Here is a 60,948-nt window from a genome sequence, read left to right as displayed (position 1 = left end):
TGACACTTTTTTGCAGCCTAGGTGGGCAAAGGGGCCCACATTCCAAAGAGCACCTTTAGGATTTCACAGGGCATTTTTTACACATTTTGAATTCAAACTACTTCTCTTGCATTAGGGCCCCTAAAATGCCAGGGCAGTATAACTACCCAACAAGTGACCCCATTTTGGAAAGAAGACACCCCAAGGTATTTTGTGATGGGCATAGGGAGTTCATGGAAGTTTTTATTTTTTGTCACAAGTTAGTGGAATATGAGACTTTGTAAAGAAAAAAAAAAATCATCATTTTACGCTAACTTGTGACAAAAAATAAAAAGTTCTATGAACTAATTATGCCCATCAGCGAATACCTTAGGGTGTCTACTTTCCGAAATGGGGTTATTTGTGGGGTTTTTCTACTGTCTGGGCATTGTAGAACCTCAGGAAACATGACAGGTGCTCAGAAAGTCAGAGCTGCTTCAATAAGCGGAAATTCACATTTTTGTACCATAGTTTGTAAACGCTATAACCATTTCTTTTTACCCAAACATTTTTTTTTATCAAAGACATGTAGAACAATAAATTTAGAGAAAAATTTATATAGAAATGTAGTTTTTTAAAAAAAAATTACAACTGAAAGTGAAAATTTTTATTTTTTTGCAAAAATTTCAGTAAATTTTGATTAATAACAATGTCAAAGCAATGAAATACCACCAAATAAAAGCTCTATTAGTGAGAAGAAAAGGGGGTAAAATTCATTTGGGTGGTAAGTTGCATGACCGAGCAATAAACCGTGAAAGTAGTGTAGTGCAGAATTGTAAAAAGTGGTCTGGTCATTAAGGGTGTTTAAGCTAGGGGAGCTGAGGTGGTTAAACAACACAATGTAACTCCAAGTCAATCACACTTCTGTGAAATCAAACTGTCCACTTAGGAAGCAACACTGAGTGACAATCAATTTCACATGCTGTTGTGCAAATGGGATAGACAACAGGTGGAAATTATAGGCAATTAGCAAGACACCCCCAATAAAGGAGTGGTTCTGCAGGTGGTGACCACAGACCACTTCTCAGTTCCTATGCTTCCTGGCTGATGTTTTGGTCACTTTTGAATGCTGGCGGTGCTTTCACTCTAGTGGTAGCATGAGACGGAGTCTACAACCCACACAATGTCACGACCATGGTCATGGTCGTGACTCTGGACCCGCATGTGGTTGCCTGCGGTTTAGTAGTGGTCAACTACATGGTGAGAGCTACTTGTTTGTTGCCTCACGTGTGGTTGCTGCTGGCAACAAGATTGTGTTTGGCGGTATAGCATCCTGAGCGGTTGCTAGGTTGCTTGCTGCCAAGTGCATGCGGTAGCTCCTGGTTTGATTTGTATGGTGTGCACTGTTACACCTTCCGTCACTTGTGGTTGCCCGTGGCAACGTATAGTATAGTCATGTCTGAGGGGTACTCCAGCCTTGTTTGTAAGCTGGAGGCACCCGCCTGGTCCCTTATACCATCTGCCAGTGAGGGACACCCTTGTGGTCATAAATGTTTTTATGTGCTGTGAAGTTGATGTGGCTTTCTTTTTGTTATTTAATGCAGCTATGGATCTGGGTTCCTGTGTGTGTGTGTGTGTATGTGTGTTTGCTGTGTCCATTTAAGTATTGTGTGGACGTCAGCGTGTCAGCACAGGGATCCAGTCAGCAAGGCTGTGGCAGGTAGGTGGAACTTGTGTAGTTCACCTGCCATATCCATAGGTCTGTTTTTGTATCCTGTTTCCTTGCAGCTTGGCCAGTGAGACTCCTGTTCCTCCGTGTTCAGGAGGAACGGGCTGTCTACCCACTTCCTAGCTCAGGGATCGGCAGAGGGTCAGTAGGGATCCGAGGTTCCTGAGCATGAGCCCTCCTACTTTCAAGGTCGGCTCATGCAGCTAGGAGTCAGGGTCAGATTAGGGAAGCTCTAGGAGGTGACCTGCTCCCTATTTCTGTCGTCCTGGCCGAGCAGCCACTACCATGTTCTGGCATCGCACGGCTGAGGGTTTTCCCCATCCTCAGCCGTGACACACAAGTGGCTCAGGTAGTGCAGCTTATCCAGGATGGCACATCAATGCGAGCTGTGGCAAGAAGGTTTGATGTGTCTGTCAGCGTAGTGTCCAGAGCATGGAGGCGCTACCAGGAGACAAGCCAGTACATCAGGAGACGTGTAGGAGGGCAACAACCCAGCAGCAGGACCGCTACCTCCGCCTTTGTGCAAGGAGGAACAGGAGGAGCACTGCCAGAGCCCTGCAAAATGACCTCCAGCAGGCCACAAATGTGCATGTGTCTGCTCAAACGGTCAGAAACAGACTCCATGAGGGTGATATGAGGGCCCGACGTCCACAGGTGGGGGTTGTGCTTACAGCCCAACACCGTGCAGGATGTTTGGCATTTGCCAGAGAACACCAAGATTGGCAAATTCGCCACTGGCGCCCTGTGCTCTTCACAGATGAAAGCAGGTTCACACTGAGCACATGAGACAGACGTGACAGAGTCTGGAGACTCCGTGGAGAACGTTCTGCTGCCTGCAACATCCTCCAGCATGACCGGTTTGGCATTGGGTCAGTAATGGTGTGGGGTGGCATTTCTTTGGAGGGCCGCACAGCCCTCCATGTGCTCGCCAAAGGTAGCCTGACTGCCATTAGGTACCGAGATGAGATCCTCAGACCCCTTGTGAGACCATATGCTGGTGCGGTTGGCCCTGGGTTCCTCCTAATGCAAGACAATGCTAGACCTCATGTGGCTGGAGTGTGTCAGCAGTTCCTGCAAGACGAAGGCATTGATGCTATGGACTGGCCCGTCCGTTCCCCAGACCTGAATCCAATTAAGCACATCTGGGACATCATGTCTCGCTCTATCCACCAACGTCACGTTGCACCACAGACTGTCCAGGAATTGGCAGATGCTTTAGGCTCAGTTCACACCTGAGCGTTTTACAGCGCGTTCCTACGCGCTGTAAAAGGCTCAACAAGGAGAAACCAATGCTTCCCTATGGGAATGGTTCTCACCTGGGCGTTTTACAGCGCGTACGATCGCGCTGTAAAACGCCCGACGCTCACACAAGTACAGGAGCGTTTTTTTGGGCGCTTGTCGCGCGTTCCCGTACATAGACTTTCGGGAACGCGCGACACTGTGTGCACACTTGTCTCTGTATGCGCGCTCCTTTCAGAACGCTCAGGTGTGAACTGAGCCTTAGTCCAGGTCTGGGAGGAGATCCCTCAGGAGACCGTCCGCCACCTCATCAGGAGCATGCACAGGCGTTGTAGGGAGGTCATACAGGCACGTGGAGGCCACACACACTACTGAGCCTCATTTTGACTTGTTTTAAGGACATTACATCAGTTGGATCAGCCTGTAGTGTGTTTTTCCACTTTAATTTTGAGTGTGACTCCAAATCCAGACCTCCATGGGTTGAAGATTTTTATTTCCATTTTTTTATTTTTGTGTGATTTTGTTGTCAGCACATTCAACTATGTAAAGAACAAAGTATTTCAGAAGAATATTTAATTAACTCAGATCTAGGATGTGTTATTTTTGTGTTCCCTTTATTTTTTTGAGCAGTGTGTATGTGTGTGTATATATGGATGTGTGTATGCAGTGCATACATCTACAGGGAGTGCAGAATTATTAAGCAAGTTGTATTTTTGAGGATTAATTTTATTATTGAACAACAACCATGTTCTCAATGAACCCAAAAAACTCATTAATATCAAAGCTGAATATTTTTGGAAGTAGTTTTTAGTTTGTTTTTAGTTTTAGCTATTTTAGGGGGATATCTGTGTGTGCAGGTGACTATTACTGTGCATAATTATTAGGCAACTTAACAAAAAACAAATATATACCCATTTCAATTATTTATTTTTACCAGTGAAACCAATATAACATCTCAACATTCACAAATATACATTTCTGACATTCAAAAACAAAACAAAAACAAATCAGTGACCAATATAGCCACCTTTCTTTGCAAGGACACTCAAAAGCCTGCCATCCATGGATTCTGTCAGTGTTTTGATCTGTTCACCATCAACATTGCGTGCAGCAGCAACCACAGCCTCCCAGACACTGTTCAGAGAGGTGTACTGTTTTCCCTCCTTGTAAATCTCACATTTGATGATGGACCACAGGTTCTCAATGGGGTTCAGATCAGGTGAACAAGAAGGCCATGTCATTAGATTTTCTTCTTTTATACCCTTTCTTGCCAGCCACGCTGTGGAGTACTTGGACGCGTGTGATGGAGCATTGTCCTGCATGAAAATCATGTTTTTCTTGAAGGATGCAGACTTCTTCCTGTACCACTGCTTGAAGAAGGTGCCTTCCAGAAACTGGCAGTAGGACTGGGAGTTGAGCTTGACTCCATCCTCAACCCGAAAAGGCCCCACAAGCTCATCTTTGATGATACCAGCCCAAACCAGTACTCCACCTCCACCTTGCTGGCGTCTGAGTCGGACTGGAGCTCTCTGCCCTTTACCAATCCAGCCACGGGCCCATCCATCTGGCCCATCAAGACTCACTCTCATTTCATCAGTCCATAAAACCTTAGAAAAATCAGTCTTGAGATATTTCTTGGCCCAGTCTTGACGTTTCAGCTTGTGTGTCTTGTTCAGTGGTGGTCGTCTTTCAGCCTTTCTTACCTTGGCCATGTCTCTGAGTATTGCACACCTTGTGCTTTTGGGCACTCCAGTGATGTTGCAGCTCTGAAATATATCCAAACTGGTGGCAAGTGGCATCTTGGCAGCTGCACGCTTGACTTTTCTCAGTTCATGGGCAGTTATTTTGCGCCTTGGTTTTTCCACACGCTTCTTGCAACCCTGTTGACTATTTTGAATGAAACGCTTGATTGTTCGATGATTACGCTTCAGAAGCTTTGCAATTTTAAGAGTGCTGCATCCCTCTGCAAGATATCTCACTATTTTTGACTTTTCTGAGCCTGTCAAGTCCTTCTTTTGACCCATTTTGCCAAAGGAAAGGAAGTTGCCTAATAATTATGCACACCTAATATAGGGTGTTGATGTCATTAGACCACACCCCTTCTCATTACAGAGATGCACATCACCTAATATGCTTAATTGGTAGTAGGCTTTCAAGCCTATACAGCTTGGAGTAAGACAACATGCATAAAGAGGATGATGTGGTCAAAATACTCATTTGCCTAATAATTCTGCACGCAGTGTATATATGTGTATCTGTCATGGTTCTCCCCCAGGTGTGTGTATATATATATATATATATATATATATATATATATATATATAGGCCTATAACTGTCCATGTATGCCCCAGGTTTATAATGAGTATATATGTGTATATAGATGCGCCCCAAGTATCTATATACATATATACTTAAATGCCCCCTAAAGGGACAGCGTTTAGCCAGTTCCTGCAGTGGGGTGGATATGTCTCCAGGTGGCTGGTGACTTCAAAAGGTAAGGGATCAATTGATCTGAGGCCTTTTGTTGAGTTTATCAGCCTAGTTACTATGCTCTGCCCCACCTTATGTTTGTGACATGGCTGGGCGTGTGGTGCTGCTAGCCTCAGGGGGGCCAACTGGCAGTCCTGAGTGCAGGCATACGTCACAGTCACACTATGATGTCACATCCCTGAGGAGGGGGGAGGTGGGCTGTTTCTGAAGCTGATATAGGAGCCCCAAGCGAGGAAGAGGGTTCTTGCAACTGGACTACAAGGAGAGACATGGGAGAGAGCAGCTCCATGACGTGCACCTGGAGAAGACCTAGTAACCCTGGAAGGACTAAGTATCTACCTGTCTAGCCCCTACCTACCCCTCACTTACCCCCTATAACCCCTTGCCCATTACCACTCACCCTCACCACCATCCCTCTCCCTGATCCTAACCCCCACTATCCCCCCCTATTCCATCATACTCTTGCAAGGTATTAACCCTTGCATTGCCAGCAGGAGCATCCCTGCTCCTCATTTCCCCAGACTGTATTTCTGTCTGTGGCCTGCGGTCACCCCTGTTGTGCCAACGTTAAACCCTCGTTGTTCCCTTAGGGATATGATTAGTACCAGGTGGGGTGGGCTGCTAATATATGTGTGTGTGTACTGTATTAGATAGCTTTGTGGGTGGAACTTGGGATTGTGTAGTGTAGTTTAGTGCTGTATTGTTAGTGCATTGCGTGTGTTGTGTTCTGTAGGTGTTAATAAATACTGTGTTATTTATACCTATTGTGTAACGTGTGGTTACTAGTGGTAGTTAGTAAGGCGCATGCAGCTAGTTTAGTGATTAGTGTAAGGCAAAGTATAGTGAAAGTATTGTATTATTAATATAAAGGTATAAATAGGCGGGGTCATCGATAGACAGCTCCTCCTATTTATGAATATTAATTATTGATATTTTCATAAATATTAGTGACTAATATTCCCCCTTTACATTGGCGAGCCAGGGCCACTGCTCAGATTTTGAACTCTGTGTTTGGTTTTGAGGCTAGAGGTCGGTTATACTGTGAATTATCAGGCAAGAGAGACGCGGTCAGTGGTCTGAGCCTCTAGGACCTGATAATTCGGACAGGTAACGCGACTCTTCCTTATAGCACCAAACGCAGATCAAAATCTTTAGCAGAGAAGCTATAATCTATCTGTGAACTAATATTTTGCTATTTGCTTTACACAGTCACTGCATCGCTCGAGTGAATGCAAGGGAGAAGAGGACACGTCACTGAAGGAGATCCATCTTCGTTGGAGCAGCGTACAAGTCCGGCAGGTCGGGAAGAGGCGATCCGGGAGAAAAAGGACTTCTTCCAAGCAGCTGCGTAGGACGAAGAGGTACGGCACCAATGAGAAGATGGACGCTCATCAAAAAGTGAGTATGGACTTCCCCACACTGCAACACTTGAGCAGACACAGCACTTTTAATCTCATCCTCCCCACCACATACAAGTCAGCAGAAATGCTGTGGTCCGATTTGTTAGCACAGGCTTGTAGTTACGACAAGCTTTGTGTTAACAAACGGACGATGTTGAACAAGGCCACCAAACGGCTTCGGATGCTAGCCAAACTTGTGCATACATTTAAGGTTAGCATCTGCAAGCCAAAGGAAGTTGCGCTGGTGTCTCTGTCAACGGAGACAATTCCTCCGACCATTCACTGCCAGTGCTGTGCCAGTAATTCGGACCAGGTTTCGGCATTGCGGGCACAGCTGGCGGAGAATGTGCAGTCTACTGTTGACCGAGATGCGCTGGTGGCTAGGGTAGAGTCACAGTTAGTAGAGCTGCAGAGGCAGAAGGAGGAAATTAAGGCTAAGTTGACTCAGTCTTATACTGAGGTCAAGGCCTTTAAGGAGCGGACTGCCTCTACTGATGTGACGGTAGCCAAATTGAAGGCTCAGGTTGCTGTAAGCTCTCAGGTAATGACTGGCATGCAACAGGTCATCACCAAGTTGGTGCCGGCCCTTTCTTTTTCCGTAAAGTCAGGGTCGTAATCTCCCAAAACTTTGCCCTGTGCAGGGCAAAAAGGGGGGAGAGTAGTCCGTGACAGGCCAAATCACCAGACCAAGCCTGTCCAGACTAACAGAGATTTTTCCCTGACTTTGGGAAAAAGAAAGATCGTGAAAAGTGCCTCCCTGAGGATGGAACAAGTCAGGGAGCGCGGTTGCAGTGTGGACGGACCTAAGCCATGCAGGGCAAACATCAAATGTTTTGCATGTAGTGGCTTGGGTCATATAGCGAAGCACTGCAAAACAAGTGAGAACAAAGCACACAGGACAGAAAGCCCAATCAGGTGCTTCAGGTGTGGGAACAAAGGACACATTGCAAGGAATTGCCCTTGTGCAAGTAATTGCAATGTGTCCAGTGATGGGATCCAGGTAACAAATCGTGCAGCGGGGTCTAGTCAGTTTGGCCATAAAGGGGTTACCTCTCAGTGACACATGCCTCATCAGGCGCTGAGGGGTCAGAATGGCCAAGCTCGGCTAGGCAACATTTGATACCCCTGTACTATTTGTTACACCGTCTGTTCCCCGTGTATGTCCGTTACCTGTTTGTATGTTTTTTTTATGTGGATGGCAGGGGTCCTTGTTTATGAATTTGTCCCACCCTGCTGATTGTTTGCATTCCCCGCTGAGAGTCCAGTCGCTGCTGTTATTGGCAGCAGAGTGTGGACTGTGTCCTTGTGTTGTGGAGTCCTGGAGAGCCAGGGCATGACCCATGCCGTTGGTTCTTCAGGCCTCCACAGGACAGGATCACAGGGGGGAAATCAGCCTGGGTACACATGAGAGGACAAGGATGCAGTGCCATCAATACAAGATGGTGCTTTGCCCGCATCTCACCTCGGATGTCCTAACCTAATAGGGTGGCCATCCTTATCTGTTGGTGCAGAGGGATGTGTAGCAGAGGACGCGATCCTCTGAAGGTAGGGTGTTCAGACACCAGTGTTAGGATAACGAGGGGTCCTGCAAGGTGAAGGGCAGCCCAATACCTTTCTCTACTTATGGGTCAAAGGTATTGGTGCTGGGATTTGACATCTAATAGCACCGTGAGGGGAGAAATCCCCCAGGAGCGCCTGGTACTTTCTTCTGTCATAGGTGTGTTTAATATGGAGCAGAGGAAAAACCCAGATGATGCCACAGAAGAGACTAGCTATCCGCCCTGACACTCTTGGGATTCTCCAGAGGATCCCACTGGATTTTGGCAACCAAGCAACCTTTGTTCAGAGGTGTTCTAGAGATGGAGGACTGTGCCACAATCCAGTGGTAGCATTATCTCAGGCTCTGGAGAAAGACTTGGAGACGTTCGGGTGGACGAACTTATTCTACAATCGCTTGTTTCACCCAGTGAAACTTCTTCTGGTTCTGGTCATCGTCATCTACATTAGACTGTATATCGGAGGGTCAAGGGACTTATTGACCTAATACACCAGAACCAGACAGAACTTTACTGAACTAACCGGAGGAGGAGGCTCAGGACATAACTCCAACTTTGTCCTGTAGCCAAATATTTTATGGACACACTTTGTTTCTTATGAGGGTTCGGGACATATAACTTGTGCTACCCTGAAACCCCATAGCACATTGTACATATATTGATTTTGTTTGTTGTTGATTGTGTACCCATGAACACTCTAGGTACAAATGTGTGACAGCCTATACCCAGGGAAACTCGCCCAACCCACTGCGGTGAGTTATAATTTGGCTGTACACATTTGCATCCTATAGTCATTTCCCATTGACACATGGGTCTACGACCTACCTGTGTCTTTGGAGGTGTAGAGGGATAGGCCAGGTTGCATGAGTCTCTATGGGTACACACATTTAATGGAATTTGGTGGTGTTGGGAGGGATGTGACCTGTGTTTGTGTGAATGGGGATAAGATTAGGACGATAGGGACAGGGTTTCTCTGTTTGCCATTTGCCACCTTGAACCCTGGAATGGTGAAGTTCTTAAGGGAAGGGCTTGATGTGTAGTGTGGCGGAGGTGTTCTCCGCAGTTAGAATTTAGGTACCATGACATCACCTCGCTCTGACCTGCCGTGTAAAGATTAATCTTTCCATGGGAGAATCGCACCCATCAAGATGGAACAAGAGACATTGGACGAAAGTCGTGCTTGAAGAAAGTTGGAGACTGAGGTTGTGAGGGTGAATCCGCTCCAGATTCTTGGAGGCGGGCCATACCTGAAGATCGGCAATGATACCGAGAGACTGTGGGGGTGTGGTCACTCCAATTGGGGGTGGCCGACACTGGAAGACTATTACTTGAAAGAAAGGCCAGTTAAAGACTGCGAGGGTAAACCCGCTCCAGATTTGGAGGAGGGGGACGACACCTGAAGATCGGCAACTACCGAGAGACTGTGGGGGTGTGGTCACTCCAAACATTGGGAGTGGCCGACACTGGAAGACTATTCAAAAGATATCAAGAAAGTTCCCGCGAGAAGAAGACTGTGTATCCTGTGGATGGAGGAGTGGGTTACGGTGAAGGGCTGGTTGGAGGAAGCTGGATGAGGGATGTCTAGGTACCTAAAGATCAGTGAGCACTACAGCTCTTCCTGAACTTCCACCAAGGATGTGGTTAAGGGGGGGGGGGGGGCAAATATATCTCAACCCGTTCCCCCAAGATATATTGTCGTATTTCCGACAACAGGGGGATTGTTGAGGAAGGGTTGAGACGTATGCATATATATCCATATATGCATGCAAACACGTGCATGCATGTATGATATATATGCATGCATTGACTGCCACATCATAGGATGATGTGCGCAGATGTGCCCAGCATCTGCGCACATCTGCCCTTGGTGGCCCACAGGGGCTCATTGTGGCCCCTGTGGGAAATATGTGGTCCCTGGTTGATCTGTGCCCCCTTATATGATCTGTGCCCCCCTTATGTGTCCCCTTATAGTTAATATATATTTCCTGTATGGCCGTGTACATATTCCCTCTCATGTGTATATATATATATATATATATATGGGGATGTGTGTATGCGGTGCATACATCTATATATGTGTATCTGCCATGGCTCTCCCCCATGTATATATACACTCACCTAAAGAATTATTAGGAACACCTGTTCTATTTCTCATTAATGCAATTATCTAGTCAACCAATCACATGGCAGTTGCTTCAATGCATTTAGGGGTGTGGTCCTGGTCAAGACAATCTCCTGAACTCCAAATTGAATGTCAGAATGGGAAAGAAAGGTGATTTAAGCAATTCTGAGCGTGGCATGGTTGTTGGTGCCAGACAGGACGGTCTGAGTATTTCACAATCTGCTCAGTTACTGGGATTTTCACGCACAACCATTTCTAGGGTTTACAAAGAATGGTGTGAAAAGGGAAAAACATCCAGTATGCGGCAGTCCTGTGGGCAAAAATGCCTTGTGGATGCTAGAGGTCAGAGGAGAATGGGCCGACTGATTCAAGCTGATACAAGAGCAACGTTGACTGAAATAACCACTCGTTACAACCGAGGTATGCAGCAAAGCATTTGTGAAGCCACAACACGCACAACCTTGAGGCGGATGGGCTACAACAGCAGAAGACCCCACCGGGTACCACTCATCTCCACTACAAATAGGAAAAAGAGGCTACAGTTTGCATGAGCTCACCAAAATTGGACTGTTGAAGACTGGAAAAATGTTGCCTGGTCTGATGAGTCTCGATTTCTGTTGAGACATTCAAATGGTAGAGTCCGAATTTGGCGTAAACAGAATGAGAACATTTATCCATCCTCTGATGGCTACTTCCAGCAGGATAATGCACCATGTCACAAAGCTTGAATCATTTCAAATTGGTTTCTAGAACATGACAATGAGTTCATTGTACTAAAATGGCCCCCACAGTCACCAGATCTCAACCCAATAGAGCATCTTTGGGATGTGGTGGAACGGGAGCTTCGTGCCCTGGATGTGCATCGCTCAAATCTCCAACTGCAAGATGCTATCCTATCAATATGGGCCAACATTTCTAAAGAATGCTATCAGCACCTTGTTGAATCAATGTCACGTAGAATTAAGGCAGTTCTGAAGGCAAAAAGGGGTCCAACACCATATTAGTATGGTGTTCCTAACAATTCTTTAGGTGAGTGTATATATGGGCCTATAACTGTCCATGTATGCCCCAGGTTTATAATGAGTATATATGTGTATATAGATGCGCCCCAAGTATCTATATACATATCTATATACTTAAATGCCCCCCATAGGGACAGCGTTTAGCCAGTTCCTGCAGTGGGGTGGATATGTCTCCAGGTGGCTGGTGACTTCAAAGGCTAAGGGATCAATTGATCTGAGGCCTTTTGTTGAGTTTATCAGCCTAGTTACTATGCTCTGCCCCACCTTATGTTTGTGACATGGCTGGGCGTGTGGTGCTGCTAGCCTCAGGGGGCCAACTGGCAGTCCTGAGTGAAGGCATACGTCACAGTCACACTATGATGTCACATCCCTGAGGAGGGGGGAGGTGGGCTGTTTCTGAGGCTGATATAGGAGCCCCAAGCAAGGAAGAGGGTTCTTGCAACTGGACTACAAGGAGAGACATGGGAGAGAGCAGCTCCATGACGTGCACCTGGAGAAGGCCTAGTAACCCTGGAAGGACTAAGTGTCTACCTGTCTAGCCCCTACCTACCCCTCACTTATCCCCTATAACCCCTTGCCCATTACCACTCACCCTCACCACCATCCCTCTCCCTGATCCTAACCCCCACTATCCACCCCTATTCCATCATACTCTTGCAAGGTATTAACCCTTGCATTGCCAGCAGGCGCATCCCTGCTCCCCATTTCCCCAGACTGTATTTCTGTCTGTGGCCTTCGGTCACCCTTGCTGTGCCAACGTTAACCCTCGTTGTTCCCTTAGGGATAGGATTAGTACCATGTGGGGTGGGCTGCTAATATCTGTGTGTGTGTGTACTGTATTAGATAGCTTTGTGGGTGGAACTTGGGACTGTGTAGTGTAGTTTAGTGCTGTATTGTTAGTACTGTATTGCGTGTGTTGTGTTCTGTAGGTGTTAATAAATACTGTGTTATTTATACCTATTGTGTAACGTGTGGTTACTAGCGGTAGTTAGTAAGGCGCATGCAGCTAGTTTAGTGATTAGTGTAAGGCAAAGTATAGTGAAAGTATTGTATTATTAATATAAAGGTATAAATAGGTGGGGTCATCAATAGACGGCTCCTCCTATTTATGAATATTAATTATTGATATTTGCATAAATATTAGTGACTAATATTCCCCATTATATATATATATATATATATATATATATATATATATATATATATATATATATATATTTATTTATTTATTTATTTATTTATTTATTTATATGTACACAAACTTAGGCTCCATTCACACATCCGCAATTCCATTCCGCATTTTGCGGAACGGAATTGCGGACCCATACATTTCTACGGGGCTGCACAACGCGCGGCCCCGATCCGGAATTGCGGACCCGCACTTCCGGGTCCGCAATTCCGATCCTGAAAAAAATAGAACATGTCCTATTCTTGTCCGCAATAGCGGACAAGAATAGGCATATTCTCTTAGTGCCGGCAATGTGGGGTCCGCAAAATGCGGAACGCACATTGCCGCTGTCCGTGTTTTGCGGATCCGTGGATCCGCAAAACACACACGGATGTGTGAATGGACCCTTAGACATAAATGCATACACACACATACATATAGATACATACACACATATAAAGTACAGACCAAAAGTTTGGACACACCTTCTCATTCAAAGAGTTTTCTTTATTTTCATGACTATGAAAATTGTAGATTCACACTGAAGGCATCAAAACTATGAATTAACACATGTGGAATTATATACATAACAAACAAGTGTGAAACAACTGAAAATATGTCATATTCTAGGTCCTTCAAAGTAGCCACCTTTTGCTTTGATTACTGCTTTGCACACTCTTGGCATTCTCTTGATGAGCTTCAAGAGGTAGACCCCTGAAATGGTTTTCACTTCACAGGTGTGCCCTGTCAGGTTTAATAAGTGGGATTTCTTGCCTTATAAATGGGGTTGGGACCATCAGTTGCATTGAGGAGAAGTCAGGTGGATACACAGCTGATAGTCCTACTGAATAGACTGTTAGAATTGGTATTATGGCAAGAAAAAAGCAGCTAAGTAAAGAAAAACGAGTGGCCATCATTACTTTAAGAAAAGAAGGTCAGTCAGTCAGCCGAAAAATTGGGAAAACTTTGAAAGTAAGGGCTATTTGACCATAAAGCAGAGTGATGGGGTGCTGCGCCAGTAGACCTGGCCTCCACAGTCACCGGACCTGAACCCAATCGAGATGGTTTGGGGTGAGCTGGACCGCAGAGTGAAGGCAAAAGGGCCAACAAGTGCTAAGCATCTCTGGGAACTCCTTCAAGACTGTTGGAAGACCATTTCAGGGGACTACCTCTTGAAGCTCATCAAGAGAATGCCAAGAGTGTGCAAAGCAGTAATCAAAGCAAAAGGTGGCTATTTTGAAGAACCTAGAATATGACATATTTTCAGTTGTTTCACACTTGTTTGTTATGTATATAATTCCACATGTGTTAATTCATAGTTTTGATGCCTTCATAGTCATGAAAATAAAGAAAACTCTTTGAATGAGAAGGTGTGTCCAAACTTTTGGTCTGTACTGTATACCGGTATATAGAAAAAGGAGAAAATCCAGCGGGAGCACCAGCCAAGGTGTGGGTGCAACGTCCAGCACGGGGCAGCAGCAATACCCCAAGTATTGTAGAGACGGAAGAAGTCGGACTGCACTCCAAAAAGATAGTGAAATAAACAATTTATTCACCCATAATATGGCAAACTTGCGACGTTTCGGCTCACAAGAGCCTTCCTCAAGCATAGAGACAGTGAAAGTGAGAGCATATAAAAGACATTTCATAAGTGTAGGACCAATCAGATTGAAGTTACAATTAGGATCCAATTACATACATCTGTGCATAAAGTGACATGTGCCAAGTAATCTATATTCTCGGGAGTAAATCCCTTTATGTGAAAATAATGCCAATAAAGATCATGATAAAAACAGTGATATAATAATGAATACGGATCGTAGAAATAGAACCTTAGGAAGTCTTAGCGCCCACATAGACCATCGCGTTCGTTGAGAGTCTCTGTCTCTTCAATGCGCATGTCCAGACAAGCGTCATCCTATGAGTCATGGTGCAGAGAATGTGGCGCATGCGTTCTATAATATCAAACAAACATCGCCATCTTGTTTAAGGGCAGATTGCCCTATACGTTTGTACAATACACCGATGTGAGCTGTACCAAATATCACCAGAATAAGGTAAATAGCCGTAGTAAGGGTCTCCTACATGTGTCAGCAGATTGATCGGGATCCCACCCTGCCGAGAGGGACACCGAACCAAATGGCCGTAGGTGTCGGAAGGGAACATTTCCATGGACCATATCGACACCAATAGCCTGACCGCTAACAATAATACGGCCGCAGGGAGATCATCCCTTAATAAAATGGAGCAGCATCACACCAAGGGAATAATCAAAGATCTAAGTCTGCAAATAAAAAGGATTACAAATCTGGGTTTGCGCACAGAAGAGAGAACGATGGTATCCGCTCTGGTCTCCGTTGCTTCCAAAAGGATATAGTTCACGGATCCGTATCCAATATTATGTGTATTAAAATGTTCTAAAAGGCAAAGAGAAAGTATATATGTCAATATTTATATATATTATATTACAATTACATATTAATCTTTCACAATTCTCCTGCACTATTATACTTTTAAGAGGAAGGTATACTGCACAAGGGGAAAGGGGGAGCCACAGCTGATCTACCAGTTGCTAGGCACTTTGGATCCCTACAACACACTGAACGGGATCTAAGATGCTGGATTGTTGATCAGATTGCACTTCCTAGGAGAGGAGGTGATCGTTCAGCAATCCTTAAGAAAAGAGAATTGCGATGGATCTATGATCTGGATAGCTTGTACCCTAGAGGCCTGAACGTTGAGTTTAGGTGAGAGTCTTGAGATCTGTGGTTCGCTCCCCCTTTCCCCTTGTGCGGTATACCTTTCTCTTAAAAGTATAATAGTGCAGGAGAATTGTGAAAGATTAATATGTAATTGTAATATAATATATATAAATATTGACATATATACTTTCTCTTTGCCTTTTAGAACATTTTAATACACATAATATTGTATACGGATCCGTGAACTATATCCTTTTGGAAGCAACGGAGACCAGAGCGGATACCATCGTTCTCTCTTCTGTGCGCAAACCCAGATTTGTAATCCTTTTTATTTGCAGACTTAGATCTTTGATTATTCCCTTGGTGTGATGCTGCTCCATTTTATTAAGGGATGATCTCCCTGCGGCCGTATTATTGTTAGCGGTCAGGCTATTGGTGTCGATATGGTCCATGGAAATGTTCCCTTCCGACACCTACGGCCCTTTGGTTCGGTGTCCCTCTCGGCAGGGTGGGATTCCTGATCCATCTGCTGACACATGTAGGAGACCCCTACTACGGCTATTTACCTTATTCTGGTGATATTTGGTACAGCTCACATCGGTGTATTGTACAAACGTATAGGGCAATCTGCCCTTAAACAAGATGGCGATGTTTGATATTATAGAACGCATGCGCCACATTCTCTGCACCATGACTCATAGGATGACGCTTGTCTGGACATGCGCATTGAAGAGACAGAGACGCTCAACGAACGCGATGGTCTATGTGGGCGCTATAACTTCCTAAAGTTCTATTTCTACGATCCGTATTCATTATTATATCACTGTTTTTATCATGATCTTTATTGGCATTATTTTCACATAAAGGGATTTACTCCCGAGAATATAGATTACTTGGCACATGTCACTTTATGCACATGCACTTTGTGTTTTTTGTAACAGATGTATGTAATTGGATCCTAATTGTAACTTCAATCTGATTGGTCCTACACTTATGAAATGTCTTTTATATGCTCTCACTTTCACTGTCTCTATGCTTGAGGAAGGCTCTTGTGAGCCGAAAAGTCGCAAGTTTGCCATATTATGGGTGAATAAATTGTTTATTTCACTATCTTTTTGGAGTGCAGTCCGACTTCTTCCGTCTCTCTCTCTCTCTCTATATATATATATATATATATATATATATATATATATATATATACAGTACAGACCAAAAGTTTGGACACACCTTCTCATTCAAAGAGTTTTCTTTATTTTCATGACTATGAAGGCATCAAAACTATGAATTAACACATGTGGAATTATATACATAACAAACAAGTGTGAAACGACTGAAAATATGTCATATTCTAGGTTCTTCAAAGTAGCCACCTTTTGCTTTGATCACTGCTTTGCACACTCTTGGCATTCTCTTGATGAACTTCAAGAGGTAGTCCGCTGAAATGGTCTTCCAACAGTCTTGAAGAAGTTCCCAGAGATGCTTAGTACTTGTTGGCCCTTTTGCCTTCACTCTGCGGTCCAGCTCACCCCAAACCATCTCGATTGGGTTCAGGTCCGGTGACTGTGGAGGCCAGGTCATCTGGCGCAGCACCCCATCACTCTTCTTCATGGTCAAATAGCCCTTACTTTCAAAGTTTTCCCAATTTTTCGGCTGACTGACCTTTATTTCTTAAAGTAATGATGGCCACTCGTTTTTCTTTACTTAGCTGCTTTTTTATTGCCATAATACCAATTCTAACAGTCTATTCAGTAGGACTATCAGCTGTGTATCCACCTGACTTCTCCTCAACGCAACTGATGGTCCCAACCCCATTTATAAGGCAAGAAATCCCACTTATTAAACCTGACAGGGGACTACCTCTTGAAGCTCATCAGAGAATGCCAAGAGTGTGCAAAGCAGTAATCAAAGCAAAAGGTGGCTACTTTGAAGAACCTAGAATATGACATATTATCAGTTGTTTCACACTTGTTTGTTATGTATACAATTCCACATGTGTTAATTCATAGTTTTGATGCCTTCAGTGTGAATCTACAATTTTCATAGTCATGAAAATAAAGAAAACTTTTTGAATGAGAAGGTGTGTCCAAACTTTTGGTCTGTACTGTATGTATGTATATATATATATATATATATATATATATATATATACACATACACACACACACAAAATAATAGTTCCTGGCTAGATGTCCTGCTTTCCCTGTTGGCTACAGGGGGCGTGGCCTAACAGAACCGGTGGGCGTGGTTTAGCGGGTCGGCTGTGTGGTGATAGTGCAGGGGGGGGGGATGGGGATTGACTAAGTAGCTTCTGCAGTAGGGACTCGGAAGGTTTTTATTACAGCCAGCTTCTGACAGGAATCAGCTGTTTGTTGAGAGGGAACAAGCAACTGATTCCTGTCAGAGTTGGAACGGGCAGCAGGGAGCCGACCACTGACAGAAGCAGACTGCATATGCGCATAGACGAGCTTCCTCTCAAGTTCCTCCATGTCGCGTGCAGCCATGGACGAACTCAGCTGCAAGGTAGAGCTGGGCTGAGGGGGAGTGGCTTATAACTGAAATAGAAGCAGGCAGATGTGTTTAATGAAGTATATTAGGAACTTCATTTATTCCCTGCCTGCCACCCTGTAGTGGAGAGTATTTAACCACCTCCCGACCGCCTAACGCACGGATGCGTCCGGAAGGTGGTTGATTCATTCCTCCTGGACGCATCCGTGCGTCATCTCGTGAGATCATTGGCTGGCAGGCTGGCGATTTTCAAAAAAACGAATCACAAGCCATATAACAGATCATATTAGTAAATATGATCTGTTATATGGCTTGTCTGCTCCTCTGCTGGTCCTTTTCGTCGGTTGGATCCAGCAGAGGAGCAGACTGAACTGTGAGTAGCACCAACAGTACACTGTAGCCCCAGATCACCCCCCTGCACCCCAATTAACCCTTTGATCACCCCTTTGATCGCCCCTGTCAATCACTAGTGAAAGGAAAAAAAGTAATAAACTGTCACATTTTTTTTTTTCACTGGTATTGACTGTTAGGTTTTAGGGATAGTTTAGGCCCCTTGGTTAGGTAGTTTAGCGTGAGTTAGCGCCCAGCCCACCGCAGTCACTTATCCGCTGTTTAGCGTATCGCTAATCAGCATTTGTACTTTTATAGTATCTGTAAGTGATCAAAACTGATCACGGTCAGATCTATAATTGTATTAGTGTCACCTTAGCTCGCCCTCCACCCAAAACGCAGTGTTTGCCTGATCGGTCGCCCACACGTGCGTTCACCCACGCCCGCCCCGCCGCAGTGACAAAAAATATATATTTTTTGATTACTGCACATTCACTTTACACGCGCTGCGGCGATAAAAAAAATCAGTTTTGATATTTTTTATCAACCGCAGCGGCCTCCGGTACTTCGCTAGCCTCCCCTTTGTAAGACAGGCTTGCTTTTTTTCTTGGGTAGTCTCAGGGAATACCCCTAAATTTAGTAGTCCAAAATGTCAAACAGGGGGTATTCTTCTGAAGAGGCCTACAGGATTCTGACCCAGTCGGATGAGGAGTGGGAACCCTCATCTGACGAATCTAGCGGGTCAGAATATGAACCTGTAGAAAGCAGTGGCTCTCTGACCCAAAGTTCGGACGAGGAGGCTGAGGTCCCTGATAGCACCCGGCGTACCCGGCCCCGTGACGCTAGACCACAGGTTGCGCAGGATCCGCTTCAAGAGCAGCAGAGTGGGGCTGTCGCTGCCGGATCACGTGGTGAGGCATACACCAGCAGCACAGCCCTTCCTGGACCTAGTACCAGCACTGCCGTACAACATGGTGAAGTAGCGAGCACCAGAAGGGCAGTTGAAGCTGGTACGGTGGCACGTGCAGTAGTTACCCCGTCGCAGCCACCGCACAGACAGGCCCGTAGAGCCCCTAGAATCCCTGAGGTGCTGGCAAACCCTGATTGGCAGTCACCAACTTCAGCCGCACCATTAGTTCCCCCTTTCACCGCCCAGTCTGGAGTTCGGGTTGAGACGGCTCATATCGGTTCGGCCCTGGGATTTTTTGAGCTGTTCTTGACTGCGGAGCTCTTAGACTTAGTTGTGGCAGAAACAAATCGGTATGCCACACAATTTATAACTGCAAACCCGGGAAGCTTTTATGCCCAGCCTTTCCGGTGGAAACCAGTCCAAGTTTCCGAAATTAAAATTTTTCTGGGCCTTCTCCTCAACATGGGTCTAACTAAAAAGCATGAATTGCGGTCATATTGGTCCACAAACCCAATTCATCACATGCCCATGTTCTCTGCTGCTATGTCCAGGACACGATTTGAGACCATCCTGCGTTTCCTGCATTTTAGCGACAACACCACCTCCCGTCCCAGAGGCCACCCAGCTTTTGACTGGCTCCACAAAATTCGGCCCCTCATAGACCATTTCAACCAGAAATTTGCAGATTTGTATACCCCCGAGCAAAACATCTGCATAGATGAGTCCCTAATACATTTTACCGGGCGCCTTGGCTTCAAACAATACATCCCAAGCAAGCGTGCCCGGTATGGGGTCAAATTGTATAAGCTCTGTGAAAGGGCCACAGGCTATACCCACAAATTTCGTGTCTATGAGGGAAAAGATCAGACCCTGGAGCCGGTCGGTTGCCCTGACTACCTGGGGAGCAGTGGGAAGACTGTCTGGGACTTGGTGTCACCCTTATTCGGCAAGGGGTACCATCTTTATGTGGACAATTTCTACACAAGTGTGGCCCTCTTTAGGCATTTGTTTCTAGAACGGATTTGCGCCTGTGGCACCGTGCGACCTAGTCGCCGGGGCTTCCCCCAACGGCTCGTTACTACCCGTCTTGCAAGGGGGGAGAGGGCTGCCTTGTGTAACGAAGAACTGCTCGCGGTGAAATGGAGAGACAAGCGTGACGTTTACATGCTCTCCTCCATTCACGCAGACACGACAATCCAAATTGAGCGAGCAACCCGTGTCATTGAAAAGCCCCTCTCAGTCCACGACTATAATTTGCTCATGGGAGGGGTGGACTTCAATGACCAGATGTTGTCTCCGTATTTAGTTTCCCGCAGAACCAGACGCTGGTATAAGAAGGTGTCTGTATATTTGATTCAATTGGCTCTATATAATAGTTTTGTTCTCTACAGTAAGGCTGGGAGAACACGATCCTTCCTCAAATTCCAGGAAGAGATCATCGAGAACCTCCTGTATCCAGAATGTTCTGTGGCCTCATCCACCAGTGTAGTTAGCCGTCTACACGAGCGACATTTCCCCAATGTCATTGCTGGTACCTCAACCCAACCGTCACCCCGAAAAAGATGTCGTGTCTGTAGCAGGAGTGGAATAAGGCGTGACACCCGCTATTTCTGTCCTGACTGTCCTGACCACCCTGCCCTATGCTTAGGAGAGTGTTTCCGTAAGTACCACACACAGGTACACCTAGCATAGGGATCACATCTCACCAGGACAGGCACACAGGGCTATTAGGGCCCATTCACTCACAGCTGCTGCAAACGTCTCCTTTCACATGGGACAAAGTGCATAACGTACTTCGCCACATCTTTGGGCGATTTGCGCTTTGCACATTGACCCATGGGGAAGGAGAGGTTTGTTCTATAAAGGTAAAAAAAAAAAAAAAAACACCAGTAAGCAAAAAGGTTAATGTTCAGTTCAAAAAGTTAAAGTTTATATGTTCTCTTCCAAAGTTAATAAAATTATTGTGTTGCGGCCTGTTTTTTTTTTTTGTTTTTTTTTACCTTCCAGGTGGACCAACCGATCGACTAGCTGCAGCACTGATGTGCATTCTGACAGAAGCATTGCGCTGCTGTCAGATTACACGCAAGTCGGTGTATGCGGCGCTGCAAGACGAGATTTCTCCTCTGCAGTAAAAGATACGTTTGCCGAGGCATATGAGTTGAGGAGGTGGCGGTGTTCCTATGCTTTGGCAAACACTTTGTATATAAAAAATAAATAAAAAATCCCGGCAATGATTTATTCATCCACATCGATTGATGTGAATGGAGAAATCTGGTTTGCCAGGGCATACGAGCTAAGTGGGTATGGATGTTGGGCGGAGCTCCTATGTCCTGGCAGACGCCTTTCCCCTCCTTTTTTTTGGCAGAGATTTTTTCATCCACATTGATCGATGCGAATGAAGAAATCTGTGCCGTTCATTTTTTTCTTTCAGCCCAGAGGCTGAACGGAAAAAAAAAATCTCATTACCCGTATGCTCAATATAAGGAGAATAGCAGACACTCCTAATGCTGGGCATACATGTAATGATTGCGGAGACCCTCAAATGCCAGGGCAGTACAAACACCCCACAAATAACACCATTTTGGAAAGAAGACACCCCAAGGTATTCGCTGAGGGGCATATTGAGTCCATGAAAGATTGAAATTTTTGTCCCAAGTTAGCGGAAAGGGAGACTTTGTGAGAAAAAAATAAAAAAAATCTATTTCCACTAACTTGTGCCAAAATTTTTTTTTTCTATGAACTCGCCATGCCCCTCATTGAATACCTTGGAGTGTCTTCTTTCCAAAATGGGGTCACATGTGGGGTATTTATACTGCCCTGGCATTTTAGGGGCCCCAAAGCGTGAGAAGAAGTCTGGTATCCAAATGTCTAAAAATGCCCTCCTAAAAGGAATTTGGGCCCCTTTGCCCACCTAGGCTGCAAAAAAGTGTCACACATGTGGTATCTCCGTATTCAGGAGAAGGTGGGGAATGTGTTTTGGGGTGTCATTTTACATATACCCATGCTGGGTAAGATAAATATCTTGGTCAAATGCAAACTTTGTATAAAAAAATGGGAAAAGTTGTCTTTTGCCAAGATATTTCTCTCACCCAGCATGGGTATATGTAAAATGACACCCCAAAACACATTCCCCAACTTCTCCTGAATACGGAGATACCACATGTGTGACACTTTTTTGCAGCCTAGGTGGGCAAAGGGGCCCACATTCCAAAGAGCACCTTTCGGATTTCACAGGTCATTTACCTACTTACCACACATTTGGGCCCCTAGAATGCCAGGGCAGTATAACTACCCCACAAGTGACCCCATTTTGGAAAGAAGACACCCCAAGGTATTCGCTGATGGGCATAACGAGTTCATAGAATTTTTTATTTTTTGTCACAAGTTAGTGGAAAATTATGATTTTTTTTTCTTACAAAGTCTCATATTCCACTAACTTGTGACAAAAAATAAAAACTTCCATGAACTCACTATGCCCATCAGCGAATACCTTGGGGTGTCTTCTTTCCAAAATGGGGTCACTTGTGGGGTAGTTATACTGCCCTGGCATTCTAGGGGCCCAAATGTGTGGTAAGGAGTTTGAAATCAAATTCTGTAAAAAATGGCTGGTGAAATCCGAAAGGTGCTCTTTGGAATGTGGGCCCCTTTGTCCACCTAAGCTTCAAAAAAGTGTCACACATGTGGTATCTCCGTATTCAGGAGAAGTTGGGGAGTGTGTTTTGGGGTGTCATTTTACATATACCCATGCTGGGTGAGAGAAATATCTTGGCAAAAGACAACTTTTCCCATTTTTTTATACAAAGTTGTCTTTTGCCAAGATATTTATCTTACCCAGCATGGGTATATGTAAAATGACACCCCAAAACACATTCCCCAACTTCTCCTGAATACGGAGATACCACATGTGTGACACTTTTTTGCAGCCTAGGTGGGCAAAGGGGCCCACATTCCAAAGAGCACCTTTCGGATTTCACCGGCCATTTTTTACAGAATTTGATTTCAAACTCCTTACCACACATTTGGGCCCCTAGAATGCCAGGGCAGTATAACTACCCCACAAGTGACCCCATTTTGGAAAGAAGACACCCCAAGGTATTCGCTGATGGGCATAGTGAGTTCATGGAAGTTTTTGTTTTTTGTCACAAGTTAGTGGAATAAGAGACTTTGTAAGAAAAAAAAAAAAAAAAAATCATCATTTTCCGCTAACTTGTGACAAAAAATAAAAAGTTCTATGAACTCACTATGCCCATCAGCGAATACCTTAGGGTGTCTACTTTCCGAAATGGGGTCATTTGTGGGGTGTTTGTACTGTCTGGCCATTGTAGAACCTCAGGAAACATGACAGGTGCTCAGAAAGTCAGAGCTGCTTCAAAAAGCGGAAATTCACATTTTTGTACCATAGTTTGTAAACGCTATAACTTTTACCCAAAAGATTTCTTTTTACCCAAACATTTTTTTTTATCAAAGACATGTAGAACAATAAATTTAGAGCAAAATTTATATATGGATCTCGTTTTTTTTACAAAATTTTACAACTGAAAGTGAAAAATGTCTTTTTTTTTGCAAAAAAATCGTTACATTTCGATTAATAACAAAAAAAGTAAAAATGTCAGCAGCAATGAAATACCACCAAATGAAAGCTCTATTAGCGAGAAGAAAAGGAGGTAAAATTCATTTGGGTGGTAAGTTGCATGACCGAGCAATAAACAGTGAAAGTAGTGTAGGTCAGAAGTGTAAAAAGTGGCCTGGTCTTTCAGGGTGTTTAAGCTATGGGGGCTGAGGTGGTTAAAGAGTGGCCAACCCCTTTAATACAAGCCGCTTACTAATGTATCGTGATTCTCCATATTGCCTCCTTTACTGGCTTTATTCATTTTTCCATCACATTATACACTGCTCATATCCAGGGGTTATGACCACACTGTAATCCAGCAGTGGTGGCCGTGCTTGCACACTATAGGAAAAAGCAGTAGCCTATGTGCTCTCCAGTAGTCCTAGCCACCAGGGGTCAGCGCTTTTTCCTATAGTGTGCAAGCACTACCACCGCTGATAGATTGCAGGGTGGTCATAACCCCTGGATACCAGCAGAGTATAATGTGATAGAAAAATGAATCAAGCCAGCCAAGAAGGCAATATGGATATTAATACATTAGTAAGTACTTTGTATTAACTTTGATAAATGCCATCTGCTGAAGTGAGACAACCCCTTTAACCACCTCCCGACCACCTAACGCAGGGATGCGTCCTGCGGGCGGCCGGGTTATTCCTCCTGGACGCATATACGCGTCATCTCACGAGATGCGAGATGATGCGCATATGCGGCCCGCACATGCGCAGTGCGGGTCGGCAAAAGGCGCACAAGGAGTTGGTCACCAGCCTGCCAGCCAATGATCAGGGCTGGCAGGTTGGTGACTTTTAAAATAATGAACCACCAGCCATATAACACATTATATTTATAAATATAATGTGTTAAATGGCTTCTGTGCTCTCTGCTGGGTCCTTTTCGTTGGTTGGTCCCAGCAGAGAGCACAGATCACAGTGAGTACACCAAGCACTACATATTTAGCCCCAGATCACCCCCCCCCCCAATCACCCCAATTAACCCATTGATCACCCCTGTCAATCACTAGTGAAAGGGAAAAAAGTGATCAGTGTAAACTGTCACTTTTTTTCCCCACCAGTATTGACTGTTAGGTTTAGGTTAGTTTAGGCCCCTTTGGTAGGTAGTTAGCGCCCAGCCCACCGCACCGCAGTCACTGATTCGCTGATTAGCGTATCGCTAATCAGCATTGGTACTTTATAGTATCTGTAAGTGATCAGAACTGATCACAGTCAGATCTATAATAGTATTAGTGTCACCTTAGCTGGCCTCCACCCAAAACGCAGTGTTTGCCCGATCAGGCCTGATCGGTCGCCCACACGTGCGTTCACCCACGCCCGCCCCGCCGCAGTGACAACATTTTTTTTTTTTTTTTTATCACTGCACAATCACTACACAAGCGCTGCGGCGATAAAAAAAAAATCTGTTTTGATATTTTTTTATCAATCGCAGCGGCTTCCTGTACTTCGCTAGCCTCCCATTTGTAAGACAGGCTTGCTTTTTTTCTTGGGTAGTCTCAGGGAATACCCCCTAAATTTAGTTGACCAAATGGCAAGGAAGGGGTATTCTTCTGAAGAGGCCTACAGGCTTCTGACCCAGTCGGATGAGGAATGGGAACCCTCATCTGACGAATCCAGCGGGTCAGAATACAAACCTGTAGAAAGCAGTGGCAGTCTGACACAAAGTTCGGACGATGAGGTTGAGGTCCCTGATACCACCAGGCGTACTCGGCCCCGTGTTGCTAGACCACAGGTTGCGCAGGATCCGCTTCAAGGGCAGCAGAGTGGGGCTGGCGCTGTCGGATTACGTGGTGAGGCATACACCAGCAGCCCATCCTGGACCTAGTACCAGCACTGCCATAGAACATGGTGAAGTGGCGAGCACCAGAAGGGCAGTTGAAGCTGGTACGGTGGCACGTGCAGTAGTTCCCCCGTCGCAGCCACCGCACAGACAGGCCCGTAGAGCCCCTAGAGTCCCTGAGGTGCTGGCAAACCCTGATTGATTGGCAGCCCCCATCTTCAGCCGCACCAGTAGTTCCCCCTTTCACCGCCCAGTCTGGAGTTCGGGTTGAGACAGCTCAGAACGGATCGGCACTGTTTTTTTTTTTGAGCTGTTCTTCACTGAGGAGCTCTTTGACTTAGTCGTGGCAGAAACAAACCGGTATGCCACTCAATTTATAGCTGCCAACCCGGGAAGCTTTTATGCCCAGTCTTTCCGGTGGAAACCTGTCCAAGTTTCCGAATTTAAAACTTTTCTGGGCCTTCTCCTCAACATGGGCCTGACAAAAAAGCATGAATTGCGGTCATATTGGTCCACGAACCCAATTCATCACATGCCCATGTTCTCTGCTGCATTTTACCGGGCGCCTTGGCTTCAAACAATACATCCCAAGCAAGCGCGCCCGGTATGGGGTCAAATTTTATAAGCTCTGTGAAAGGGCCACAGGCCATACGCACAAATTTTGTGTCTATGAGGGTAAAGATCAGACCCTGGAACCAGTCGGTTGCCCTGACTACCTGGGGAGCAGTGGGAAGTCTGGGACTTGGTGTCACCCTTATTTGGCAAGGGGTACCACCTTTATGTAGACAATTTCTACACAAGTGTGCCCCTCTTCAGGCATTTGTTTCTAGAACAGATTGGCTGCTGTGGCACCGCGCGACCTAGTCGCCGGGGCTTCCCCCAACGGCTCGTTACCACCCGTCTTGCAAGGGGGGAGAGGGCTGCCTTGTGTAACGAAGAACTGCTTGCGGTGAAATGGAGAGACAAGTGTGACGTTTACATGCTCTCCTCCATTCATGCAGACACGACAATCCAAATTGAACGGGCAACCAGTGTCATTGAAAAGCCCCTCTCGGTCCACGACTATAATTTGCTCATGGGAGGGGTGGACTTCAATGACCAGATGTTGGCTCCTTATTTACTCCCCCGCAGGACCAGACGCTGGTATCAGAAGGTGTCTGTATACCTAATTCAATTGGCTATGTACAATAGTTTTGTTCTCTACAGTAAGGCTGGGAGAACAGGATCCTTACTCAAATTTCAGGAAGAGATCATCGAGAACCTCCTGTATCCAGGAGGTTCCATGGCCCCAGCCACCAGTGTAGTGAGCCGTCTACAGGAGCGACATTTCCCCAATGTCGTTGCTGGTACCTCAAACCAAGCGTCACCCCGAAAAAGATGTTGTGTCTGTAGCAGGAGTCGAATTAGGCGTGACACCCGCTATTTCTGTCCTGACTGCCCTGACCACCCTGCCCTATGCTTAGGGGAGTGTTTCCGGAAGTACCACACACAGGTACACTATTAGCATAGCATTGCGTGACACAGGACAGGCACACAGGGCTATTAGGGCCATTTCACTCATAGCTGCTGCAAACCTCTCCTTTCACCTGGGAAAAAGTGCATAATGTACTTCGCCACATCTCTGGGCAATTTGCGTTTTGTACATTGTCCCATGGAGAAGGAGAGGTTTGTCCTCTAAAGGAAAAAAAATAAAAATAAATCACAGGTAAGCAAAAAAGTTAATGTTACAAAAGTTCAATAAAGTTAATAAAAGTTAATGTTCTGTTTCAAATGTTATATAAAGTTAATGTTAATAAAATTATTGCGTTGCTGCCTGTTTTTATTTATTTTTTTACCTTCTAGGTGGACCAAGCGATCAACCAGCTGCAGCACTGATGTGCATTCTGACAGAAGCATTGCGCTGCTGTCAGATTACACAAAAGTCGGTGTATGCGGCGCTGCAGTAAAAGATACGTTTGCCGAGGCATATGAGCTGAGGAGGCGGCGGTGTTCATATGCTTTGGCAAACACTTTGTATATAAAAAATAAAATAAAAAAATTCCGGCAATGATTTATTCATCCACATCGATTGATGTAAATGGAGAAATCGGGTTTGTCAGGGCATACGGCTGAGTGGGTTTGGATGTTGGGCGGTGCTCCTATGTCCTGGCAGACGCCTTTCCCCTTTTTTTTTTTTGCACATTTTTTGGCAGAGATTTTTTCATCCACATTGATCGATGCGAATAAAGAAATCTGTGCCGTTCATTTTTTCTTTCAGCCCAGAGGCTGAACGAAAAAAAAAAATCTCATTACCAGTATGCTCAATATAAGGAGAATAGCAGAAACTCCTAATGCTGGCCATACATGTAATGATTGCGGAGACCCTCAAATGCCAGGGCAGTACAAACACCCCACAAATGACCCCATTTTGGAAAGAAGACACCCCAAGGTATTCGCTGAGGGGCATATTGAGTCCATGAAAGATTGAACTTTTTGTCACAAGTTAGCGGAAAGGGAGACTTTGTGAGAAAAAAAATATAAAAAATCAATTTCCGCTAACTTGTGCCAAAAAAAAAAAACTTCAATGAACTCGCCATGCCCCTCACGGAATACCTTGGGGTGTCTTATTTCCAAAATTGGGTCACATGTGGGGTATTTATACTGTCCTGGCATTTTAGGGGCCCTAAAGCGTGAGAAGTAGTTTGGAATCCAAATGCGTAAAAATGCCCTGTGAAATCCTAAAGGTACTCATTGGAATGTGGGCCCCTTTGCACATCTTGGCTGCAAAAAAGTGTCACTCATGTGGTATCGCCGTACTCAGGAGAAGTAGAACAATGTGTTTTGGGGTGTATTTTTACATATACCCATGCTGGGTGAGAGAAATATCTCTGTAAATTGACAACTTTGTATAAAAAAATGTAAAAAGTTGTCATTTACAGAGATATTTCTCACACACAGTATGGATATATGTAAAAATACACGCCAAAACACATTGCCCTACTTCTTCTGAGTACGGCGATACCACATGTTTGACACTTTTTTGCAGCCAAGATGCGCAAAGGGGCCCAAATTCCAATGAGTACTTTTAGGATTTCACAGGGCATTTTTACACATTTGGATTCCAAACTACTTCTCACGCTTTAGGGCCCCTAAAATGCAAGGGCAGTATAAATACCCCACAAGTGACCCCATTTTAGAAAGAAGACACCCCAAGGTATTCCGTGAGGGGTATGGTGAGTTCATGTAAAAAAAAAAATTTTGTCACAGGTTAGTGGAATATGAGACTTTGTAAGAAAAAAATATAAAAATTCTATTTCCGCTAACTTGTGACAAAAAATAAAAACTTCCATGAACTCACTATGCCCATCAGCGAATACCTTAGGGTGTCTACTTTCCGAAATAGGGTCATTTGTGGGGTGTTTCTACTGTCTGGGCATTGTAGAACCTCGGGAAACATGACAGGTGCTCAGAAAGTCAAAGTGTGTAAATTAATTTTTTTGCACCATAGTTTGTAAACACTATAACTTTTACCCAAACCAATAAATATACACTTATTGCATTTTTTTTTCAAAGACATGTAGAACAATAAATTTAGAGATAAATTTATATAGAAATGTAGTTTTATTTAAAAAAAATTGCAACAGAAAGTGAAAAATGTCATTTTTTTGCAAAAATTTCGGTCATTTTTGATTAATATCAAAAAAAGTTAAAACTTCAGCAGCGTCGAAATACCACCAAATGAAAGCTCTATTAGTGAGAAGAAAAGTAGGTAAAATTCAATTGGGTAGTAAGTTGTATGACCGAACAATAAACCGTGAAAATAGTGTAGTGCAGAATTGTAAAAAGTGGTCTGGTCATTAAGGGGTTTTAAAGGGCTTCTGTCACCCCACTAAACTGTTTTTTTTTGTTTTTTTTTGGTTACTTATAATCCCTATACTGCGATTTATGCATACATACTGTAATTAATCATTTTGGTTCAGCAGATTATGTTAAAAACGTACTTTTAAAATATGCAAATTACCTTGCTACCAGAAAGTAGGGCGGCTACTTGCTGGTAGCAGCCGCATCCTCCTATCCTAAAGACGCCCTCTCCGCATGTTGATTGACAGGGCCAGCGGACGGGATCTCTCTCTGCTGGCCCTGTTTGCATTCAAAATCTGGCGCCTGCGCCGTACCAGTCTTCAGTCGGCGCAGGCACACTAAGAGGCGGACGCTCGCTCGGCCGCTCCATCCTCAATGCGCCTGCGCCGATGACGTCACATCTACACCCGGCGCAGGCGCATTGAAGAAGGAGCGGCCGAGCGAGCGTACCCCTTCTCAATGCGCCTGCGCCGACTGAAGACAGGTACTGGAAAAACATCCAGTATGCGGCAGTCCTGGAAAAATGTTGCCTGGTCTGATGAGTCTCGATTTCTGTTGAGACATTCAAATGGTAGAGTCCGAATTTGGCGTAAACAGAATGAGAACATGTATCCATCATCTGATGGCTACTTCCAGCAGGATAATGCACCATGTCACAAAGATCGAATCATTTTTAAATTGGTTTCTTAAACATGACAATGAGTTCACTGTACTAAAATGGCCCCCACAGTCACCAGATCTCAACCCAATAGAGCATCTTTGGGATGTGGTGGAACGGGAGCTTCGTGCCCTGGATGTGCATCCCTCAAATCTCCATCAACTGCAAGATGCTATCCTATCAATATGGGCCAACATTTCTAAAGAACCTTGTTGAATCAATGCCACGTGTTCCTAATAATTCTTTAGGTGAGTGTAAGTAACCCAAAAAAAAAAAAAATGTTTAGTGGGGTGACAGAAGCCCTTTAAGCTAGGGGGGCTGAGGTGGTTAAAGGGGTTATCCCATGATTAACCAGACCTGTACCTCAAATCGACCCCGAGATGTCCCTATTCATTGCTCCTATTGTTATGTCAGATTTATTTCACGCTGACATCTCGGGACTGTGTCCTTTTCTGTAGCTAGTGGTAGTTGAAGGATAGAACTAAGCATGTGCTTCCATCTCTGTGAGCAGGACAAATAAATTAGAAAAACAGCAGGTGGCGCTATGCAGATAGATTTCCCTAAATAACTCAGCAACTATACTACATTTTTAATTATGTACAATTAAAAAAGTATGCAGCTCCAGGTGCTGGTTTGAAAATGGTAGAATATTATTCAGGGGTCAACGCATTTAATGAATTATGAGAACTTTCCTAGTAATAAAATATGTTGCACTGAGCTGTCCTGAGGAAAAGTCAGCATGAAAACAGAAGCAAATGGCACACAAATGGGCATAAAATTGTGATTTTAACCTATTCAGGATCTTGCAATTTTTCGCTTTTGTGTTTATGTTTTTTTTACTCTCTGCCCCCCCCCAAGCCATAACTTTTAATTTTTCCGTTAAGAGACATATGAGGGCTTGTTTTTTTGTGGGCAAGTTGTACTTTCTAATGGCGCCATTTAATATTACTTATTACAAAAAAAAATCCAAATGCGATGGAATTGGAAGAAATCCTACCTGTCCCAGTCACGGTAATTGGCCAGTCAGTAACAGTGAAAAGTCAAAGTGTAAAAAAAAACCAAAAAAAAAACCCGATCTGTCCCTTCACAATTCACACATTGGTGAATAGTAGCCTATTGGTCACCCTAAGCCCCACTTGGATCTGTGATCAGGGGTAACAGACCCACTACGCTATTGTCTGATGCCACTGTCCGACACTATCGCCTTGTTTCCCACCATTAGTTTGGCCAGTGGCCATTTCACCTCATTGGTCACGCACCCAGAGATCACCATAGGCCCCAATGGGATATGTGATTTGTGATCAGAAAACACAGACCCAGTATGCCATTGCCCTGTTTCACACCCCTAGGTTACCCTGTGGCCATTTCACCTCACTGGTCACGCACCCAGAGATCACCATAGGCCCCACTGGTATATGTGATTTGTGATCAAGGAACAAAGACCCAGTAAGCCATGGCCTGACATAGTTCAGCAGCCTGTTTTTTTTTTATTTCTGTTAGTTATATGGCCCACAGGCTTTTCACAGCTGAGGAGGCATAACAGATTATATGCTCTGACACGGATACTGCCAGTGAAGGCAAAGCACAGTTTGAGCTTTCATCTTCGGCTGAGTCAAGCAACTTGAAGGTACTGCTCTGCCCTAGCTGACATGGGTAGCTATGGACAACTATATCCCCCCAAGTGCCTGAATTCACTTCCTCCCCAGGCTTTAAATTTGATGCCACTTGTTTGATACCATTATTTTTTTCCCTTTTATTCAGATCCCCCAATAAATGAGTTCATTATCCAGAATCCTGGCACTTTCTATGCCAAAAGCCAAAAATAGAACCCTTACAAAATGCAGCAGAACTGCCCAAATTTTGGGGCATACTTAGAAGTTTTGTCATAATAAAAAAAGCCAAGTATTCGAGATTATTAGTCTGCAGATATATTCTATAGCAGGGGGTAGCTAACGGCTCATGGGTAGAGATGGCCTTGCGGTTCGCCCGGCGGTCGTTTCACGGCGAACTTTGAGCGTTCGCAATTCGCCGAACAAGCGAACATATGGCGATATTCGCGCCCGCCAAATTCTTTTACATTGTGAAGAACTTTGACCCATGACACATCCATCAGGTGGTACAGGACAGCCAATTGAGACGTTTCAGCACATGGACATACCCCCTACCTTATAAATAGACCTGATCTGGCCGCCATTTTACATTCAGTCTTTTGCCAGTGTAGGGAGAGGTTGCTGTGTGGAGCAGGGACAGACTGTTAAGCCACAAAAGTCCTTTTAAGGACTGGTATAGGTGTGCTATCGATAGGTTTGACATACTGAGGGGTGTAATATACTTATAATATACTTTCTAACATAGAAAGTATATTATAGTGCATTTGTATTGTGCAGCAGTTGTGTGCGGTTCTGCTGTGATAATGCAGCTACACATAGTGCCAAACGCTATTTGAACAAATAATTTCTACTGGTGTGATATACCAGTTGCCCCCCCAAACACCTGATAGAGGCAGGGGTGTTATTTAGCAATAATATACGTTCTACATAGTGCATTTAGGTAGCGCAGCATTTGTCTGCGGTTTTGCTGCGTTACCGCATCTACACAGAGTGACAAACACTATTTGAAGAAATAATTTCTACTGGTGTAATTAACCAGTTGCCCCCCCCAAAAAATTGATTGACGCAGGGGTGTTATATACCATTTTACCAATAATATACAGGGAGTGCAGAATTATTAAGCAAATGAGTATTTTGACCACATCATCCTCTTTATGCATGTTGTCTTACTCCAAGCTGTATAGGCTCGAAAGCCTACTACTAATTAAGCATATTAGGTGATGTGCATCTCTGTAATGAGAAGGGGTGTGGTCTAATGACATCACCCCCCTATATTAGGTGTGCATAATTATTAGGCAACTTCCTTTCCTTTGGCAAAATGGGTCAAAAGAAGGACTTGACAGGCTCAGAAAAGTCAAAAATAGTGAGATATCTTGCAGAGGGATGCAGCACTCTTAAAATTGCAAAGCTTCTGAAGCGTAATCATCGAACAATCAAGCGTTTCATTCAAAATAGTCAACAGGGTCGCAAGAAGCGTGTGGAAAAACCAAGGTGCAAAATAACTGCCCATGAACTGAGAAAAGTCAAGCGTGCAGCTGCCAAGATGCCACTTGCCACCAGTTTGGCCATATTTCAGAGCTGCAACATCACTGGAGTGCCCAAAAGCACAAGGTGTGCAATACTCAGAGACATGGCCAAGGTAAGAAAGGCTGAAAGACGACCACCACTGAACAAGACACACAAGCTGAAACGTCAAGACTGGGCCAAGAAATATCTCAAGACTGATTTTTCTAAGGTTTTATGGACTGATGAAATGAGAGTGAGTCTTGATGCGCCAGATGGATGGGCCCGTGGCTGGATTGGTAAAGGGCAGAGAGCTCCAGTCCGACTCAGACGCCAGCAAGGTGGAGGTGGAGTACTGGTTTGGGCTGGTATCATCAAAGATGAGCTTGTGGGGCCTTTTCGGGTTGAGGATGGAGTCAAGCTCAACTCCCAGTCCTACTGCCAGTTTCTGGAAGACACCTTCTTCAAGCAGTGGTACAGGAAGAAGTCTGCATCCTTCAAGAAAAACATGATTTTCATGCAGGACAATGCTCCATCACACGCGTCCAAGTACTCCACAGCGTAGCTGGCAAGAAAGGGTATAAAAGAAGAAAATCTAATGACATGGCCTCCTTGTTCACCTGATCTGAACCCCATTGAGAACCTGTGGTCCATCATCAAATGTGAGATTTACAAGGAGGGAAAACAGTACACCTCTCTGAACAGTGTCTAGGAGGCTGTGGTTGCTGCTGCACGCAATGTTGATGGTGAACAGATCAAAACACTGACAGAATCCATGGATGGCAGGCTTTTGAGTGTCCTTGCAAAGAAAGGTGGCTATATTGGTCACTGATTTGTTTTTGTTTTGTTTTTGAATGTCAGAAATGTATATTTGTGAATGTTGAGATGTTATATTGGTTTCACTGGTAAAAATAAATAATTGAAATGGGTATATATTTGTTTTTTGTTAAGTTGCCTAATAATTATGCACAGTAATAGTCACCTGCACACACAGATATCCCCCTAAAATAGCTAAAACTAAAAACAAACTAAAAACTACTTCCAAAAATATTCAGCTTTGATATTAATGAGTTTTTTGGGTTCATTGAGAACATGGTTGTTGTTCAATAATAAAATTAATCCTCAAAAATACAACTTGCCTAATAATTCTGCACTCCCTGTACTTTCTATATAAAGCATTTAGGTAGCGCAGCATTTGTCTGCGGTTTTGCTGAGTCACCGCATCTACACAGAGTGAAAAACACTATTTGAAGAAATAATTTCTACTGGTGTGATTTACTAGTTGCCCCCCCAAAAAACTGATTGAAGCAGGGATTTTATATACCAATAATATACGTTCTATATAGTGCATTTAGGTAGTGCAACATTTGTCTGCGGTTTTGCCGCGTTACCGCATCTACACAGAGTGAAAAACACTATTGGAACCAATAATTTCTACTGGTGTAATTAACCAGTTGCCCCCCAAAAAAACAGATTGAAGCAGGAGTGTTATATACCATTTTACCAATAATATACGTTCTATATAGTGCATTTAGGTAGTGCAGCATTTGTCTGCGGTTTTGCTGCGTCACCGCATCTACACAGAGTGAAAAACACTATTTGAAGAAATAATTTCTACTGGTGTAATTAACCAGTTGCCCCCCAAAAAAACAGATTGAAGCAGGAGTGTTATATACCATTTTACCAATAATATACGTTCTATATAGTGCATTTAGGTAGCGCAGCATTTGTCTGCGGTTTTGCTGCATTACCGCATCTACACAGAGTGACAAACACTATTTGAAGAAATAATTTCTACTGGTGTGATTAACCAGTTGCCCCCCAAAAAACTCATTGAAGCAGGGGTGTTATATACCAATAATATACGTTCTATATAGTGCATTTAGGTAGTGCAGCATTTGTGTAGATGCGGTAACGCAGCAAAATCGCAGACAAATGCGGCGCTACCTAAATGCACTATATAGAAAGTATATTATTGATAAAATGGTATATAACACCCCTGCTTCAATCAGTTTTTTTGGGGGGCAACTGGTTAATTACACCAGTAGAAATGATTGGTTCCAATAGTGTTTTTCACTCTGTGTAGTGAAACCGCAGACGCAGTGAAAAACACTATTGGAACCAATCATTTCTACTGGTGTGATTTATCAGTTGCCCCCCAAAAAAACTGATTGAGGCAGGGGTGTGATATACCTTCTTCCACAAATACTGCTCTTCTATACGGACTTTTGTCACAGGGTCATTTTGAAAAAGACAGTCAGAGGAAGAGGCAGGCCATTCCGCAGGGGTGGTAGGGGTCGGGCAGGTGCACCAGGCCGGAGCCTAAGTGGGAAGTTGCAGAAGCCGCATGCGATTACGTCAAAGGGCGCACCAGACTTGGTTGAGTGGCTTCCGCACCCTCTTCACTCTCTGCTGTGTCCACCCCCAAAGACACCACCACCATCACCATATCCCCTACGCTCGAGTCAGAGGAAGTATTTTCCCATACATTCCAAGACCTTACCGATGCGCAGCCATTCTTGGCATCGGATCAGGAAGAGGAGGTGTCAACGGCTGCCACCCAGCAGTCTGACGACAGTACCCAGATCAGCCCAAGGAAGGTGGTCCCCGTTGTTGCTGCCTACTCCGAGATCTCTAATGTGAGTGGTGGTGAAGGTGACGAATCCGATGATGACGTGTCGATGGACGTCACTTGGGTGCCCACAAGAGAGGAAGATGAGGGGAGTTCAGAGGCAGAGACGGAGCAGCAGATAGGGAGGAGAAGCAGGCAGAACTTACAGTGCACAGGAGGCAAAAAGCAGACTGCTAATGTATCTGGAACGAAACATCCATCATGCACGGTCACATCTGGCGCTCCCAGGACGGCGGCACATGGCTCTGCAGTGTGGGCTTTTTTTAATGTGTCCACTGCTGACAATAGTGTTGCCATCTACCGCATAACTCGCGGTAAGCCCAACACTCACTTAGGGACGACTGCTTTAAGAAGGCACCTGGCCTCCCATCACCGAGCCCAGTGGGAGCAACACCATCAGAACCCACAAAGCCACACTCCCGGTGCTCACCGTCCTGCCTCTTCTCCTCTCTCCTCCCAGTTATCCTCCAATCCACCTTCCACAGTGTCGTCGTCACGTTCATCTGGAAAAAGGCAGGCTTCCTTACCCCAAATGTTCGATCGAAAAAAGATGATGACGCCGGATAACCCTCTTGACTAACGGCTGACCGCTGGCTTGTCAGAACTGCTAGCCCGCCAACTACTGCCATATAAACTGGTGGACTCGGAGGCCTTTAGAAAATTTGTGGCCATTGGAACACCGCAATGGAAGGTCCCCAGAAGGAAATACTTCTCCCAGAAGGGCATCCCAGAGCTATATGGCCACGTTCAGCGGCAAGTGAATGTATCTCTGGCACACAGTGTCGGTGCCAAGATACATCTGACCACAGACACGTGGTCTAGAAAACATGGGCAGGGAAGGTACATCATTTTTACTGCCCACTGGGCGAGCCTTCTGATGGCCGTCAAGCATGCAACCCGTGGCACCCGTGTAGATTTGGTGTTACTGCCACGGATTGCATGCAGGCCTGCCTCTTCTTCTCCTCCTCCTCCTACTCCATCCTCCCTCTCCTCCTTGGGTGACTCCTCCTTTTCCGCTGCTACCGTCTCTTCCGCTTCACCCCCCAAGATCCCCAGAACCTATTCAACGTGCCAGGTGACACTTTGCCATGCTGTGCTGCGTCTGTTGTGCCTGGAAGCCAAGAGCCACACCGGTCCTGTACTCCTTTCAACTTTTGCGGTCACAGGCAGATCAGTGGCTACCCCTGCTCAATTTGACAGTTGGTAAAGTGCTGTGCGACAACGGTGCCAATCTGCTCAGCGCGTTGAAACAGGGCACACATCCTCAACTTAGTCGTGCAGCGATTCGTTGCCAAATACCCCGGGGTCCAGGAAAATCTCTGGCCATTTTAGAAGATAATACACGCCCATGGCTCGCCTTGCTGACATTCAGCGGCGACATCACCTGCTCGTCAGACGTCTGATTTGTGACTGCCCGACGCGATGGAACTCCACCTTGTATATGCTTGATAGGCTGCTCCAGCAGAAACGTGCAGTTAATGACTACCTGTACGAACTCTGCGGCTAAACCAGGTTCTGGGGAGCATGTTTTTTTTTCACCATGCCATTGGCTGCTCATGCGCGACGCATGCAGACTTCTGTGGCCATTTGATGAGATCACCAAACTGGTCAGTCGCAGCCAGGGTGCCATCAGTGACATTGTACCTTACGCCTTCTTTCTGGAGCATGCATTGCGTCGTGTCATTGATAAAGCCGTCGAGGACCAGGAGCAGGAAGATGAGGAAGTCGCAATGCTGGATGAATTCCCGGGGGGGCTACTCCATCTGAGACAAGTCAAGAACAGAAGAATGAAGAGGAGTCAGAGGAGGATGGTGCCGGTGTGGAGGAGGAGCAAGAAGAGCATGCTTTAAAGGTTTCTGGGATCCCTGGTGTTGTCCGTCGATGGGGGGAGAAGAACGAGGACGACATTCTCCTGGATGATGAGTAGGAGCCAGGCCACTCCATCACTTCCAGTTTAGTGCAAATGGGGGCCTTCATGCTCCAGTGTTTGAAGAGGGACCCCAGTATAAGAAGCATAAAGGGCAAGGACCAGTGCTGGGTGGCAACGTACTTAGACCCCCGGTACAAACACAAAATGGCAAAAATGTTACCACCATCACATAGGGCTGTCAGAATGCAGCACTACCAGGCCTTGCTTCGAGAAATTCTGCATTCTGCTTTTGCGGGCGCTGGCAGAGGAATTTCCACTCACAGAGAAACAGTTGCAGGTACCAATCCAACAGCGCATGGTAGAAGAGGGCAGTTTGAAGATTTGTTGGTCACTTCGGATATGAGATCATTCTTGCAGCCAACCCATCGACAGCCATCCTATGGATCTAGCCTCAGGGAACGCCTAGACCGACAGGTGTCCGACTACATCGGGTTAACGGCCGATGTGGACGCTGTGAGAAACGATGAACCCCTGGACTACTGGGTGTGCAGGCTTGACCTGTGGCCAGAGCTAGCACAATTTGCCATGGAACTGTTGGCTTGCCTAGCTCACAACAGTGTGGACTACCTCACATTTCTAAAAATGAATGAGGCATAGATCTCGGAGGAATTCAACACATGTGACGAGTCGACCATGTTTGATTGAAATTCCTCAAGACAGCCCACAAATATCCGCCACCACCCAGAACAAATCATGGTCCCTGTCTTAGGTAAATACAGAGGCATAAAAGGCCTTTTATGTCAGTTGAATGCCTAATTTTTGGGGACTGTCCTGGCCTACAGTTACATATTTGTCCTGTGACCGCTTAATGTACCTCCAGCCACAAAATCCCAAATTCTTTGCTGTCAGCTAAATGCCTATTGGCTATTTTTTGGGGACTGTACCGGCTTACAGTTACATATTTATCCTGTGACCGCCTAATGTACCTCCAGCCACAGAATCCAAACTTCTTTGCTGTCAGGTGAGAGCCTATTGGCTAAATTTTGGGGCCTGTACTGGCCGAAAGTTACATTTTTATCCTGTGAACGCCAAATGTACCTCCAGCCACAGAATCCAAAGTTCTTTGCTGTCAGGTAATGCCTATTGGCTAATTTTTGGGGCCTGTACTGGCCGACAGTTACATATTTTTCCTGTGAACGCCTAATGTACCTCCAGCCACAGAATCCAAAGTTTTTTGCTGTCAGGTAATGCCTATTGGCTAATTTTTGGGGGCTGTACTGGCCGACAGTTACATATTTTTCCTGTGAACGCCTAATGTACCTCCAGCCACAGAATCCAAAGTTTTTTGCTGTCAGGTAATGCCTATTGGCTAATTTTTGGGGCCTGTACTGGCCGACAGTTACATTTTTATCCTGTGAATGCCTAATGTCCCTCCAGCCACAGAATCCTACAAAGTTGTGTGCTGTCAGGTGAATGCTATTGGTTAATTTTTGGGGCCTGTAGTAGGCGACAGTTAAATTTGTATCCCGTGAACGCCTAATGTACCTCCAGCCACAGAATCCAAAGTTCTTTGCAGTCAGGTGAATGCCTATTGGCAAATTTTTGGGGGCTGTACTGGCCGACAGTTACATATTTTTCCTGTGAACGCCTAATGTACCTCCAGCCACAGAATCCAAAGTTTTTTGCTGTCAGGTAATGCCTATTGGCTAATTTTTGGGGCCTGTACTGGCCGACAGTTACATTTTTATCCTGTGAATGCCTAATGTCCCTCCAGCCACAGAATCCTACAAAGTTGTGTGCTGTCAGGTGAATGCTATTGGTTAATTTTTGGGGCCTGTAGTAGGCGACAGTTAAATTTTTATCCTGTGAACGCCTAATGTACCTCCAGGCACAGAATCCAAAGTTCTTTGGTGTCAGGTAATGCCTATTGGCTAATTTTTGGGGCCTGTACTGGCTGACAGTTACATTTTTATCCTGTGAACGCCTAATGTCCCTCCAGCCACAGAATCCTACAAAGTTGTGTGCTGTCAGGTGAATGCTATTGGTTAATTTTTGGGGCCTGTAGTAGGCGACAGTTAAATTTTTATCCTGTGAACGCCTACTGTACCTCCAGCCACAGAATCCAAAGTTCTTTGCAGTCAGGTGAATGCCTATTGGCTAATTTTTGGGGCCTGTACTGGCCGACAGTTACATATTTTTCCTGTGACTGCCTAATGTACCTCCATCCACAGAATCCAAAGATCTTTGCTGTCAGGTGAATGCCTATTGGCTAATTTTTGGGGCCTGTACAGGCCAACAGTTAAATTGTTATCCTGTGAACGCCTAATGTCCCTCCAGCCACAGAATCCAAAGTTCTTTGCTGTCAGGTAATGCCTATTGGCAAATTTTTGGGGCCTGTACTGGCCGACAGTTACATTTTTATCCTGTGAACGCCTAATGTACCTCCAGCCAAAGAATCCAAAGTTCTTTGCAGTCAGGTGAATGCCTATTGGCTAATTTTTGGGGCCTGTACAGGCCAACAGTTAAATTGTTATCCTGTGAACGCCTAATAACCCTCCAGACACAGAATCCTACAAAGTTATTTGCTGTCAGGTAATGCCTATTGGCAAATTTTTGGGGCCTGTACTGGCCGACAGTTACATTTTTATCCTGTGAACGCCTAATGTACCTCCAGGCACAATATCCAAAGTTCTTTGCTGTCAGGTGAACGCCTATTGGCTAATTTTTGGGGCCTGTACTGGCCGACAGTTACATTTTTATTCTGTGAACGCCTAATGTACCTCCAGCCACAGAATCCAAAGTTCTTTGCTGTCAGGTAAACGCCTATTGGTTAATTTTTGGGGCCTGTAGTAGGCGACAGTTAAATTGTTATCCTGTGAACGCCTAATGTCCCTCCAGACACAGAATCCTACAAAGTTGTGTGCTGTCAGGTGAATGCTATTGGTTAATTTTTGGGGCCTGTAGTAGGCGACAGTTAAATTTTTATCCTGTGAACGCCTAATGTACCTCCAGCCACAGAATCCAAAGTTCTTTTCTGTCAGGTAATGCCTATTGGCTAATTTTTGGGGCCTGTACTGGCCGACAGTTACATATTTTTCCTGTGACTGCCTAATGTACCTCCATCCACAGAATCCAAAGATCTTTGCTGTCAGGTGAATGCCTATTGGCTAATTTTTGGGGCCTGTACAGGCCAACAGTTAAATTGTTATCCTGTGAACGCCTAATGTACCTCCAGCCACAGAATCCAAAGTTCTTTGCTGTCAGGTAATGCCTATTGGCAAATTTTTGGGGCTTGTACTGGCCGACCGTTACATTTTTATCCTGTGAACGCCTAATGTACTTCCAGCCACAGAATCCAAAGTTCTTTTACTGTCAGGTAAACGCCTATTGGTTAATTTTTGGGGCCTGTACTGGCAGACAGTTACATTTTTATCCTGTGAACGCCTAATGTACCTCCAGCCACAGAATCCAAAGTTCTTTGCAGTCAGGTGAATGCCTATTGGCTAATTTTTGGGGCCTGTACTGGCCGACAGTTACATATTTTTCCTGTGACTGCCTAATGTACCTCCATCCACAGAATCCAAAGTACTTTGCTGTCAGGTGAACGCCTATTGGTTAATTTTTGGGGCCTGTACTGGCAGACAGTTACATTTTTATCCTGTGAACGCCTAATGTACCTCCAGCCACAGAATCCAAAGTTCTTTGCAGTCAGGTGAATGCCTATTGGCTAATTTTTGGGGCCTGTACTGGCCGACAGTTACATATTTTTCCTGTGACTGCCTAATGTACCTCCATCCACAGAATCCAAAGTTCTTTGCTTTTAGGTAATGCCTATTGGCAAATTTTTGGGGCCTGTACAGGCCAACAGTTAAATTGTTATCCTGTGAACGCCTAATGTCCCTCCAGCCACAGAATCCTGCAAAGTTGTGTGCTATCAGGTGAATGCTATTGGTTAATTTTTGGGGCCTGTAGTAGGCGACAGTTAAATTTTTATCCTGTGAACGCCTAATGTACCTCCAGGCACAGAATCCAAAAGTTCTTTGCTGTCAGGTAAACGCCTATTGGTTAATTTTTGGAGCCTGTAGTAGGCGACAATTACATTTTTATCCTGTGACCGCCTACTGTACCTCCAGCCACAGAATCCAAAGTTCTTTGCTGTCAGGTAATGCCTATTGTCTAATTTTTGGGGGCTGTACTGGCCGACAGTTACATATTTTTCCTGTGACTGCCTAATGTCCCTCCAGCCACAGAATCCTACAAAGTTGTGTGCTGTCAGGTGAATGCTATTGGTTATTTTTTGGGGATTGTACTGGAGTGGCAAATTCTCACAACAATACTTAGTGCACCAATCACTAATATCTCATGAGACCTTATAAAATGTGAAGTTTTGTGTACGGCGAATAAATAAATCGCATCATTAGGGATTTTCGCAATGACGCTTTTTTAAACACTCGATCTGCATATACAGCGATTGTTATAACATGCATGTGAAATCTAATCAAATACACTACTTTAATGTCAAATTACTTACAGTGATTAGAAATTCTTCCTCTACGTTGCGAAAATTGTTATAAACCATCTTTTCTTATCGCATCCAACTTCGGTCTGGTGGAAACCCAGTTGCTGTAGTAGGCCGCGCATATTTTGCGCATGCGCATAGGCGAAAATTACATTGCCGATATTTTGCATAGAATTTTATTTTTATAGAGATTGCAAATTTGAATAATACATCTGGTATGTCACTGTCCATGTTGTGGGATTATTCGTGCACTTCTAGTAAGTATTTGGTGGCTGCAAATATGAAGGTATTCCAGGTTCGCCTGCCTTTAAAGTGAATGGGGCCCGCCGCGAACTCGCATTTGGCAAACATTTGATCGTGTTCGCGAACCGTCCCGGCCGATGTTCGTCCATCACTACTCATGGGCCCTGGTTAAAGAGTTCAGGTTCGGCCTCCCTTCCATCAGAGCTTTGTGACAAGGGGCAGGGGTGCATTTAGCTTTTCTGCTGCCTGAGGCAGCAATTGAAACGACACCCCCACACACACATGCCAAAATCTCAATCTAACCCCTTCCCTCCACCCCTACTGTTAAAGATATTCTTGAAAAACATTGCATACAGCGCTACAAAACATACAGGGTAATACAGAACCACTTAACTCTAACATCCAGTGATGTCTCCTCTGATGTAGACGTTCTCTTTTCTAATCTTCTCCATTCAGACCAGACCACCATGATGATTTCTTTCAGCCGTCTCTTGTCTCTGCAGAGTTTGACAAACAGACATCTTAGTTTCCTACTTTTCCATCATCCTCCCCACCTTCTCAACACTCCATCACACCACACCTAACACTGTGCCCACTGTCCTCTCCAGTACTATACTGCAGAAACAGTCCCCCTGAAAATACTAGTGTAAGCCATGTATCGGGGTGGGCTCCCCAGGATACAACCAACAAGGAAAGCAACTCCAACAAAAGCTTTTGCCAAAACAGTATTTTACTTAACTGTGTTAATGAGCACAACTGCAAATGCTGGGATCATACAACAAATTTACATACACCCAGCCCGAAGGCTGAGACCCTTGTGTTTCACAGTGCGGTGCCCTCCGGCGGAATTCGGAGGATAGTGTGGTAATTTACCTACTGGCAGGAACAACTAAACAGCTACCCCTTACATGTTATTACCCTAAAAATCAAGAACAACTGTATGGGTGTGTGGTACAAGCTAGCCTGTGGTGCAGCAGAACAGCTTACAAACTTACAATGCTCTAGAGCAGCGGTTCTCAACCTAGGGGTCGCGACCCCTTTGGGGGTCGATCGACCCTTTCCGGGGGGTCGCCTGAGGCTTCCTATTGTGGGTCGCCCGCACAACGGCAGCGGCCCCTTATCCTCGCGCACAGAAAGTGATGTCCTATCACTGCCTGTGCTTGAAGGAGCCTGACGTCTGGACGGGTAAGTCAGGCCGCCTGTCTGTTGAGGTCCGAGTTTTTTCGTTAATGACACCGCCGCTGAGCACCACTGCCACCAATGATTAAATTGAGCCTGGCTGAGCCTGGCTAATTTTATTTTAATTATTTGGCTGAGCAAGGCTTAATTTATTTGGGGGGACATGAAGCACCACTGATTTATTTATTTGGGGGACCCTGAGCACTTCTGATTTATTTATTTGGTGGACCCTGAGCACCATTGATTTATTTGGGCGGGGGGGGACCTGAAGCACCGCTGATTTATTTATTTGGGGGACCCTGAGCACTTCTGATTTATTTATTTGAGGGACCCTGAGCACCATTGATTTATTTATTTGGGGGAAACCTGATGCACCACTGATTTATTTATTTGAGGGGTACCCTGAGCACCACTGATTATTATTTTTATTTTTTTGGGGGGGGGAGGGTACTGTGAGCACCACTGAGTTATTTGAGGGGTACTGTGCGCACCACTGATTTATTTTTTAGGGGTTATTTGTTGTTTATTATTTATTTTAAAGTTATTTATTTGGTTTACAAATATTTTGTATTTATGCTAAAGTTCTGTGGTTATGAATGAATACTTGTGTATTTGAATTAACATTTGGTGTATTGGTGTCTGTGCGTGTTTTTGGTGGGTCATCAGACCCAATTCTCCAGGTGGGCCACGGGAGTTCCAGTCCGACACTGGGGTTGGCGCCATTGTATTTATGCAGACTGGTCACACACCTGCAGAGAGCAGGTATTGTAGAAAGCAGCTGCTGTGTTAAAGGCATTGGAGGTAAGACAGGGCAACACTTGAATTATTGTTCATCAGCTATTGTCATATTATTTTCATTTAGATAACAAACCATCCCATGACAATGGATCGTGTAGAGAAGAACCCTAAACTAAGAAAATATAGTGAGGATTTTTTACAGTATGGTTTTACCTCAATAATTACAATAGGGATTGAGAAACCACAATGTGTTATTTGTTGTGAAGTTCTATCAGCTGAATCTATGAAGCCAAACAAACTAAAACGCCATTTTGATAGCAAGCATCCGAGCTTTGCCGGCAGGGATACCAACTATTTTAGAAGCAAAGCTGATGCACTCAAAAAAGCCAGACTTGACACTGGTGGCAAGTATTACAAACAAAACGTAGCAGCCGTTGAAGCTTCATATTTGGTGGCACGTAGAATTGCCAGAGCTATGAAACCTCACACCATTGGTGAGGATTTACTGTTGCCAGCGGCCAGAGACATTGTTCGAGTTATGATCGGAGACGAATATGTTACGAAATTGAATGCAATTTCCTTATCTAACAATACTGTTCGCAGGCGATTAGATGACATGTCGGCTGATATTCTTAGTCAGGTAGTACAGGAAATTAAATCTACTCCACTTCCAATATTTAGTATCCAGCTTGATGAATCTACAGACATGGCAAACTGTTCACAGTTACTGGTTTTTGTGAGGTATATTAATGACGGCGACTTTAAAGATGAGTTTCTTTTTTGCAAACCTCTTGAAACGACAACTATTGCACATGATGTATTTGACAAATTGGATCATTTCTGAAAGAGCATCAGATCTCTTGGGAAAAGGTTTGTGGTGTTTGTACTGATGGTGCTCCAGCTATGCTAGGATGTCGATCTGGATTTCAACGTTTGGTACTGAATGAGTCACCAAAAGTCATTGGAACTCACTGTATGATTCATAGGCAAATATTAGCAACGAAGACGCTGCCACAAAATTTACAGGAAGTTATGAAAAGCGTCATAAGTTGTGTCAATTTTGTAAAGGCGAGCAGTTTAAACAGTCGACTGTTTTCGCAACTGTGCAACGAGTTGGATGCGACACACAATGCTTTGTTATTTCATACTGAAGCGAGATGGTTATCAAGAGGAAAAGTTTTAAAACTTGTTTTTGATCTTCGTGTTTTTAATCAGAAGGCAAAACCACAGTTTGAGGCACTTTTCAGCGATAAAAGTGAACTGCAGAAAATAGCTTACTTGGTTGACATCTTTGTCATCTTGAATGAGTTAAATTTATCACTGCAAGGACCAAATGCAACGTGCCTTGATTTGTCTGAAAAGGTTCGATCATTCCAAATGAAACTGCAGCTTTGGCAAAAAAAATTGGATAACAATAATATTTACATGCTGCCTACCTTAGCTGCTTTCTTTGAGGAACATGGCATTGAACCAGACAAAAGAATTACAATGATAATTTCTGTGAAAGAACACTTGCATATGCTTGAAGATGAAATTTCATTGTACTTTTCAAATTTACTGGACACCCCATTTGCTCTGGCCAGAAGCCCATTCACAGTCAAAGTTGAAGATGTTCCTGAGACAGCACAAGAGGAGTTCATTGAACTTATTAACAACGATGCAGCGAGAACTGATTTCTCTACAATGCCAGTTACAAAATTCTGGATCAAGCATTTGCAGTCATATCCTGTTCTGTCTGAGACTGTGTTGCGCCTTCTTCTTCCATTTCCAACAACTTATCTATGTGAAACAGGGTTTTCCAGCTTGTTGGTTATCAAGTCTAAATACAGAAGTAGACTTGTTGTGGAAGATGATCTTTGGTGTGCTCTTGCAAAGACTGCCCCAAGAATTTCTGATCTGGTGAGAAGGAAGCAATCTCAACCTTCGCACTAACGTGGCAGTTTTATGCATACTGTTGCAAAATTTCATTTATTTGTAATTAGAAATACATATTTGACAATATATAACATTTTGTCTTTGTGATTAATTACCCTGCTTTAATTATGTTCAATTTGTAGCAATAAAAATCCATCCTGCATATCAGATATTTACATTACAATTCATAACAGTAGCAAAATTAGTTATGACGTAGCAAGGAAAAAATTGTAATGGTTGGGGGTCACAACAACATGAGGAACTGTATTAAGGGGTCACGGCTTTAGAAAGGTTGAGAACCACTGCTCTAGAGTATTCCCTCTCCCATAACTGTTCTTGAAGCATGTGCCTGAGTATTCCCTCTGAGCAAAACGCCAACCTGGCTTGAGTTTGTGGGGAAGTTTATCAGCTCTCCAGTGTGAAATGTCACTTTAAATTGTGGAGTCCTTGCAATGAACAGCTAGCAACACTTGTGGTCTGACACAAACAGAAACCCTATCTAACTAACTACAGGCCTGGTCTTAGTCTCTAGGATTCTAGGCATCAACACTGTGATGAAGTGTGTGTGCAGTGTCCCACTCAAGTAACCGTGGTCCCCGCAAACGTGCTTTTATCATGTATTAATGTCATGTGATATGCTTGTATTTTGTATTTTATCTCCTGTCATATTCTCCATGTCACATGCAAATATCCTTTATACAGGCCTAGTCAGGGTGCACTACACTTGTTTCTCCACTAGATGGAGCAGTGTCAGTGTGTATAAATAGCTTAGCTCAGACCTAAGTTAGGCTGTGCAGTCATGTGAAAATGTGTGTAGTGCTGTGCAGTTGTGTGCTGTGCACTTCAGTTCAGTTACTGGTTTAGGTGAATCCAAACCAGTGCAGATGAGCTCAGGTAAATCCAAGTGAGAGTTCAGTTGAATGCAGTTCTCCCATAAGCCTTCAAGAAAGCTTGAAGCATCTACATCTCCAGTTTAAATCCTCAGGACAGTCAGGCCAACTGTCAGAACAGCATTGGAATAGAAGTTTCAGGATTCAGAAAAGCACCTTTTAATTCCAGGATTAGAATCAGGCATACCTGAGTTGTTACCAGTGTAAGACTTTCATTATTACCAGCCTAGTCTGAGCAGTAGCTTTCCTATGTATTACAAGAGCCTGTACTTCATTGAGGATTTACATTTCCCTATCCCCATATGCATGGGAGATTGTGCTTAATGCAGGATTGTATCAAGAGACTGTTTAATGCCATTGGATGTATTGTTATCAAGAGTCACCATCAGAGTGCCATTTGGAGTTTCACCCTGCTTGCCTCAGACTTAGTTCCTTTATTAACACTATAGTAAATGGTTGTACCTCCATACAAAAGGTACTGGCATCACGATTACAAAGGACATTGCCACTGGAACATTAATACATACCACCAAGGGCACCTCAAACCAACATCTGGCCAGTGTCCCTTACACCAGAGCGTGCCCCAGAGAATCCTTGTGCCATTCTCCTTTTCACTTATGCGAGTCTGCCCAGGGACAACATATCCGTGAGTAACCAGAACTGTGTTTACCTCGGCCCACCTATTGCTCCCACCGTGACCTCACACATAATTCCCCTGCAAGGTCTGGCATACCGCATGTGCATGATCAGTCTTACCAACCCGGGTCTGCTCTGCATCTGCTGGTGGCTGTGAACTGACCAAAAGCTTCTCCAACAAGCATGCAGTACCGCACTGTATGTTGCTTTGCTCCTCAGCTCTCATCAGCGTTCCTGGAAGCAATCCTCGTTCATCTTGACAGGATCAGGGCCTTGAACACACTCAGCTTCACTGGGCTGCAGCTGTGGTCACCGAAGGGTGCTCCCACACCTGGATGTCGATGTATCCTCCTCACACACAGCTCCTGGATTCTCTTCCAAGCTCTCCCCAAGATGGCTGCTCTATCTCTTTTCCTCCAGGCTTTGTAACCCTACCTCAAAATATGCAGTCTGTTAGCCGTGTTTAGGAAACAGCTGCATCTTGTGGCCAAACAGCAGAATGTCAGCCCAGATATTTAACTTAATTTACACAGTGTTCCCCCTGTGAGAGCTGTTTCTCCATCTCACACTAGTACCATGTAAATAGTGCCCCCATTAATAATTATTGGCACACAGTGCCCTAAAAAATAACTGCTCCCAGCAAATAGTGTCCATGACACTAACAGTGTAAACATAATTGTGCTAAACTGTGCCAGGATGCCCCCCACAGTGCTCCCCAATAGAAATAATTATCTGCCAGAGTGCACTTAGTGTTAACAGGGCCCCCAATAGTAATAATGCCCCCACTGTGCCCATATTAGTAATCACGTTACCAATAGTCCCCCAGTAGTTATAATTCTCCTTATGATGTGTGCCAGTAGAAAAATATCCCCTTATAATGTGTGCCAGTACAAAATTCCCCCCTTATAATGTTCCAGTACAAAAAATACCCCCTTTATAAAGTGCCCCATATAATGAATGTGCCATCTCCAGCAAATAACATAAAACTTACAGAAAAGGTGACTTTTTGTGTTGAATGTGACTTTTTGTTTATGAACTTGCCAAGAGTGTGAATAAACACAGAACTGTTTGGTGTCTCTATACTGCGTCCGCTTATCCTGTCTACCAGAGCGAATCCCCACAGTTGGTGGAGGATGCGGGCAATCACAGTGAGGCTGGCGTAAAAGCTGAAATTTTTTTTTCTTTTTTTCTCTAGGCACGGATGTATGTCCTAGATTAAACCAGATAAATTTCAACCTGTGTTACTCAGCAAAATAGAAGCTGTAATGAAGGCCATCTTGGAGGTTAACCTGCAACAGCGCGAGGCTAATAACCAGCAGCAAGAAACAAGCCAGCTGCTGCTGCAACACGTGATGGCTCTACAGATGGCAGGAGCATCCCTGAGCGTTCACTATGCTCAGAAAGCTGTTCGTACGGCGATCCCCAAGATGGCACCCATGGATGACGTCAAAACCTACCTGCCGGTATTTGAGAAAGTGGCCGTGAGGGAGAATCTACCCCGAGATCAGTGGGCTGAGGTCCTCGCTCCGTTCCTGGCATCTGAGTCCCAGCAGGTGTATTTCAACTTAACAGATGAGCAAGCAGCCGATTACCAGAAACTCAACGGTGAGATCCTGCAGGGTTGCGGGTGAATGTGTTGGTCCGGGCCCAGAGGGTGCACAAGTGGAAGTTTAATCCGGCTGAGCCCACAAGACCCCAGTATTATGCTTTATTCCACATTTTGCAAAAATGGCTACAACCAGAGTCCCACTGCTATGCTGGACCGCATTTTAGCTGATATGTTCTGGAGGGCGTTGCCATACCCTCTTCAGCATTGGATTGCCCAGGCGTCTCCTGTTAAAGCCCTTGAGATGGTGGACCTGGTTGAACAATATGAGGCTACCAGGAAACTAAAGGGGGGCTCTTTTGGGAACAGGCAGTTAAACCCTGACACTCCCCACCCCAGACCCGGAGACTGGAGCTGAAAAAGCCCGCTCGGGGGGTACCCACTGCAGACCTGGCTCCGGTGATCTGTTGGCGGTGTCATGAGCCTGGTCACATAAGGGCCAACTGTCCCCATAGGGTTGAGCCCTTGGACACTAACTATGGCTACCGTCGGTCGCTATATGCCAGGAAGCTATGTGCAACAGGTACCAGGGAGTCTCTAGATAATAATCACTTGTGCCAGGTTGTAAAGGGGGAATAATAATCACCAATATTTATGCAAATATCAATAATTAATATTCCTAAATGGGAGGAGCCATCTATTGATGACTCCGCCCATTTATACCTTTATATAATAATAACACAATACTTCCGCTATGCTTTACACTAATCACTACGCTAGCTGCATGCACCTTACTAACTCGCTACCGCTAACAAGTACACGCTACACAAAGGGTATAAATATAACGGTATTTATTAAAACCTAATACACTAAGCACGCAATACACTGACAATACACAGCACTACAAATATACAATCCTAAACTACACTACACGGTTACCAATTCCACCCACAAACTAACTATACAGTTCACACATACACGTTGGAGCAACCCACCCCACCTGACTATTCACTGTCCCTACGGGGTACGACGAGGGTTACACGGTGGCACTACAGGAGTGTATATAGTCCACAGACACTAATACAGTAATAGGGGTGAGATACAGTGGGGGTCATCAGGGGGGTGTAACTGAACCACAAATACAATCAGGGGAACCAGTGGCACAGGATCAGGGGTACAAACAAGGATACAATAAGGCAAGGGTTTGGGGGATCAGGGTGTCCAGTAACACGGCAAGGGTAAATCAGGGCCCAGGGTACACATCAAGGGCAAGGGTTAATCAGGGCCCAAGGTGCACATCAGGGACACAAATATAGGGGGTTACAGGACCAGGGGTGATAGGGTTAACCAGGGGAGAGATGTAGCGGTAGGGGGTCAGGGGATATAGGGTTAATAAGGGGATGTGAGGGGTAGGTAGGGGCTACACAGGTAGATACTTCCTTCCAGCGTTAGTAGGCCTATTCCAGGTGGTCATCATGGAGCTGCTCTCTCCCATGTCTCTGATTCTAGTCTGGTTGCAAGAGAGCGCACCTCTGTCCGGTTTGGGGTTTTATAGCCCAAAAGCAACCCCCTCCTCCTTCCTTAGGCATGTGACATCATAGTGTGCCTTAGCCCCCCCTAGTCCCAAAAATGCTGGGAGTAATGGGCATGGCCATGGGGCAGAGGTGTGGAAAACAGGTTATGATGTCTCTGTTTAGAAGGCCCTCTCACGAACGGTGCCAGAGAGTCTGATTGTATGGGGCCTGAACAAAAGGGGACTAGATGCTAATCAGCTGTTATCCTACAGGGTATCAGCACAAGTTTTTCTCTAAACAACTCTGTTGATAAGAGTTGGAATTGCATATATACATATATATATCCACAGATGCTTGGGGCACATCTATAAACACATACACATACAAAACCGGGGGTATGAATGGGCAGCAATAAGCCCACATACATACTGTCATGCTGACATAAGTGTATATACATAGACACATGTGCAAATACATACACACATATCTATATATACACACACCCTAGCATATATCTGGGGCATCACATACAGGGGACATGCATATGTCCCCACTTGCCATACAGGGCCACTATATACACGGTCATACAGGAAATATATACTAACTATAAGGGGGCACATATATATACTAATATAAGGGGGATTATAAGGGGGCACAGCTTCCAGGGACCACATATTTCCCACAGGGGCCACCATGAGCCCCTGGGGATCACCATGGGCAGACGTGCGCAGATGCTGGGCACATCTGCGCACATCACCCCATGATGCGGTGGTTAATGTATGCATATATATGCCATACATGCCCGCACGTTTGCAGGCATGCATGGATATATATGCATACGTCTCAACCCTTCCTCAACAATCCCCCTGTTGTCGGACTATATTTGTGGTCGGATCGGCTATCAGAAAGGGTTAGATAGGATGGGTACACCCATCTACAACAAGCAGTAGAATTGTGCCATAACTGCTGCGGTAGGGCAGCCTAAAGTGGGCCACCCTAGTATGAAGTGACTGTAAGATGGAGTGGGTGGGTGGGTGAAATCAGCTGAATCGGCGTCAGTCTGGACCCACAGGTGCCTATAAATAGCCTAGTAACCAGCCAGCCTGGGCTCACAGGTGCATGAAAGTAGCCTTGTAATGACCCTCCCCTCCCACAAATTCAGCAAACTTCTTTTCTTAACACTTGTGGTCGGATCGGCTATCAGAAAGGGTTAGATAGGATGGGTACACCCATCTACAACAAGCAGTAGAATTGTGCCATAACTGCTGCGGTAGGGCAGCCTAAAGTGGCCAAAAAGCGTAGACCTTAGTTTAGAGTAAAACATATACATACCATTACGACACCCGCTTTGCACTCAAAAGACACTACATGATGAAGGTGCGGAATATACCGTACATATCAGAGACTTCTATATATGTTACCTCTTTGTCACGTGCGACGGCACATTGCTCTTGAAGGTAGCTAAAGTTGATGCTTTTGAAAGAGTGGTCGGTAATCAGGAACGATTTACTCCTATGTTGACAAACATATGAACATATTACGAGGAGGTCTGAATCCCGAGAGCTGCAGACTGAAACAATGGTGAATCTGATGGAAGGGCTTAAATTAAGTCCAACCATTCGCTAAGGGTCCTGCTTGGACACCAACTGTTACTGGTGGCAAATACTTCACCTATACTTATTCCCCAGGCGACCGCTTTAATTATTATTATTTTATAAAGGACCCAAAAGTTAGAAGATGGCGTATGCTGTTTAACTCTAGTAATGGATCAAGTGAAATGTGTAGACTCACCAGGCCTGGGGAACCATAAGCACGAATACATGGCTGGTTGAAATTAACGAGCTAATGTTGCCTGCACTGAGGAAAAAACATACCCACTATACTAGCAGTTGTGACAGGAAATAAGCTTAAAGTCATGATAACTATGTATGCTGCGCCTGTGATAGTGATAGGACTTGTGTCCGTAGACGTGACAGACTATATATATTGCGCCTTATTGTTGTACCTCCCACTTGAAGATGGACCGGTACAAGGTGCAACACCAACACCCTCAGCCCGAGTTTGAAGATGAAGTAAGCGTGCCTATAATGAAGACATAATGTACACACAATGCCTACTGCTGTGACAGGACGAGCTTAAGGTCATGATAGACTACCTATGCTGCGCCTGTAGTCGTGCTAGGACTTATCGTGTCAGTAAACGTGACAGACTTCGTAAATCGCTTGTAGTCGTGACAGGACTTATTAGTCTGTAGTCGTGACAGACTTCGTAAATCGCCTGTAGTCGTGACAGGACTTATTATTCTGTAGTCGTGACAGACTTCGTAAATCGCCTGTAGTGGTGACCGGACTCCCTGTGGACGAACCTGATGCCACAGTATAGTTGTTTCCCTTTTTTTTTTTTAACAACCCCTTGAGAAGCAGAATTGTGAGACCCCAGGGTCATCTCCCTGGGAGAATAGGTCTATAATTCAAGAACCTAGAGAGATTAAATGTGAGAAAATGCGAACCCGGGAGAAGGTGATGTCCGAAAGGAAGGCTTGGGATGACTTCTTGAAAAGAAACAATGAAGACCCAACGACCTACAACAATAATGTGAGTGAGGTTCTAATGGAAAAGCCGCGCCTACGAGCCACCAACCTCGAATGGCGGAGTTGTGGGAGTAAAATGAAGACATGCGTGAGAGACTAATGGCGGAACCAAGCGCGAAAGGGACTAAAGCGCTAGAGGGACTAAAGACACTAATGGTGGAACCAAGCGCTAGAGGGACTAAAGACACTAATGGTGGAACCAAGAGCTAGAGGGACTAAAGACACTAATGGTGGAACCAAGCGCGAAAGGGACTAAAGACACTAATGGTGGAACCAAGCGCGAAAGGGGCCATGCGCAAGAGACACTAATGGCGGGGCCATGCGCAAGAGACACTAATGGCGGGGCCATGCGCAAGAGACACTAATGGCGGGGCCATGCGCGTCAAACTTAAACGGAGAAGCAATGCGTCAGAGACTCTAATGGCGTAGCCATGAATGCGAAACAAATGGCGATTTATTATTATTATTTATTTTTAATATATATATATATTTTTTTTTTTTATCCACTTATGCAGCACCAGTATGACTTGGGGACTTGCATAACCATGACCCCCTTCGACAATAAACCTAGGCCACTAGCAAGCTTATAACCATATCGTACCCCTAACAACATGAAGATCGGTCATAGGCCCCACAGAGCCATGAGGCTGAAGAGATCATCAGGCTCCCGAAGCCAAGACTGCACTCGATGACATTGCAGTGACGATAAGTAATTAAAATGTGAGCTAGACCTGATGGGATATGCATCGACGTTAGTGAACCGAACCACGTGCCTAAATAAAACATTAAACCAACCTTGAATAAACAGATGGGAGAAAAGCGCCAGAGGCATTACAGTTCGCTAAGAGAAGACCCTTATCGTGAAAACAAATGAACTACTTGTGAAACATAGTAGGAATCTTACTCCTATTAGCCCACTAACCGCTGAGGACTGCATGGTGAACTGGGGCAGGAGGTCAATCCGAGTGAATGCGAACCAGAAGTAAAGGAGACCAGTCTGAGTGAATGCGAACCAGGACTAAAGAACAGGACACTTTTTTTTTTTCTTTTTTTTTTTTCCTGCTGAAGTGAAACAGAAAAAGTAGGCCTATAACATAACCACCAGTGAGGAAAGAAACGTAAACCTGAAAGAAAGCAGCTATGTTTATCGGGAGAACGGTATCAGAGCGGTGCACTGACTGCCCTAGAGAAAATACTCAGTAACCATGATGTAGCAACGAAAAGGAAAATGCAGCTTTAAGTGGAAGCCGAATATGCAGCAACTGATGTAAGAACAGGTGGGTGAATGCAGCTCTGGATGTGAGTAGTGCCTAAAAACATGGTATGGGCCCAGCTCTGAGCATGAAGAGCAAGGTATAACGCAGCTGTATGAATGCAACCTGAAGTGACAGGGTATTGATGTGATGCAACAGCAACTCATAAACGCAGCTCTAGTAGTAAATGGAGTATAACATTGTTAATGCAGACACATGGACGTGGCTTTTGAAGGTAACGAACCTAACCATAATCATTCGACCATTAGCGCCCCACCCCCCTCGCCACAGAGCGCTACAAGTCCCCCATGGTGTATCCAAGTCCAATCCTACCGTGAATGCTAGTACTCGCCTGGCACCTTCTGCCATTACCCAGGTGCGAATGAAACCTCCACATAATGCTGTAGGTTTTTTTTTTTTTTTTTAAATGGACATTACCACCACCCAAGAAAACATAAATGCGTTTTGAACGTAAACCCTGATGCAACGCCAATTAATCAACATATAGTGCACCTATGACCTAGCACAAAACCGCTGACACATGCGTGCCCATAACATACGGTTTATAGATTAAACACACTTCCATACAAGAGCATCAGAACTCAAATACAGGCACCTAGACCGATCTGCTTGAGTACCCATATACAGACCACTGATATACAAACCCCCACACCTAGCATGTCTGGCGTTAACTGCGGATGTGCCCCCACATGTAAAACAGGTAACAGAAACCCCCACACTTTTTTTTTTTTTTTAAGCAGATATCAAAACGTAAGCCTGAAAAGAAAGCGGCTATCTTTGTCGGAAGAGCAGTATCAGAGCGGTGTGCTAATAGCCCTAGTAAGAATACTGAGTAACCATTATGTAGCAATGAAAAGAAATGCAGCTTTAAGTGGAAGCAGAGTATAACACATGATGTAAGAACAAGTGGGTGAATGCAGCTCTGGATGTGAGTGGTGCCTAAAAACATGTTATGGGCACAGCTCTGTGTATGAATATGAGGAGCATGGTATAGAGCAGCCATATGAATGCAATCTGAAAGTGAGCAGAGTATTAATGTAATGACACAGCGGACGTATGAACGCAGCTCTAGTAGTGAACGGTGTATAGGACAAAATGTAAATGCAGACACACGGACGTAGCTTTGAAGGTAACAATCCTAACCACAATCATTTGACCATTGAAGCCCAACCCCCTTTGCCCCAGAGCGCTACAAGTCACGGACCGTGTAACCAAGTCCAATCCTACCGTGAATGCCAGCACTTGCCTGGCACCTTCTGCCATTGCCCAGGCGCAACCGAACCTCCACATGATGCTGCAGGTGTTTTTTTTTTTTTTTTAAATCAGCGACCATTGATCCATATTTACCATCACTTAAACCCAGCACGCGTAGCTTGAACCAACTGCAGACACACGCCCCGCATGTAAACCAGGTATCAGAAAACATACAACCATGCCCACTCTAAGCACATGCTACCCCAATAACTGTATGCAATGGCCCCATCAGGCCTCTGAATAGCCAGACAAACAATACAAACAACCATGGTTTGACCATTAGCGCCCATACTCTGCTGTATCCCAGAGCGCTAACATATCGCGGGCCGCAGCGTGGGTCCCGTACAACCAATTCCGATCCTACCATGGATACCAGCGCCCTCCTGCCGTCGCCCAGCCGTAAGGAGCCTCCACACCATGCTGCTGTATCCTAGAGCTGAGCCAGAGTTAGTGAAATCAGCTGAATCGGCGTCAGTCTGGACCCACAGGTGCCTATAAATAGCCTAGTAACCAGCCAGCCTGGGCTCACAGGTGCATGAAAGTAGCCTTGTAATGACCCTCCCCTCCCACAAATTCAGCAAACTTCTTTGCTTAACACAATACGACAATATATTGGGGGAACGGGTTAAGATATATTTGCCCCCCCCCCTCAACCCCATCCTGGGTGGAAGTTCAGGAAGAACTGTAGTGCACACTGATCTTTAGGTACTTAAACATCCCTCATCCAGCTTCCTCCGACCTGCCCTTCACCGTAACCTACTCCTCCGTCCACAGGATACACCGTCTTCTTCTCGCTGGAACTTTCTTGACATCTTTAGGATACCACACATACCGTCTCTCGGGAATAGCCGATCTTCAGGTGTTGTCCCCCCCCCCAAATCTGGAGCGGGTTCACTCTCGCAGTCTTTAACTGGCCTTTCTTTAACAGTCTTTTAGTGTCGGCCACCCCCCACTTTGGAGTGGCCACACCCCCACAGTCTCTCGGTATTTCTGCCGATCTTCAGGTATGGCCCGCCTCCAAGGAATCTGGAGCGGGTTCACCCTCACAACCTCAGTCCCAACTTTCTTCAATCACCACTTTCGTCCAACATCTGTTTCCATCTTGATGGGTGCGGTTCTTCCGTGGACAGATTAATAGGTCTTTACAAGGCAGGTCAAACTCTTAAGCGGTGATGTCATAGTACCTAAATTCTACTGCGGAGAACACCTCCGCCACACATCCAGCCCTTCCCTTAAGAACTTCGCCGTTCCAGGGTTCAAGGTGGCAAATGGCAAACAAAGGATGCCTGTCCCTATCGTGACCTAACCTTATCCCCATTCACATAAAATACATGTCACATCCCTCCCAACACCACCAAATTCCATTAACTGTGTGTACCCATAGAGACTCATGCAACCTGGCATAACTCTACACCTCCAAAGACACCGGTAGGTCGCAGACCGCCGTATCAATGGGAAACAACTATAGGATGCAGATGTGTACAGTCAAATATAGGCTGTCACACATTTGCACCTAGAGTGTCTATGGGTACACAATCGACCGACAAACAAAATCAATAGATACAATGTGCTATGGGGTTTCAGGGTAGTACAAGTTATACGTCCCTAACCCTCATAGGAAACAAAGTGTGTCCATACAATATTTGGCTTCAGGAACAATGTTAGCGTTATGTCCTGAGCCTCCTCCTTTGGTTAGTTCGGTAAAGTTCTGTCTGGTTCTGGTGTATTTGGTCAATAAGTCCCTTGACCCTCCGATTACGATGACCAGAACCAGAAGAAGTTTCACTGGGTGAAACAAGTGATAATAAGTTCTTCCACCCGAACGTCTCCCAAGTCTTCCACCAGAGCCTTAAATAATGCTCCCGCTGGATTGTGGCACAGTCTTCCATCTCTAGAACACCTCTAGACAGAGGTCGCTTGTTTTCCAAAATCCAGTGGGATCCTCTGGAGCTTCACAAGAGTGTCAGGGGGAATAGCTGGCCTCTTCTGTGGCATCTCCTGGGTTTTTCTTCCGCTCCATATAAAATCACACCTATGGCAGAAGAAAATACCAGGCGCTCCCAGGGGAATTTCTCCCCTAACAGTGCAATTAAATGTGAAAATTCCCAGCACCAATACGTTTGACCCATGGGTAGAGAAAGGTATTGGGCTGCCCTTTATCTCACAGGACCCCTCGTTATCCCAACACTGGTGTCTGAACACGCTACCTTCAGAGGAGCGTGTCCTCTGCTACACATCCCTCTGCGCCAACAGATAAGGATGGCCATCCTACTAGGTTAGGATAACTGGAGTACTGTGGACAAAGCACCATCTTGTTATTGATGGCACCGTATCCCCGTCCACACATGTGTACCCAGGCTGATTTCTCCCTGTGATCCCGTCTTGTGGAGGCCCGCAGAACCAATGGCATAGTCATGCCCTGGCTCCCCAGGACCCCACAACACAAGAACACAGTCCACACTCTGCTGCCAAACACTCTGCGTCTAATCCCTAATCAGAGCTGTGCTGCCTGCTCGGACTAGAATCAAGTGCGCAGCACAACATTACACCAATGTTGTCTGTCCGCCCCAGTCCCCAGCGCAACACAGCCCTACCGAAAACCTTGAGCACAACAGCGTTATCTGTATCGATCTGAGACCCTGGTTGCCCAGAATAATATCACATCATCCTTTGTGTGCTGCATGGAGAAGGTCCTTATGCCCTCTCCCGACCAGCAGGATTTCCCGTGTGATATTATCTGCTCGCGAACCTATACGTTCTCGATCCACAGTATAACACTGTTCCACTCCAAGGGGACACAGAATTAAACAGAGACAGCAGACGGGACTTACAACACTACATAAATCAGCATGGTAGAACACACCCATAGACAAGGACTACCACCATCAACATCAAGAAAAACTTACAAACAGATAACAAAAACACACAACATGGACATACACAGGAAACAAACGGTGTAACAAATAGTACAGGGGTGTCAAATGTTGCCTAGCCTAGCTTGGCCACTCTGACCCCTCAGCAGCTGGTGATGCTGCCGAGAGGTAACCCCGTTATGGCCAGGCTGACTAGACCCCACTGCACAATTTGTTACCTGGCTGATACTGTTGGACACATTGCAATTACTTGCACAAGGGCAATTCCTTGCAATGTGTCCTTTGTTCCCACACCTGAAACACGTGACTTGGTTTCCTGTCCTGTGTGTTATGTTCCTATCTGTTTTGCAGTGTCTCGCTATGTGACCTAGGCCACCACATACAAAACATCTGTAGTTTGCTCTGCATGGCCCAGGTCAATCTACACTGCAGCCGTGCTCCCTTCTCCTGAATTGTTCCATCCTCAAGGACGCACTCTTCATGACAGTTCTTTTTCCCAAAGTCAGGGAAAAATCTCTGTTAGTCTGGACCGGCTTGACCTGATGATTAGACCGGTCACAGACTACTCTCCCCCCTTGTGGCCCTGCACAGGGCAACGTTTTGGGAGATTCCGACCCTGGCTTTACGGAAAAAGAAAGGGCCGGCACCAACTTAGTGATAACCTGTTGCATTCCAGACAGTAGCTGGGACCTTACAGCAACCTCAGCGTTCAATTTGGCTACCGTCACGTCAGTAGAGGCAGTCCGCTCCTTGAAGGCCTTGACCTCAGTATAAGACTGAGTCAACTTAGCATCAATTTCCTCCTTCTGCCTCTGCAGCTCTACTAACTGTGACTCTATATTAGTCACCTTAGCATCTCGGTCAACAGTAGACTGCACATTCTCTGCCAGCTGTGCCCGCAATGCGGAAACCTGGTCCAAATTACTGGCACAGCACTGGCAGTGAATGGTCGGAGGAATTGTCTCCGTTGACTGAGACACCAGCGCCACTTCCTTTGGCTTACAGATGCTAGCCTCAAACGTATGAACGAGTTTGGCCAGCATCCGAAGCCGTTTGGTGGCCTTGTTCAAAACCGTCCGTTTGTTAACACATAGCTTGTCATAACTGCAAGCCTGTGCCAACAAATCGGACCACAGCATTTCTGCTGACTTGTATGTGGTTGGGAGGATAGGGTTAAATGTGCTGTGTCTGCTCAAGTGTTGCAGTGTGGGGAAGTCCATACTCACCGTTTGCTGAGCGTCCATCTTCTCCCTCGCAATCACTTGAGCGATGCAGTGACCGTGCAAAGCAAATAGCCAAATATTAATTCACAGAACAGATTATAGATTCTCTGCTAAAGATTTTGATCTGCGCTTGGTGCTGTAAGGAAGAGTCGCGTTACCTGTCCGAATTATCAGGTCCTAGACGCTCAGACCGCTGACCACGTCTCTCTTGCCTGACAATTCACAGGATGACCGACCTCTAACCTCAAAACCAAACACAGATTTCAAAATCCAAGCAGTGGGCCTGACTCGCCAATGTAAAGGGGGAATAATAATCACCAATATTTATGCAAATATCAATAATTAATATTCCTAAATGGGAGGAGCCATCTATTGATGACTCCGCCCATTTATACCTTTATATAATAATAACACAATACTTCCGCTATGCTTTACACTAATCACTACGCTAGCTGCATGCGCCTTACTAACTCGCTACCGCTAACAAGTACACGCTACACAAAGGGTATAAATATAACGGTATTTATTAAAACCTAATACACTAAGCACGCAATACACAGCACTACAAATATACAATCCTAAACTACACTACACGGTTACCAATTCCACCCACAAACTAACTATACAGTTCACACATACACGTTGGAGCAACCCACCCCACCTGACTATTCACTGTCCCTACGGGGTACGACGAGGGTTACACGGTGGCACTACAGGAGTGTATATAGTCCACAGACACTAATACAGTAATAGGGGTGAGATACAGTGGGGGTCATTAGGGGGGTGTAACTGAACCACAAATACAATCAGGGGAACCAGTGGCACAGGATCAGGGGTACAAACAAGGATACAATAAGGCAAGGGTTTGGGGGATCAGGGTGTCCAGTAACACGGCAAGGGTAAATCAGGCCCA

At 45.1% G+C, this 60,948-nt stretch overlaps 1 pseudogene; it reads left to right on the top strand.

The window, feature by feature from the left end:
- Positions 1 to 1,152: 1,152 nt before the first annotated feature.
- Positions 1,153 to 46,253, top strand: LOC121005616 (annotated as a pseudogene).
- Positions 46,254 to 60,948: the final 14,695 nt, after the last annotated feature.

The sequence above is a fragment of the Bufo bufo genome, chromosome 6, assembly GCF_905171765.1.
Source record: "Bufo bufo chromosome 6, aBufBuf1.1, whole genome shotgun sequence".
Taxonomy (NCBI): Eukaryota; Metazoa; Chordata; class Amphibia; order Anura; family Bufonidae; genus Bufo; species Bufo bufo.
Note: the sequence above shows the minus strand (reverse complement) of the source record. Positions and strands in the feature narration are given on the sequence as shown.